A 72089-nucleotide genomic window follows, 5' to 3' on the forward strand; every position below is an offset into this window, starting at 1 on the left:
GACTCGTCAGTGAGGAGCACTTTTTGCCAGTCCTGTCTGGCCCAGCGACAGTGGTTTTGTGCCCATAGGCGACGTTGTTGCCATTGATGTCTGGTGAGGACCTGCCTTACAACAGGCCTACAAGCCCTCAGTCCAGCCTCTCTCAGCCTATTGCGGACAGTCTGAGCACTGATTGAGGGATTGTGCATTTCTGGTGTAACTCGGGCAGTTGTTGTTGCCATCCTGTACCTGTCCCGCAGGTGTGATATTCAGATGTACAGATCCTGTGCAGATGCTGTTACACGTGGTCTGCCACTGCGAGGACGATCAGCTGTCTGTCCCGTCTCCCTGTAGCGCTTTCTTAGGCGTCTCATTATTGCCCTGGTCATATCTGCAGTCCTCATGCCTCCTTGCAGCATGCCTAAGGCACGTTCACACAGATGAGCAGGGACCCTGGGCATCTTTCTTTTGGTGTTTTTCAGAGTCAGTAGAAAGGCCTCTTCAGTGTTGTAAGTTTTCATAACTGTGACCTTAATTGCCTACTGTCTGTAAGCTGTTAGTGTCTTAACGACCCTTCCACAGGTGCATGTTCTTTGATTGTTTACGATTCATTGAACAAGCATGTGAAACAGTGTTTAAAGCCTTTACAATGAAGATCCGTGAAGTTACTTGAATTTTTACAAAGTGTCTTTGAAAGACAGGGTCCTTATAAAGGGACGTTTCTAATTTTGCTGAGTTTCCATTTAAAAGCACATTTTGAAAAAGTTGGTGTTTAATTTAAATTACACATGCCTTTTTTAAAAGATATGATAATCAATATTACTTTGAATTCACTGACTAAATGCATGGATTAATTAACTCTTCAAGCACATGGGTTGAATGCTATTGTTAAATTCACGTATAATAAATTATGTTTAGGGAAAATGTGGTAAAACTTAAGATATCACAGCACATGAGAAGAATGCCAAATGACTATGAAAATAAATAAAATAAATAATGTTCCTCTCTATTAATGATGACAGACCACCTGGTACTGACTACTTGGTTGGAACATGACTGAGGATGTTAGCGGACTACATTGGTTGAAAGAAATGTGTAATCATTTGAAAAACGGATGAAACAATACCTGATGGCATAATGCGGACTGTGAAGAGACATACACACAGACACTCTAAAACATACACTCTCCACACACCCAATCATTATCCTCAGTAATGTAATGTCGTTTTGCAATAGTGTAATGTAATAATGGAGCAATGTAAATTTGTATAATGCACAATGTTTTTTTTTATTGAATGTTTTACCTCTGTTTGGACCTCAGGAAGAGTAGCTGCTGCCTTGGCAACAGATAATGGGGATGCTAATAAAATACAACATACAAATGATAGCACTATTCATTACTGATATTCTCTAAAGTTATAGAGACAGGGAGAGAGTGCTTTGTGGATGTTCCTGTGTGTGTGTGTGTGTGTGTGTGTGTGTGTGTGTGTGTGTGTGTGTGTGTGTGTGTGTGTGTGTGTGTGTGTGTGTGTGTGTGTGTGTGTGTGTGTGTGTGTGTGTGTGTGTGTGTGTGTGTGTGTGTGTGTGTGTGTGTGTGTGTGTGTAAGGATCACTCTAGAGAATTTACTCATGCCAAAACTTTCTCTAACCTTGCTCTCACCTCTCAGAGGGAGCCAGTGAAAACTGATCACCTATTTCATTTGAACAATTAACTCAATTGTGTAATTTTCCTTTGACTGTATTTGGATATAGTACACATGTACTGTATCAACATTCCAAGAGAAAATCAACAGCTAGAGCTTTCCTTCACAATGCCTCCTGCCTGCACACACAACCTTGGCCAGGCTTCTCAGAATGAACTTGAAGTAAAGTCCCAACCATTATTCAGGATTGTTCTTCATTTTGTAGGGATGCAGAAGAGCTACAAAGTCCATCTTTTAACCTGAAGCAATTTGAGCGACCCACTTGGGCTTATTCAATCTACTATCTCCAAGCTTGTAATTCTCATTATGCATATACTGTAGGTGACAGAACCATCACCTGAACATACATGTATGTATGTATCACAGGAGGCTGGTGAGAGGAGGATGGCTCATAATAATGGCTGGGATGGATTAAATGTAATGGTATAAAACTCAGGGAAACCACGTGTTTGATGTGTTTGGTACCATTCCATTAATTCCGTTCAAGCAATTACAATGAGCTTGTCCTCCCCAATTAAGGTACCACCACCCGCCTGTGTTATCGATGTATCCTGTTTGAGAGAGGGGTGCCATGTGGCCACAGAATGCCTGTTCGCTGGGAGGGCCCTTCCAATCCCCAGAGGATTCCCCCTGTCTTCCCAGCAGTCACTCCACATTAGATTCCCCACAACAGGCACATCCAGCATGCGGAAATGACACTCTAAAGATGATTATCCACACATTTATGCCACTCTATGTGCCAGGAAGGCTGACAAAACTGTCAGTGTGATTATGTGTTGATGGAAACACAGCTGTAAGTTCTGCCTTCTTGTTCCTGGTGAACAGTCTCTCAGCCACCCGTCTCTCATTACCACGACTCAAACCAAGCACATCCGACAAGCATGAAGAGATTACTTCTGATAGTTGGGGGAACATCTTTCATCACAGTTATTTTTCTTCTTTTTCACTGTTTTACCTACCCTGGAATAACAAACCAAAGCCTGTACAAGCTTGTTTCCCATTCTACAGTAATGACTACCTAACTGCTCTGGAAGATGTTCATGTTTAACAAAGGTTTGTACGTGGCCTTTTACTCAAATCACTGGCAAGAATCAAATATCCTTTATTTATTTATTTATTTAGGTGAAACAACCTGTCTATCTCTATTTCAGGGTTCCACGGTGTTGTTCTCAAAGTTTCCGTTTAATACAGAAACAAAAAAGGCAAACAGGAAACAACAGAGCAGAGCCTTCAGGTGACAGCATAGAGCAGAGCCTTCAGGTGACAGCATAGAGCAGAGCCTTCAGGTGACACCATGGAGCAGAGCCTTCAGGTGACACCATAGAGCAGAGCCTTCAGGTGACACCATGGAGCAGAGCCTTCAGGTGACACCATAGAGCAGAGCCTTCAGGTGACAGCATAGAGCAGAGCCTTCAGGTGACACCATAGAGCAGAGCCTTCAGGTGACAACTTTCAGGTGACAGCATAGAGCAGGTGACACTTTCAGGTGACAGCATAGAGCAGGGCCTTCAGGTGACAACATAGAGCAGAGCCTTCAGGTGACAACATAGAGCAGAGGTGACAACATAGAGCCTTCAGGTGACAACATAGAGGTGACAGAGCAGGGCCTTCAGGTGACACCATGGAGCAGGGCCTTCAGGTGACAACATAGAGCAGAGCCTTCAGGTGACAGCATAGAGCAGGGCCTTCAGGTGACAACAGGTTACAACATAGAGCAGAGACTTCAGGTGACAACATAGAGCAGGGCCTTCAGGTGACAGCATAGAGCAGGGCCTTCAGGTGACAGCATAGAGCAGGGCCTTCAGGTGACATAGAGCATTCAGAGACAGGAGCCTTCAGGACAGCATGACAGGGCCTTCAGGTGAGAGCAGGGCCTTCAGGTGACAACATAGAGCAGGGCCTTCAGGTGACAACATAGAGTAGGGCTTCAAGTGACACAATAGAGGGCCTTCAGGTGACAACATAGAGCAGGGCAGGTGACAACATAGAGCAGGGCAGGGCCTTCAGGTGACAGCATAGAGCAGGGTCTTCAGGTGACAACATAGAACAGGAGCCTTCAGGTGACAGGGTCGTCAGGTGACATAGAGCAGGGCCTTCAGGTGACAACATAGAGCATTCAGGTGACAGAACAGGGCCATCAGGGCCTTCAGGTGACAGCATAGAGCAGGCCTTCAATGACAGCATAGAGCAGGGATTTCAGGTGACAACATATAGGGCTTCAACAGGGCCTTCAGGTGACAGCATAGAGCAGGGCCTTCAGGTGACAACATAGAGCAGGGACACTTCAGGTGACAGCATAGAGCAGGGTCTTCAGGTGACAACATAGAGCAGGCCTTCAGACAGGTGACAACAGGGCCTTCAGGTGACACATAGAACTGGGACTAGATACTGGGCCTCAGCAGTGCCTTCAGGTGACAACATAGAACAGGGCCTTCAGGTGACAACATGACAGGTGACATAGAGCAGGTGAGCCTTCAGGTGACAATAGAGCATAGAGCAGAGAGCAGGGTCCTGACAACATATAACAGGGCCTACAGGTGACACCATAGAGCAGAGCCTTCAGGTGACACCATAGAGCAGAGCCTTCAGGTGACAACATAGAGCTGGTCCTTCAGGTGACAACATAGAGCGAGACCTTCAGGTGACACCATAGAGCAGGGCCTTCAGGAGACACCATAGAGCAGAGACTTCAGGTGACAACATAGAGCAGAGCCTTCAGGTGACAACATAGAGCTGGTCCTTCAGGTGACAACATAGAGCGAGACCTTCAGGTGACACCATAGAGCAGGGCCTTCAGGAGACACCATAGAGCAGAACCTTCAGGTAACACCATAGAGCAGAGCCTTCAGAGCCTCAGAGCCTTCAGAGCCTCAGGTTAAAACATAGAGCTGGATTCAGGTGACAGAAAAGAGCAGGGCTTTCAGTGACAGCATAGAGCAGGGGATTCAGGTGACAACATAGAGTAGGGCTTCAAGTGACACAATAGAGAAGGGCCTTCATGTGACAACATAGAGCAGGGCCTTCAGATGACAACATAGATCTGGGCCTCAGGAGACACCATGGAGCAGGGCCTTCAGGTGACAGCATAGAGCCAGGCCTTCAGGTGACAACATAGAGTATGGCTTCAGGTTACAGCATAGAGCAGGGTCTTCAGGTGACAACATAGAGCAGGGCCATCAGATGACAACATAGAGCTGGGCCCTCAGGTTACAACATAGAGCATGGCTTCAGGTGACAGAAAAGAGCAGGGCCATCAGTGACAGCATAGTGCAAGGTCTTCAGCTGACAGCATAGAGCAGGGTTTTCAGGTGACAGCATAGAGCAGGCCTTCAAGTGACAGCATAGAGCAGGGATTTCAGGTGACAACATAGAGTAGGGCTTCAAGTGACACAATAGAGCAGGGCCTTCATGTGACAACATAGAGCAGGACTTTCAGGTGACAACATAGAGCTGGGCCTCAGGAGACACCACAGAGTAGGGCCTTCAGGTGACAGCATAGAGCCAGGCTTTCAGGTGACAACATAGAGCAGTGCCTTCAGGTGAAAACATAGAGTAGGGCTTCAGGTGACAGCATAGAGCAGGGTCTTCAGGTGACAACATATAACAGGGCCTTCAGGTGACAACATTGAACAGGGCCTTCAGGTGACAGCATAGAACTGGGCCTTCAGGTGACAGCATAGAACTGGGCCTTCAGGTGACAACATATAACAGGGCCTTCAGGTGACAACATTGAACAGGGCCTTCAGGTGACAGCATAGAACTGGGCCTTCAGGTGACAGCATAGAACTGGGCCTTCAGGTGATAGCATAGAGCAGGGCCTTCAGGTGACACCATAGAGCAGGGACTGCAGGTGACAGCATAGAGCAGGGACTGCAGGTGACAGCATAGAGCAGGGTCTTCAGCTGACAACATAGAGCAGAGCCTTCAGGTGACAGCATAGAGCAGAGCCTTCAGGTGACAACATATAGAGAACAGGGCAGGGCCTCAGGTGACAGGTGACCTGACACCATAGAGCAGGGACAACATAGAGTAGGGCTTCAGGTGACAACATAGAGCTGGGCCCTTCAGGTGACAACATAGAGCAGGGCTTCAGGTGACAGCATAGATCAGGGTCTTCAGGTGACAAAATAGAGCAGGTCCTTCAGGTGACAACATAGAGCTGGGCCTCAGGAGACACCACAGGCAGGGCCTTCAGGTGACAGCATAGAGCCAGGTGACTTTCAGGACAAAATGAGCTGGGCCCTCAGGTGACATAGAGCAGGGGTGACAGCATTCAGGTGACAACATGGAGCTGGGCCCTCAGGTGACAACATAGAGCAGGGCCTTCAGGTGACTACATAGAGCATGGCCTTCAGGTGACAACATAGAGCAGGATCTTCAAGTGACAGCATAGAGCAGGGCCTTCAGGTGACAACATAGAGCACGGCCTTCAGGTGACAACATTGAACAGGGCCTTCAGGTGACAGCATAGAACTGGGCCTTCAGGTGATAGCATAGAGCAGGGCCTTCAGGTGACACCATAGAGCAGGGACTGCAGGTGAAAGCATCGAGCAGGGTCTTCAGCTGACAACATAGAGCAGGGCCTTCAGGTAACAACATTGAACAGGGCCTTCAGGTGACAGCATGGAACTGGGCCTTCAGGTGACAGCATAGAACTGGGCCTTCAGGTGATAGCATAGGGAAGGGCCTTCAGGTGACAGCATAGAGCAGGGACTCTAGGTGACAGCATAGAGCAGGGTCTTCAGCTGACAACATAGAGCAGGACCTTTCAGGAGACAACATAGAGCATGGCCTTCAGGTGACAGTATAGAGCAGGGCCTCCGGATGACACCATAGAGCAGGGCCTTCAGGTGACAACATTGAGCTGGGCCCTCAGGTGACGACATAGAGCAGGGCTTCAGGTGACAGCATAGAGCATGGTCTTCAGTTGACAACATAGAGCAGGATATTCAGGTGACAGCATAGAGCAGAGACTGCAGGTGACAACATAGAGCAGGGTCTTCAGCCGACAACATAGAGCAGGACCTTCAGGAGACAACATAGAGCAGGGCCTTCAGGTGACAATATAGAGCAGGGCCTCCGGATGACATCATAGAGCAGGGCCTTCAGGTGATAGAATAGAACAGGCCATTCAGTAGACAAAATAGAGCAGTGCCTTCAGGTGACAACAAAGAGCAGGGCCCTCAGGTGAAGCCATAGAGCAGGGCATCAGGTGATAGAATAAAGCAGGGCTTTAGGTGACATAATAGAGTAGGTCCTTCAGGTGACAACATAGAGCAGGGCCTTCAGGTGACAACATAGAGCAGGGCCTTCAGGTGACAACATAAAGCAGGGCCTTCAGGTGACAACAAATTGTTGGGCTTCAGGTTACATAATAAAGTAGGGCCTTCAGGTGACAGAATAGAGCAGTGCTTCAGGTGACAGAATAGAGCAGTTCTTCAGGTGACAGAGTAGAGCAGGGCCTTCAGGTGACAGCATAGAGCATGGTCTTCAGGTGACAACATAGATCAGGGCTTCAGTGACAGCATAGAGCAGGGCCTTCATGGGACACCATAGAGCAGGGCCTTCAGGTGACACCATACAGCATGGCCTTCGGGTGACACCATAGAGCAGGATCTTCAGCAGACACCATAGAGAAGATCCTTCAGGTGACACCGTAGAGCAGTGCCTTCAGGTGACAACATAGAACAGGGCCTTCAGGTGACAGCATAGAGCAGGGCCTTCAGGTGACAACATAGAACAGGGCCTTCAAGTGACAGCATAGAGCAGGGTCTTCAGGTGACAACATATAACAGGGCCTTCAGGTGACAACATGGAGTAGGGCCTTCAGGTGACAACATCGAGCTGGGCCCTCAGGCGACAACATAGAGAAGGGCCTTCAGGTGACAGCATAGAGCATGGCCTTCAGGTGACAACATAGAGCAGGATCTTCAGGTGACAGCATAGAGCAGGGCCTTCAGGTGACAACATAGAGCACGGCCTTCAGGTGACAACATTGAACAGGGCTTCAGGTGACAGCATAGAACTGGGCATTCAGGTGACAGCATAGAACTGGGCCTTCAGGTGATAGCATAGAGCAGGGCCTTTAGGTGACACCATAGAGCAGGGACTGCAGGTGACAGCATAGAGCAGGGTCTTCAGCTGACAACATAGAGCAGGACCTTCAGGAGACAACATAGAGCAGGGCCTTCAGGTGACAGTATAGAGCAGGTTCTCCGGATGACACCATATAGCAGGGCCTTCAGGTGACAACATAGAGCAGGGCTTCAGTGACAGCATAGGGCAGGGCCTTCATGGGACACCATAGAGCAGGGCCTTCAGGTGACACCATATAACAGGGCCTTCAGGTGACAGCATAAACCAGGGCCTTCAGGTAACAGCATATAACAGGGCCTTCAGGTGACAAAATGGAGTAGGGCCTTCAGGTGACACCATATAGCAGGGCCTTCGGGTGACACCATAGAGCAGGGTCTTCAGGAGACACCATAGTGCAGATCCTTCAGGTGACACCGTAGAGCAGGGCCTTCCGGTGACAACATAGAACAGGGCCTTCAGGTGACAGCATAGAGCAGGGCCTTCAGGTGACAACATAGAGCACGGCCTTCAGGTGACAACATAGAAGAGGGCCTTCAGGTGACAACATAGAGAAGGGCCTTCTGTTGACAACATAGAACTGGGCCTTCAGGTGACAACATAGAGAAGGGCCTTCAGGTGACAGCATAGAGCAGGATCTTCAGGTGACAGCATAGAGCAGGGCCTTCAGGTGACAACATAGAGCAGGATCTTCAGGTGACAGCATAGAGCCGGGCCTTCAGGTGACAACATAGAGCACGGCCTTCAGGTGACAACATTGAACAGGACCTTCAGGTGACAGCATAGAACTGGGCCTTCAGGTGACAGCATAGAACTGGGCCTTCAGGTGATAGCATAGAGCAGGGCCTTTAGGTGACAGCATAGAGCAGGGACTGCAGGTGACAGCATAGAGCCGGGTCTTCAGCTGACAACATAGAGCAGGGCCTTCAGTTGACAACATTGAACAGGGCCTTCAGGTGACAGGATGGAACTGCGCCTCCAGGTGACAGCATAGAACTGAGCCTTCAGGTGACAACATAGAGCAGGGTCTTCAGCTAACAACATAGAGTAGGACCTTCAGGAGACAACATAGAGCAGGGCCTTCAGGTGACAGTATAGAGCAGGTTCTCCGGATGACACCATAGAGCAGGGCCTTCAGGTGACAACATCAAGCTGGGCCCTCAGGTGACGACATAGAACAGGGCTTCAGGTGACAGCTTAGAGCATGGTCTTCAGGTGACAACATAGAGCAGGATCTTCAGGTGACAACATAGAGTAGCGCCTTCAGGTGACACAATAGAGCAGTGCCTTCAGGTGACATCATAGAGCAGGGCTTTCAGTTGATAGAATAGAGCAGGGCATTCAGTAGACAACATAGAGCAGGGCCTTCAGGTGACAACAAAGAGCAGGGCCCTCAGGTGAAGCCATAGAGCAGGGTCTTCAGCTGACAACATAGAGCAGGGCTTCAGTGACAGCATAGAGCAGGGCATTCATGGGACACCATTGAGCAGGGCCTTCAGGTGACACCATATAACAGGGCCTTCAGGTGACAGCATAAAGCAGGGCCTTCAGGTAACAGCATATAACAGGGCATTCAGGTGACAAAATGGAGTATGGCCTTCAGGTGACAACATAGAGCAGGGTCATCAGGTGACACCATTGATCAGGGTCTTCAGGTTATGTCCTACCACATTACTCCCTACTGGAATCTTTCCTCTATCAACAAACCTGCCATAACAGGCTGCCACAAACAACCACTGTCTCTCTGCTAGGTTTGTGTACAGGCCACTGGGCATCACCCAATGTGCTTGAGAATAAGGTAAAGCTTGGAACTTTAGGAATCCTCCCCTCCTCGAAGTTGTTAGGCCTGCATGGTTCTCTGTAGGTCACGTTGGGCCGTTCTTCTGCAGGGCAGGACAGTGACCCACTACAATCACACGCACTACTTTTACAAACAGACATTGGCGATGTCAGAGAGCTCTAGTCTTCGCTGTTTTGTTTTATCCATAGACCTCCGACTTGACAAAGGCCCGACCAAGTGACTGCCTTTGATGTGAAATGCACGATTCAAATAGCGAGTTCAGTCTATTAATAGCTCCCAAATGGAAATAGAAGCTCTGCTTATGATGTACCAAGAGGATATCCTAAATTTACATTACAGTTGTCTGGGTTTTTGACACTGTTCAGTCTCTTCATTTGGACTAAGATCAAGGGGTGAATAATATTTTAGGATGCCAGTGTTCACCACACAGAGGGTGGGTGATGGCAGACAGATTGTTGATATAAGTATGCCTATGTTAGAACCATGCTTCAGCGCTGACATTGCCACAAATTTTGGGATGTTCTGTTCCACCAATGTTCAAATTGTCTTCAGGTTCACGTTTAATTAGAACCTAACAAGTTATGCTTGAGTGGATGTTTACTTTTAGAAAGTGCCCACAGACTACTAGAAGCCTCACGCTAACTGAATCAAGCAAAAGTTGAAAAAGCACAGCAAATGTGTTCTGACATTTTCCTGTATTCCAGGATTTCCTGGAGTAAGAAGGAATGTCACAGTCTGAACTTAAGGCAGAGTGAGGTGTTTCCTCACAGGCAAATGGTTTTATATGACAGTCTTGTATGTACCATTTAAACTGTTTATTGTAGATTGTATGTGCATGACTTAGGGTTGTAGGCCAAATGTTTAGGTTTGTCTTAGCATCTCAAAGTCATCCAATTCCAACCCTATTTTGGGAGTACACTGGTCCTTATCTAGTCAGTCTTTTTGACTTTTCAGTTTCATACCCTGTACAAAAACTCTATTAGAATGCTAACCATAACCAATACCTCTGCATTGCTAACTCTAAATATGAATTCTAAACTCAACCTGCGCCTTCAAGCTGTGTTGACTTATTCATATTGCTTCAGGACATAATGACGTGTACACTTGAGGAAGAGGAGGGAATGCATGCTCCAAATTCATGAAATTGGCTGCGCTCATTCCATGTTCTGATAAGATTATGAAAGATGTGGAAATGAGTTTCAAAATCCCTGCTGTTTGAATATTCACAACACATCAGATGATTTATGTAATTGATTAAGGACCTGCAAAATGGAATTCAGTGTTGGGATTAAAAACAGTCTACAGTATACATGAGCTAGAGGCTTTGTATGAATGAACATGATTTTACTTAACTTCAATATACTAATAACTTAGTTTTGGAAGATAGTCTCATTCCCCTCATGTACTTGTTGCTGTGGAAGCTCATTGGATCCCCCTCCAATTGGCTTGCTGCTGAGTATAATCACAGAAAATACCATTTAGAGAGCTTAACATTCATCATCGCCCCTACTGCAATCAGCCCAACATGGACAAATGGACAATACAGCATTTACCATGAATACAATCTGGAAAACTGCCTTTAAATTCAATTGTAGCATGCTTGTAAACAATGTGCCTTTGATTGAATCCCGGCCTTAGAGACAGTACAAACACAGTCCAGTATGCTGACCAAAAGTGCAAACCAAAGCTTTTTGTCACTTTTCAACTTTCAAACTATCTCTATCTCTAGCACCAAGATGGCAGCAGTACCCTGATGAGACCACGTTGATTCTCTATAATTACTTTGTAAATACAAGGCAGATTCTAATCATTAGCCCTGCATCTGTCTAGCTCTGTGTGTGTATGGGAATGTTTTTTGTGTATGTGTGTGCATGTGCGTATGTATGTGTATTGCATTTTTTATATCTTTAAAAAAAAGTAAGCTTATTTATGTGTGTGTGTGTGTGTGTGTGTGTGGTGGGACTGTGAAGCTGTAGTAAAACACAGCCAGCACCAACCATGATGAGCAGATGTCAGCACCTCTAGTCACTCTACACTCAAACACATGCACAGAAGTATTTAATTTGACCTTTATTTAACTAGGCAAGTAAGTTATTAAGAACAAATTCTTATTTACAATCACGGCCTATCCCCGCCAAATTGTGCTCCGCCCTATGGGACTCCCAATCACGGCCAGATGTGATCCAACCTGGATTCAAACCAGGGACTGCTGTGACACCTCTTGCACTGAGATGCAGTGCCTTAGACCACTGCGCCACTTGGGAGTTAGACCAAAGGGTACAGTGTAGAATGCACACACACACACACACACAGCAGATGTCAGGACCCCTCACCACTACACACACTCCTTCTCTCTCTCACACACATACATCTCTTGTCCTTGTCGCTTCCTGTGTTAGGTTTTGTAATACCCAGTCTGGATGTGTGCACCACCTAATTAGCCTAGGCCTGAAAGGCAATAATACTGAATGAATCAGTCATGACTTGGCACTTCCTGAATGGAACATAGACACTTGCCCTGTCCAGCCCCCACTTGGCATATTTTAGTGTTGTTGGTGTAATCTCTAGTCCCTAGTCAGGGAGGGACTAGAGATTACACTTTCAGAGTGGTTTGGGTGGTAAGAGCGTGGCGCAAGCAATGCCACAGTTGTGGGCTCAATTCCCACATGGACCTCACACACAACACACACACTCAACACACACACACAGATACTAAACATGTATGATCTCACTCATCAAGTTTTTCAGGATAAAATCATTAGCTACCTTGTGTTTACTTGTAATGACATAATATATGGTAATAAGATAATAATGTGATTCATTAAAACAAGCACCACACATATAAAGTATAATCATTCTTCATTAAAAGGCATACCATGCAGCAGAAACTCCACTGCAAGATAGTGTTAGCCACCAGTCATTGTGGAAGGGAGATTTAGGACGCTCTATAGGGTGACTGTTCCTACCACTAGGCCTAATTAGCAACACTAAAGATCAGATTGGGAATTTGTAATCACAGGTGATGCCTGTGTTACATCAGGCAAATGAGAGTGTTAGGTTCTAATTCTCAGAGTAAAAAACTCTACAGACACTATGAAAGCTCAACCAAGTTTAATTCTTCCCAGAGGATCAATACAGCTGCATTTCACAAAAGATGTTTCCACCAACACCAGTATATATTCTCCAATTAAGATGCACTCCTCCTTCTCTCCAACCCTGACATCTGTTATGGTTCGACAGGAAGACAAAGTAATGAGGTAATGAACCGTTCCTCCTCCCTTAAGGTGATTTGACCTGACCTCAACCCCCTTGATGCCTTATCCAAAGCTCTCCACCAGTATCACCTATAGCAATCATGTGACCCAGCAACCTAGCACATTCCAAAGCCATCTGGCTCCTACAGATAACCATTACCTTCTGATGTAAAAACCAGTCTCTATCACTCCTCAGATACTATAGTATTACAGCTGATATATAATGTATCTAGTATAATAATGTTCCAAGTGTAACCCAGAATCTAACAAGAGTTAACAGCTGTTATTGCCAAATATAACATCCACATGGTTAGTGTTGACACTACTATTATACCAAAAGGTACACTGTAGAAATGGCGCAGCCCATGTTTAGTGTTCTACACTACTGTTAGACCAAAGGGTACACTGTAGAAATGGTGCAGCCCATGTTTAGTGTTCTACACTACTATTATACCAAAGGGTACACTGTTGAAATGGTACAGCCCATGTTTAGTGTTCTACACTGCTGTTAGACCAAAGGGTACACTGTAGAAATGGTGCAGCCCATGTTTAGTGTTCTACACTACTCTTATACCAAAGGGTACACTGTAGAAATGGTACAGCCCATGTTTAGTGTTCTACACTACTGTTAGACCAAAGGGTTCACTGTAGAAATGGTGCAGCCCATGTTTAGAGATGTTTCACTGATATACACATTCAAGATTCCGTAATACACAATGCAGTATCTTGGACGATAATGATTTCTTAATGTTAATATTAATTAAATTAACCACATTCAAGGTTCAGAGCGTTGTATGTATTGTAAACTTGACAATCTGGGGCACAAATTCTGAAAGCAAAGACACCACTGGGTTTGATCTTACAGCTCTCGACAGCCCTCACAGCACTCACAGTCCTTCACAGCCCTCACAGCCCTCGACAACCCTCTCAGCCCCTGACAGCCCTCACAGCCCTCGAAAGCCCTCACAGCTCTCGACAGCCCTCACAGCACACGACAGCCCTCACAGCCTTCACAGCCCAAAAAGCATAAAGCCGGAAGCTTTTACTGAATCTGACCGTCTCAGTAGGGTTGCCAAGCCTCAACAAAGTTATGTTTCCTGGTGCATTTCTCTAAACGGAGGCACTCTCAATCAGTCCACAAGGGATTTGAAGAACACATCAACACACCTCCATCTGCTCTCTACCACATAGTACAACTGTTACTAAGCAACTGCCAGGGTTGTCTGTCTCTGTTAGCTAATTCTCTGTCATTGTGATAGTAAGTGTATCTACAGATATAGGATCTTAACTTGCTCAAATGAAGATCCTACTCCTCTATTTCAATGTATATCATCTCCCTGTAGTGGAGGGACCAAGGGACAGTTTTTAATAGCTGTCATAGAACTGACAATCATACTGTATCTTGCATTACCTTTTCAACTTTGGTTGAGAAGGAGAAAACAAATCCATGTGTGCCTTCAATCCCATCCCAATAACATTTTAAAGTTCAAGCATGCACATATGTCATTAAGGAGAGGAGTAGTGAGGTGAGCATAGAGGTTTTAGAATGCACAGAGAGAGAGCATTGTAGGTCACAGTGTTGATGTTCATTATGATCAGTCATGCAGCAGCAGGGCTTGCCTTGGGAGCTGAACGCTGACATCACAGACACTGCACATTGCTCAGTCCTGGACAGAGGCCAGAGAGCTGTTCAGAAAGCACTCACTGTCCTGCCCAGTAAATGTTCTGGGGTCTAGCACTGCATAAACTCCCAACATTATCTTATTGGTTTTGAATGTTGTGAAACACTACGATTTTAAAAGGCTTTATTCTGCATTCGTGGCATGGCATTAATGAAGGAAGTCACTGTTTCTCAGAGCTCATGCTCACCATCAAAAGGTAAACAGACCCCCAGCCTTGTGGGACGGTTATAGCATGGTGCATTAATTGAAGATGTTTCGGCTAAACTAATAGTGTTAGGTTTCTTTGACGTATCTATACTATATACACTGTGTACAAAACATTAGGAACATCTTCCTAATATTGCACCCATCTTTTGCCCTAAGAACAGCATCAATTCATTGGGACATGGACTCTGCAATCTAAAAAGGGATCCAAAAGAGTTTTGGCTGTCCCCATAGGAGACCCCTTTTTGTTTACAGTTGGAACCCTATTTTATTCCAGAACTAACCCTTTCAGGTTCCATGTAGAACCCTCTGTAGAAAGGGTTCTACATGGAACTCAAAAGGGTTCTACCTGCAACAGAAAGGGTTCTCCTATGGGGACAGCCAAAGAACACCCTTAGGTTCTAGATAGCATTTTTTTCTTTCTAAAACTGTACAAGGTGTCAAAAGATTTCCACAGGGATGCTGGCCCATGTTGACTCCAATGCTTCCAACGGTTGTGTCAAGTTGGCAGGATATCCTTTGGTTAGTGGACCATTCTTGATACACATTGGAAACTTTTGAGCTTGAAAAGCCAGCAGCGTTGCAGTTTTTGACACACACAAACCGGTGCGCCTGGCACCTACTACCCCAGCCAAAGACATTTAAATATTGTGTCTTGCCCATTCACTCTCTGAATGGCACACAAACAATCCATGTTTCAGTTGTCTCAAGGCTTAAAAATCATTCTTTAGCCTATCTCCTCCCCTTCAGCTACAATGACTGAAGTGGGGTAGCGGTCCAAGGCACTGCATCTCAGGGCTAGAGACATCACTACAGGCTGTATCACAACCGGCCGTGGTTGGTTATCCCATAGGGCGGCACACAATTGGCCCAGCGTCGTCCGGGTTTGGCCGGTGTAGACAGTCATTGTAAATAAGAATTTGATGTTAACTGACTTGCCTAGTTAAATAAATGTACAACATGTTTTCTAATAAGTGTTTATTAAGTGTTTATTAAGTGTTTATTTTTCTAATGTTTATTACGCCTTCGCAGAAGTCAGGAATCATGGTCTCAGGCAGGCAATGGTCAAACACAGGTAGGCAGTCAAAAAACAAACAATACCTCACAACCACACAAACAGAAAGAACTGGACTAAGTAGGGAGCTGATGAGACCAGGTGAGAAACCAAAACAGGTGAAATTAATAAAAAAATGAAAGACAGGGCTACGTTCCAGAACACACAGAAAAAGAGCACAAGGTCGACTAAGAAAAGAAAATAAGAACCTTACAATCATAACTTTCACCTGGATTCATCTGGTCAGTCTGTCATGGAAAGAGGTATTTCCAATGCACACTCATTGTATACTGTGCCTAATTTAGATACTAATTGAGTTGTGACAGAACAATTCCTTTTTAAGTTTGAATGTTCTCATGAAAAGCACAGGATGCACAGCTTTTTTAAGACAAACAGCACAAAAACAGGATCAAAGCTGCACAGTAGGTCTATAGTATAATGAGTAGATCGTCTGGGTGGGAGTCACACTGTACAGTAGGATTATAGTATGTGATCTAATACCTGAGCCATAGAGAAGCACACACAGCCACATGCTCCGCTAAGTGAGCCATATAGAACCATGCACAGCCCCATGCACTACCAACTGAGAAATACACAGACCCATACTCTACTAACTTAGCCATATAGAACCATACACAGCCCCATGCACTACTAACTGAGAAATACACAGACCCATACTCTACTAACTTAGCCATATAGAACCATACACAGCCCCATGCGCTACTAACTGAGCCACAGAACTATACACAGCCCCATGCTTGACTAACTGAGACATACACAGCCATAACTCTACTAACTGAGACATACACAGACCCATACTCTACTAACAGGGACATACACAGACCCATACTCTACTAACTTAGCCATATAGAACCATACACAGCCCCATGCGCTACTAACAGGGACATACACAGACCCATACTCTACTAACTTAGCCATATAGAACCATACACAGCCCCATGCACTACTAACTGAGCCACAGAACTATACACAGCCCCATGCTTGACTAACTGAGACATACACAGCCATAACTCTACTAACTGAGACATACACAGACCCATACTCTACTAACTTAGCCATATAGAACCATACACAGCCCCATGCACTACTAACTGAGCCACAGAACTATACACAGCCCCATGCTTGACTAACTGAGACGTACACAGCCATAACTCTACTAACTGAGACATACACAGACCCATACTCTACTAACTGAGCCATATAGAACCATACACAGCCCCATGCGCTACTAACAGGGACATACAAAGACCCATACTACGTAATTACACACAGATCCATGCTCTACTAACGGAGCCATATCAAACCATACACAGCCCCATACTCTATGAACTGAGCCATATACAACCATACACAGCCCTATGCTCCACTAACTGAGCCATATAGAACCGTACACAACCCAATACTCTACTAACTGAGCCATATAGTACCTTACACAGCCCCATGCTCTACTAACTGAGCCTTGTAGAACCTGAGCCATACACAGCCACATACTTTGCTAACTGAGCCAAACAGAGCCACATGCTCTACTAACTGAGCCATACACAGCCACATACTCTACTAACTGAGCCAAACAGAGCCACATGCTCTACTAACTGAGCCATACACAGCCACATACTCTGCTAACTGAGCCATACACAGCCACATGCTCTACTAACTGAGCCAAACAGAGCCACATGCTCTACTAACTGAGCCATACACAGCCACATACTCTACTAACTGAGCCAAACAGAGCCACATGCTCTACAAACTGAGCCATACACAGCCACATACTCTGCTAACTGAGCCAAACACAGCACCATGCTCTACTAACTGAGCCAAACACAGCCACATGCTCTTCTAACTGAGCCATACACAGCCACATACTCTGCTAACTGAGCCATACACAGCCACATACTCTGCTGACTGAGCCAAACACAGCACCATGCTCTACTAACTGAGCCAAACACAGCCACATGCTCTACTAACTGAGCCATACACAGCCCCATGCTCTACTAACTGAGCCAAACACAGCACCATGCTCTACTAACTGAGCCAAACACAGCCACATGCTCTACTAACTGAGCCATACACAGCCCCATGCTCTACTAACTGAGCCAAACACAGCACCATGCTGTACTAACTGAGCCATACACAGCCCCATGCTCTACTAACTGAGCCATACACAGCCACATGCTCTACTAACTGAGCCATACACAGCCCCATGCTCTACTAACTGAGCCAAACACAGCACCATGCTGTACTAACTGAGCAAAACACAGCCACATGCTCTACTAACTGAGCCATACACAGCCACATACTCTACTATCTGAGCCAAACACAGCCCCATGCTCTACTAACTGAGCCAAACACAGCCACATACTCTACTAACTGAGCCAAACACAGCCCCATGCTCTACTAACTGAGCCAAACACAGCACCATGCTCTACTAACTGAGCCATACACAGCCACATACTCTGCTAACTGAGCCATATACAACATAATAATGGAGCAGACTAAAGTCTTAATATAGGTACACAACAGAAGAAGCATCTTGTCATATGTAGATTGGTAATCCCCCATGTGCAGGGTATCCATGTTTGTCCCATTAGCCTGCCATCGTATGGTTAACTTACAGAGGCCTAGGAATGAGCAGCTCATTTGTCCTCACAGCAGCACACCTCCAGTCATCGTTAATCTTAGAAATCATTCTCACAACTTCATTGTGTTATTCTCATTCCCCTTTCTCGAAGGAAACCTGGTTATCACCAGACCCTGACCCCTGCAGAGAACAATTTATTTCAGGCAACAGATACTGTCTAATTGTGTTTGTCAAGGGAGGAGAGCAAGGCAGATATCTGACAATACTATGACTATATTTCAATTATTTTTAGGAGGACTGGAGAGATACATTTCTCAGCAGTGAATTTATGGTTATGATATGTTTTGACCAAGTTTTTAATCAGTATTTAATGTATTTTGTAATTGAATGGGTACTTGATATAGTAGTAAAGACAGTCATTAATTACTATAACTTTTTACCAGCTAGCTATTTTCAAAAGGTTATACAAAAATACCACAAAATGATTAACTGAGTCTTATCCCTCAGGCACATCTTGATTTTCCACCTTTTTGTACACCTGCTCATTGGACAATTCAACAGTTTAATGTAAGTCCACTGCCCCCTCTTGGCTGTCAGCCAATTCCTGAAAGAGATGTTGTTCCCTGACGCATGTAGCTGACATACCCAGCCAATCAAGGGATCAGGCTATCAGGCATTAGCTCCACGTTTGTATTGTCAACTACCCTCTCCAGATGACAGATACTATCACGTTTTAGGGAAGACCCAGATGCAGACAGTGTGGAAGTAACACAAGTTTATTACTAGAACAGGGGGCAGGTCAAGGGCAGGCAGAGGTCAGTAATCCGGTTCAGAGTCCAAAAGGTACAGAACGGCAGGCAGTCTCAGGGTCAGGGCAGGCAGAGGTCAATAATCCAGTGTGGTGGAACAAGGTACAGGATGACAAGCAGGCTCAAATTCAGGGCAGGCAGAATGGTCAAAACTGGGAAAACTAGAAAACAGAAACTTTAGAAAAGACAGAAGCAAGGGGGAAAACGCTGGTAGGCTTGACAAACAAAATGAACTGGCAACAGACAAACAGAGAACACAGGTATAAATACACAGGGGATAATGAGGGAAATGGGAGACGTCTGGTGGGGGGTGGAGACAAGCACAAAGACAGGTGAAACATATCAGGGTGTGACAGATACAGTATGTTCATAAAAAATAAACAATTCCTTTTCTCTTTTCCTCCTTTCTATTCGAATAGCTGTTCTATTCTAATAGGTGTTCTATTCTATTAGCTGTTCTGTGCTAATAGCTGTTCTATTCTTATAGCTGTTCTATTTTAATAGCTGTTATGTTCTAAAAGCTGTTATATTATAACAGCTGTTCTGTTCTAATAGCTGTTCTATTCCAATAGCTTTTCTAATCGTATAGCTGTTCTATTCCATTAGCTGTTTTATTCTAACAGTTTTTGTATTATAATAGCTGTTCTATTCTAATAGCTGTTCTGTTCTCATAGCTCTTCTATTCTTATAGCTGTTCTATTCTAATAGCTATTCTATTCTAATAGGTGTTCTATTCTGATTGATGTTCTATTCTAATAGCTATTCTGTTTGTATAGCTATTCTATTCCATTAGCTGTGTTATTATAACAGCTGTTCTATTCTAAAAGCTGTTCTATTCTAATAGCTGTTCTATTCTAATAGCTGCTCTATTTTAATAGCTGTTCTGTTCTAAAAGCTGTTCTATTCTAATAGCTGTTCTATTCTAATAGCTTTTCTATTTGTGTAGCTGTTCTATTCCATTAGCTGTTCTATTCTAATAGTTACTATATTACTATAGCTGTTCTATTCTAATAGCTGTTCTATTGTAACAGCTGTTCTATTCTCTTAGCTGTTTTATTCTCATAGCTGTTCTATTCCTATAGCTGTTCTATTCAATAGCAGTTCTATTCTAATTGATGTTCTATTCTAATAGCTGTTCTTTTCTTAAAGCTGTTCTATTATAATAGCTGTTCTATTATAATAGCTGTTCTATTCTAATAGCTGTTCTATTATAACAGCTGTTCTATTCTAATAGCGGTTCTATTATAATAGCTGTTCTATTATAACATCTGTTCTATTCTAATGGCTGTTCTATTCGTATAGATTTTCTATTCATATAGCTGTTCTATTCCATTAGCTGTTCTATTCTAATAGTTGTTATATTATTATAGCTGTTCTATTCCATTAACTGTTCTATTCTAATAGTTATTATATTATTATAGCTGTTCTTTTCTCATCACTGTTCTATTCTAATCACAAAAAAACAATGTGCTATTAGAGCACACTCTTCCAATCAGAGTTTGGATACACAGTGCTGATTCATCCCAGGATTAGCGTACAATACAATTCCCATAAGAATATGTTGTTGTTCTTTTTGTTGTGGTGCCAGGCAGGTACCAGGTTTGTTCTGTGCAGTGGCAGTTGAAATCCTTGTATAACACTGCTATGAGCCAGGAGATAGTTAGCCCACAGTGTCAGGGGACAAAGGTGGTAGACTCTGGTTGCCAGACACACAGTTGTGTTGAACTCTGACATCCTCTTAATGAAAAGTGACATTGAGTAGTCACAGATAGTGGCTAGGACTAAAATAGGTTTTTGCAGGTGTTTCCTAGCTCTAAGGCAAATGGCTGAACCTCAGTTTCTGTTTGCATTATTTTTTCGCTTAACTCACTGGCTGGCAGATAATTGTATGGTTTGGCCTTATAAATAGCATAGTACAACAACTGATCATTTGGGGAAAATTTGACATTGTATTACACATAAAAACTGGCTACATATTGTGTTCTACTGTAGCGAGTTTTGTAGAAATGTCCATTCCTGGACTGCATTGCTTTGAACTACTTATTGTCAATGTATGGTTGTGTATGGCTATGTATGGCTATGTATGGCTATGCTACTGCTGCAATATTGTACTATGCAAATTCATTTCAATCGCACTTTGTTATTCCGTCAGTAGTGAATCTCTCTAGCTGTATATGAGACGTTTATTCCACTATAGTTCATTACGAGGACTCTCATTGATGTATAAGTGACAGCAGTGGTCTCAATATTTTACCCCTTGCAGAGAAAGCGTACATTTTCAATATATTAGGATGTAGAATTTAAGGAAGGATAAAGGACCACAATGAGCGCTGTGAAAGTGAGGAGTTGTCTGTGCAGGTAATTAAGCACAGATGAGATGTTCATCTCACTTTCAAAGTCAAGAGTTCATCAGACTCAGCTGAGGCTTTTCAACTAATATTGATAAGCTGTCCTGAAGGTGTTACTGACTTCACATGCAAAGGCCATAGCGAGACACAACATACAGCAATACCTCATTTACGACCATAGACCATATATGTTGAATGTTCCTGACCATGAAATGAACCCTCAAAAAGACCATTTATTGTTAGTAGTTACATGTTAAAGAAGATTACAGTTGATCTTTCATGTCTTTACAAGTGCATGCAATACAATAGGACCTTGTAATCATAGCCCATGCAGCATCCTTGAATGCACTTTCTTGCTCTTAGAAGTCGAATGCGGCAGATTATAGATTTTAGATTGGCTTGCATTAGGAAGCTGGCTATAAGTACCATAATCGGATCAATGTTGCACTGAACCTGATCCTCACAAGATCTTTTCTTCTCTACTGTGCTCCGCTGTAACCAAAGGACTAAATTATCATTGAAGGCATCTAATTTTTCAGTCACTGTGTGTGTGTGTGTGTGTGCTCTCCTATCAAGTGAACCCAGCACAGTGTGGCCATGCTGACCTCTCTGATACAACCCATGTTGTTATCCTTGAAGGCATCTAATTTTTCAGTCACTGTGTGTGTTTGTGTGTGTGTGTGTGTGTGTGTGTGTGTGTGTGTGTGTGTGTGTGTGTGTGTGTGTGTGTGTGTGTGTGTGTGTGTGTGTGTGTGTGTGTGTGTGTGTAAAAGGTTTGGCTCTATGTGGCTTGTACTGCTTCAACAAGCCACAGTATTTATACTGTTGTAGGATGGAGGAGAGGCAGTGATAACTAACTACTGTGTGGACAGACACACTGGACACTGTCTACAGGAGAGAGGAGAGGCAGTGATAACTAACTAATGTGTGGACAGACACACTTGAGGCTGTCTACAGGAGAGAGGAGAGGCAGTGATAACTAACTAATGTGAGGCCTGACACACTGGACGCTGTCTACAGCCTAGAGGAGAGGGAGAGAGAACTAACACATTTTTCCGGATGACTGTGTGATCTCACTGTTCGTGGCTGATGTGAGCAAAACGTTTAAACAGGTTCACAATCACAAGGCCGCCGGGCGGCGGAATACCAGGGTGCGTTCTTCACAGACATTTTCAATCTCTCCTTGTCCCAGGCTATAATCCCAACCTATTTCAAGCTGACCACCATTGTCCTTGTTCCCACGAGCTCCAAGGTAACCTGCCTAAACGACTATCGTACTGTAGCACTCGGATCTGTAATTATGAAATGGTCATGACACACATCAACACCATCATCCCAGACACCCTAGACCCAATCCAATTTGCATACCTCCCCAACAGATCCACAGATGACACAATCTTAATTGCCCTCTCCCACCAGGACAAGAGGGGAAATAACTATGTAAGAATGCTGTTCATAGACCACAGCTCAGCGTTCAACACCAGAGTCCCCTCTAAGGTCATCACCAAGCAAGTGACACTGGAACTGAACACCTCCATCTGCAACTGGATGCTGGATTCCTGAAGGGCCGACGCCAGGTGGTAAGTGTAGACAACATCTCCTCCCCCACGCTGACACTCAAAATGGGGGCCCCTCAGGGGTGTTTGCTTAGTCCCCTCCTGTGCTCCCTGTTCACCCTTGACTGCATAGCCACCCACAACTCCAACACCATCAGTTTGCTGACGATACGACAGTGGTAGGCCTGATCACCGATGTCGATGAGTCAGCCTACAGGGAGGAGGTCAGAGAATTAGCAGTGTTGTGCCAAGAAAAACTACCTTTCCCTCAATGTCAGTAAGATCAAGGAGCTGATTGTGGAATACAGAAGAAAGAGGGGAGAGCACGCCCCCATCCACATTGACGGGGCTGTTGTAGAGCGGGTCGAGAGCTTCAAGTTCCTTGGTGTCCACATCACTAAGGACTTAACATGGTCCACAGATACCAGCACAGTCGTGAATAGGGCACGGCAGAGCCTTTTTCCCGGCAGGAGGCTGAAAAGATTTGGCATGGGCTCTGCTACCCTCAAAAACCTCTACAGTTGCCACATCGAGAGCATGTTGACTGACTGCATCACCGCTTGGTATGACAAATGCACTGCCCTTGACTGCAAAGCGCTACAGAGGGTGGTGCAGACAGTCCAGTACATCACTGGGACTAAGCTCCCTGCCAATCAGGATCTCTATGTCAGGCAGTGTCAGAGGAAGGCCGAGAATTTGCCAAGTTTTTAGCCACCCAAGCCATAGAATGTTCTCTCTGCTACCATCCATCAAATGGTACCGGAGCATCAGCTCTCAGACCAACAGGCTCCGAAACCGTTCTACCCCCAAGCCATAAGACTGCTAAAGAGAAAAAAGAGAAATGTCGTCTAACGGTCAACTGCATTTATTTTCAGCAAACTTAACATGTGTAAATATTTGTATGAACATAACAAGATTCAACAACTGAGACATAAGCTGAACAAGTTCCACAGAAATGTGACTAACAGAAACGGAAAATTGTGTCCCTGAACAAAGGGGGCGGGGGGGTCAAAATCAAAAGTAACAGTCAGCATCTGATGTGGCCCACAGCTGTATTAAGTACTGCAGTGCATCTCCTCTTCATGGACTGGACCAGATCTACCAGTTCTTACTGTGAGATGTTACCCCACTCTACCACCAACGTACCTGCAATTTCCCGGACATTTCTGAGGGAAATGGCACTAGCCCTCACCCTCCAATCGAACAGATCCCAGACGTGCTAAATGGGATTGAGATCCAGCCTCTTCGCTGGTCATGCCAGAACACTGAAATTCCTGTCTTGCAGGAAATCACGTACAGAATGAGCAGTATGGCTGGTGGCATTGTCATGCTGGAGGGTCACGTCAGGATGTCAGGAGCCTGCAGGAAGGGTACCACATGAGGGAGGAGGATGTCTTCCCTGTAACGCACAGCACTGAGATTGCCTGCAATGACAATAAGCTCAGTCTGATGATGCTGTAACACACTGCCCAAGACCATGACGGACCCTCCACCTTCAAATCGATCCCGCTCCAGAGGACAGGCCTTGGTGTAACGGTCATTCCTTCGACGATAAACGCAAATCCGACCATCACCCCTGGTGAGACTGTGACTCGTCAGTGAAGAGCACTTTTTGCCAATCCGGTCTGGTCCAGCGACAGTGGGTTTGTGCCCATAAGCAACATTGTTTCCGGTGATGGCTGGTGTGGACCTGCCTTACAACAGGCCTACAAGCCCTCAGTTTATGGTTCATTGAACAAGCACGGGAAACAGTGTTTAAACCCTTTACAATGAAGATCTGTGACATTTAATCCAAGTGAAACTTCCCTGTCTTAGGTCAGTTAGGATCACCACTTTATTTTAAGAATGTGAAATGTCAGAATAATAGTAGAGAGAATAATTTTTTATAGCATTTCTTTCTTTCATCACATTCCCAGTGGGTCAGAAGTTCACATACACTCAATTAGTATTTGGTAGCATTGCCTTAAAATTGTTTAACTTGGGTCAAACGTTTCGGGTAGCCTTCCACAAGCTTCCCACAATAAGTTGGGTGAATTTTGGCCCATTCCTCCTGACAGAGCTGGTGTAACTGAGTCAGGTTTGTAGGCCTCCTTGCTCGCATAAACTTTTTCAGTTCTGCCCACAAATGTTCAGTAGGAATGAGGTCAGGGCTTTGTGATGGCCACTCCAATACCTTGACGTTGTTGTCCTTAAGCCATTTTGCCACAACTTTGGAAGCATGCTTGGGGTCATTGTCCATTTGGAAGATTCATTTGCGACCAAGTTTTAACTTCCTTTCTGATGTCTTGAGATGTTGCTTCAGTACATCCACATAATTTTCCAATCCTCATGATGTCATCTATTTTGTGAAGTGCACTGGTCCCTCCTGCGGCAAAGCACCGCCACAACATGATGCTGTCACCCCTGTTCTTAACAGTTGGGATGGTGTTCTTCGGCTTGCAAGCCACCCCTTTTTCCTCCAAACATAACGATGGTCATTATTGCCAAACAGTTCCTGAAATTCCCCCAAGCAGCTGATTGGTCGTCCCCCATTGCTAATTGGAGAGCTAACCACGCCCCCTTGTCAGGATACAGCTGTATCCCATTACAGACTCCTTCTCCAGCTATACAAGGCATTTTTCTGTTGCTCAGAGGAGAGCTGATGATTGATATGTCCTGTGTTGGTTTTTGCTAAGAGAGAGCTGATGAGTGATATGTCCTGTGTTGGTAATTGCTGAGAGAGAGCTGATGGTTAGGTCCTGTATTTTGGGTAGTGTTGCTTAAAGAGAGCTGAGGGTTATATCATGTGTTAGTTGATTCCCAGAGTTCTTTGTGAAGTATTTTGTAGCGGTCCTGAGGAGATATGTTTATGTCCAAAGGACTGTTTTGATTATTGAACTTGTTTGTCCCTATCTGTTTTTGTTCCCAAGGGGAAGGGGAAGGCACCCAGGGAGTGGTTAGGCAAGAGGCCTGCAGGCATGCAGTACATAACCCATAGTATTCACTGTCTATGCACACTAGGTAAGACCTGGGCTGACCACCCCCTGTATTTTGTTTAGCACACCAGGTGGTGCTAAGTTAGGTAAGTAGTGGGTAGGCAGGGAAGTTAGAGGGGCTTTGACATTTACTTGCTTTGGATCCGTTCAGCCCCTTTTCCCCAAATTTACCATGTGAAGGAATAAATTCCCAGTAAACGGTAAATTCTCTGCATTTGTCAGCCTTACTCACACCTACAGTCCCATACCTCTTTCACTCCACAGGGAGTTGAGTTGTAGCAGGGTGTTGTGTTCCCTCTTCCTACAGGCGAACATAATGGGGGCTCATCCGGGATTCCATTAAACCGACCGGACCCTGCTGCTCTGAGCTCTCTGTGGTTGGTGATTGAGGTTTGATGGTAGGTTGTGAGTTTGGATGACTTGTTTAGATTGTGTGTTCAATAGACTGCTGTGTACAAGATGGCTGCCTCAGCCCTCTGTTGATCGTTTTTATGTGGTTGTGGAAAGTAGACCTTTTTGCTATAGCTGACCATTATGGACTCTTCGGCCTTGAGAAAGCCCTAAAAGCTGAATTTTGGTGCTAGTCAGGGAGGGTTTAGTGAGAACTAACTTTCTTGTTGAAAGATGAGAGGGAGGCTTCAGGAGAGGAGACGGGTAGATCTTCCGATGTCAAGTCGGAGGACAGGGCGGAGGAAGGGGTTGCTCGTACCCCCTTTATATTGGCTCGAATCGACACTATCTTCTGCTTCGGGTCGTTCAGACGGGACCACTAAGCAAAAGGTGAGACTGGCCCATTTAAAAATGGGGCAAAAAGATAAAGAGATGAAGTTTACTGTAGAAATTGGGAAAATGGAAATTGACAAGGAGGTGAGAATCCGAGAACTGGAGCTAGACACTGGCTCCAGTGCGACTCCACAACCTGCGCACCATCATGCCCACTTCGATGTGAGTAAAAATATAGCTTTAGTCCCTCCTTTCCGGGAGTAGGAAGTTGATTCCTATTTCTCTGCGTTTGAGCGTGTGGCCGCTCCTGTTGCAATGTAAATAGTCTGGGAAAGCCCAGGAAGTAGTAGTTGCTCTCTCCCTGGAAGACAGTTTGCACTATGATACAGTTAAAACTACCGTGTTGCGGGCTTATGAGTTGGTGCCTGAAGCTTATAGACAGCGATTCAGGAAACAAAAAAAAAGCCTTTCACCGTACGTTTCTTGAGTTTGCCAATGACAAAGAGTCTCTGTGAAATCGCTGGTGTTCAGCCAGCAAAGCTAACACCTTTGCTGATATTCGGGAGTTAATGCTGTTGGAGGACTTTAAAAGCAACCTCCCTGATAGAATTGTAGTTCATTTAAATGAACAAAGTGTCAACATTGGCCCAGGCAGCAGTGTTGGCAGATCTCGCTTTGACACACAAGACTGTCTTTGGTGCACCTCATTTTGAAAGCCGGAAGATTACATCATCAGTGCCTCGTTCAGGTCGCTTTTCATCTGACAACCCTAAGCCTCTTCATGAAATCAGTGAATGTTTTTACTGTCATCAAAATGGTCACGTGATTGCGAACTGCCCGCTTTTGAAAAATAAACCGAAACAGTCCCTGTGACCGTCCCTTAAAATGAAAAGTTTGGGTTTAGTCAAGTCTTTGGCTCGTCCGTTGGACTGAGTTATTGATTCAGCATTTTGGAAACCGGCTCCTGTCTATGCCCTGTTTATCTCTGCCCGTTGTGTTTCCTTAACTGGAGAACAAGTTGATCAAAAGCCCACACAAATCTTACGAGACACCGGGGCGGCATAGTCAGTAATCGTTACGGATGCTTTACCTTGGTCTCGGGTATAGAGACAAACAGTACTTGTACCATTACACTGGGTCCACTTGGCGTCAGACTTGGTTTCAGGATGTTTCCGTGTTGTAGTGTTTACACTGCCAATAAAGGTTCCCTCTTGTGTTCCCTCTTCATAGAGGCGTAACCTGTAGACTGGCTTCTTTATTGTGGTTTTGGCACAGTGGCTTCTTCCTTGTTGAGCGGCCTTTCGGGTTATGTCGATATAGGAGTAATTTACTGTGGATATACTGGAGATACTTTGTACTGGTTTCATCCAGCATCTTCACAAGGTCCTTCGCTGTTATTCTGAGACTGATTTGCACTTTTCGGACCAATGTACTTTCATCTCTAGGAGACAGAACGTGTCTCCTTACTGAGCGGTATGAGGGCTGTGTGATCCATTGGTGTTTATACTTGCTTTCTATTGTTTGTACAGATGAACGTGGTACCTTCAGATGTTTGGAAATTACTCCCAAGGACGAAACAGACTTGTGGCCGTCTACACATTTTTTTCTGAGGTCTTGGCTGATTTCTTTTGATTTTCCCATGATGTCAAGCAAAGAGGCACAAAGTTTCACGGTTGGCCTTGAAATGCATCCACAGGTACACCTCCAATTGACTCAAATGATATCAGATGTTTCTAAAGCCATGACATCATTTTCTGGAATTTTCCAACCTATTAAAGGCAGTCAATTTAGTGTATATGAACTTCTGACCCACTGGAATAGTGATAGTCAATTATAAGTGAAATAATCTGTAAACAATTGTTGGAAACAATACTTGTGTCATGCACAAAGTAGATGTCCTATCCAACTTGCCAAAACTATAGTTTATTAACAAGAAATTTGTGGAGTGGTTGAAAAACGCGTTTTAATAACTCCAACATAAGTGTATGTAAACTTCCGACTTCAACTGTATATAACTGAAAAAGTGTGTTCGTGCAAGGAGGCCTACAAACCTGACTCAGTTACACCAGCTGTCAGGAGGAATGGCCCAAAATCCACCCAACTTATTGTGGGAAGCTTGTGGAAAGCTCCCCGAAAAGTTTGACCCAAGTTAAACAATTTAAAGGCAATGCTACACTCAATTAATATTTGGTATGTAAACTTCTGACTGACACAACACAAACACACATGCATACTTACATACTTTTACAAGTAATTTGCTTCTGCTACTCTGTTCTTTATTTTACTCTTATCTATCCTGTTGCCTAGTCACTTTACCCTGCCTTCATGTACATATCTACCTCAATTACCTTGCTCATTGATCTGGTAGTGAGAGTCCCTGTCTATAGCTCCATTCATGTGTACTTATTTTATTCCTCATGCGTTACTATTGTATTTTCATTTTTAAACTCTGCATTGTTGGGAAGGGGTCATAAGAAAGCATTTCACGGTGAAGTCTACACCAGTTGTATTCACGCATGTGACATAAAATATAAAATCTGATATTATTTTAGATTAGACAACATGTGAGTCGCACAGTATGCTGAAGATAAAGAAGTGCTGCTAAGATACCCAATAGTAGATTTTGTAAGACAGAAGGAGCTCTTTGGTAAAATGGATGAATTGATCATGAACAAGTTAGGAGGACCAAGAAACTGTTCATATATAATTAATTAAAATGACTTTATTTGTATGGCATGTTTAATGGAAACTAATTTTAAAAACTACGACACGTTTCGGCTGCATGGCCTTCGTCAGGGAGTGCAATGCTGTCGACAGGAGAGAGATGATGCAGTGATAACTAACTAACGCGAAGCCAGACAGACTGGATGCTGTCTACAAGAGAGAGGTGAGGCAGTGATAACTAACTAACACGAAGCCAGACAGACTGGATGCTTTCTACAAGAGAGAGGTGAGGCAGTGATAACTAACTAACACGAAGCCAGACAGACTGGATGCTGTCTACATGAGAGAGGTGAGGCAGTGATAACTAACGCAAAGCCAGACAGACTGGAAGCTGTCTACAGCAGATTCAGTGATAACTAATGCGGAGCCAGACAGACTGGTTGTTGTCTACAGGAGAGAGGTGAGGCAGTGATAACTAACTACCACGAAGCCAGACAGACTGGATGCTTTCTACAAGAGAGAGGTGAGGCAGTGATAACTAACTAACACGAAGCCAGACATACTGGATGCTGTCTACAAGAGAGAGGTGAGGCAGTGATAACTAACTAACGCGAAGCCAGACAGACTGGATGCTGTCTACAAGAGAGAGGTTAGGCAGTGATTACTAACTAACGCGAAGCCATACAGACTGGATGCTGTATACAAGAGAGAGGTGAGGCAGTGATAACAAACTAACACGAGGCCAGACAGACTGGATGCTGTCTACATGAGAGAGGTGAGGCAGTGATAACTAACGCAAAGCCAGACAGACTGGAAGCTGTCTACAGCAGATTCAGTGATAACTAATGCGGAGCCAGACAGACTGGTTGTTGTCTACAGGAGAGAGGTGAGGCAGTGATAACTAACTACCACGAAGCCAGACAGACTGGATGCTTTCTACAAGAGAGAGGTGAGGCAGTGATAACTAACTAACACGAAGCCAGACATACTGGATGCTGTCTACAAGAGAGAGGTGAGGCAGTGATAACTAACTAACGCGAAGCCATACAGACTGGATGCTGTATACAAGAGAGAGGTGAGGCAGTGATAACTAACTAACGCGAAGCCATACAGACTGGATGCTGTATACAAGAGAGAGGTGAGGCAGTGATAACTAACTAACACGAGGCCAGACAGACTGGATGCTGTCTACATGAGAGAGGTGAGGCAGTGATAACTAACGCAAAGCCAGACAGACTGGAAGCTGTCTACAGCAGATTCAGTGATAACTAATGCGGAGCCAGACAGACTGGTTGTTGTCTACAGGAGAGAGGTGAGGCAGTGATAACTAACTAACACGAGGCCAGACAGACTGGATGCTGTCTACAAGAGAGACATGAGGCAGTGATAACTAACTAAGACGAGGCCAGACAGACTGGATGCTGTCTACAAGAGAGAGGTGAGGCAGTGATAACTACCTAACACGAGGCCAGACAGACTGGATGCTGTCTACAAGAGAGACATGAGGCAGTGATAACTAACTAAGACGAGGCCAGACATACTGGATGCTGTCTACAAGAGAGAGGTGAGGCAGTGATAACTAACTAAGACGAGGCCAGACAGACTGGATGCTGTCTACAAGAGAGACATGAGGCAGTGATAACTAACTAAGACGAGGCCAGACAGACTGGATGCTGTCTACAAGAGAGAGGTGAGGCAGTGATAACTACCTAACACGAGGCCAGACAGACTGGATGCTGTCGACAAGAGAGAGGTGAGGAAGTGATAACCAACTAACACGAAGCCAGACAGACTGGATGCTGTCTACATGAGAGAGGTGAGGCAGTGATAACTAACGCAAAGCCAGACAGACTGGAAGCTGTCTACAGCAGATTCAGTGATAACTAATGCGGAGCCAGACAGACTGGTTGTTGTCTACAGGAGAGAGGTGAGGCAGTGATAACTAACTAACACGAGGCCAGACAGACTGGATGCTGTCTACAAGAGAGACATGAGGCAGTGATAACTAACTAAGACGAGGCCAGACAGACTGGATGCTGTCTACAAGAGAGAGGTGAGGCAGTGATAACTACCTAACACGAGGCCAGACAGACTGGATGCAGTCTACAAGAGAGAGATGAGGCAGTGATAACTAACTAACACGAGGCCAGACAGACTGGATGCTGTCGACAAGAGAGAGGTGAGGAAGTGATAACCAACTAACACGAAGCCAGACAGACTGGATGCTGTCTACATGAGAGAGGTGAGGCAGTGATAACTAACGCAAAGCCAGACAGACTGGAAGCTGTCTAAAGCAGATTCAGTGATAACTAATGCGGAGCCAGACAGACTGGTTGTTGTCTACAGGAGAGAGGTGAGGCAGTGATAACTAACTAACACGAGGCCAGACAGACTGGATGCTGTCTACAAGAGAGACATGAGGCAGTGATAACTAACTAAGACGAGGCCAGACAGACTGGATGCTGTCTACAAGAGAGAGGTGAGGCAGTGATAACTACCTAACACGAGGCCAGACAGACTGGATGCAGTCTACAAGAGAGAGATGAGGCAGTGATAACTAACTAACACGAGGCCAGACAGACTGGATGCTGTCGACAAGAGAGAGGTGAGGAAGTGATAACCAACTAACACGAAGCCAGACAGACTGGATGCTGTCTACAAGAGAGAGGTGAGGCAGTGCTAACTAACTAACGCCAAGCCAGACAGACTGGATGCTTTCTACAAGAGAGAGGTGAGGCAGTGATTACTAACTAACGTGAAGCCACACAGACTGGATGCTGTCAACAAGAGAGAGGTGAGGAAGTGATAACTAACTAACACGAGGCCAGACAAACTGGATGCTGTCTACAAGAGAGAGGTGAGGCAGTGATAACTAACGCAAAGCCAGACAGACTGGAAGCTGTCTACAGCAGATTCAGTGATAACTAACGCGGATCCAGACAGACTGGTTGTTGTCTACAAGAGAGAGGTGAGGCAGTGATAACTAAAGCGAAGCCAGACAGACTGGAAGCTGTCTACAGGAGAGTCTGTGTTAACTGGATGCTGTCTACAAGAGAGAGGTGAGGAAGTGATAACTAACGCAAAGCCAGACAGACTGGAAGCTGTCTACAGGAGATTCAGTGAAAACGAATGCGAAGCCAGACAGACTGGATGCTGTCTACAAGAGAGAGGTGAGGCAGTGATAACTAACTAACACGAGGCCAGACAGACTGGATGCTGTCTACAAGAGAGAGATGAGGCAGTGATAACTACCTAACATGAGGCCAGACAGACTGGATGCTGTCTACAAGAGAGAGATGACGCAGTGATAACTAACTAACACGAGGCCAGACAGACTGGATGCTGTCTACAAGAGAGAGATGAGGCAGTGATAACTAACTAACACGAGGCCAGACAGACTGGATGCTGTCTACAAGAGAGAGATGAGGCAGTGATAACTAACTAACACGAGGCCAGACAGACTGGATGCTGTCTACAAGAGAGAGGTGAGGCAGTGATAACTAACGCGAAGCCAGACAGACTCGAATCTGTCTACAGCAGTTACAGTGATAACTAATGCGAAGCCAGACAGACTGGATGTGTTCTAAAGTAGAGAGGTGAGGCAGTGATAACTAACGCGAAGCCAGACAGACTGGATGCTGTCTACAGGAGATTCAGTGATAACGAATGCGAAGCCAGACAGACTGGATGCTGTCGACAAGAGAGAGGTGAGGCAGTGATAACTAACTAACACGAGGCCAGACAGACTGGATGCTGTCTACAAGAGAGAGATGAGGCAGTGATAACTAACTAAGACGAGGCCAGACATACTGGATGCTGTCTACAAGAGAGAGGTGAGGCAGTGATAACTAACTAAGACGAGGCCAGACATACTGGATGCTGTCTACAAGAGAGAGATGAGGCAGTGATAACTAACTAAGACGAGGCCAGACATACTGGATGCTGTCTACAAGAGAGAGGTGAGGCAGTGATAACTAACGCGAAGCCAGACAGACTCGAAGCTGTCTACAGGAGATTCAGAGATAACTAACGCGAAGCCAGACAGACTGGATGTTGTCTACAGGAGAGAGGTGAGGCAGTGATAACTAACGCAAAGCCAGACAGCCTGGAAGCTGTCTACAGGAGATTCAGTGATAACTAATGTGAAGCCAGACAGACTGGAAGCTGTCTACAAGAGAGAGGTGAGGCAGTGATAACTAACTAACACGAGGCCAGACAGACTGGATGCTGTCTACTGGAGATTCAGTGATAACTCACCCAAAGCCAGACAGACTGGATGCTGTCTACAAGAGAGAGGTGAAGCAGTGATAACTAACTAACGCGAAGCCAGACAGACTGGATGCTGTCTACAAGAGAGATGTGAAGCAGTGATAACTAACTAACGCGAAGCCAGACAGACTGGATGCTGTCTACAAGAGAGACATGAGGCAGTGATAACTAACTAAGACGAGGCCAGACAGACTGGATGCTGTCTACAAGAGAGAGGTGAGGCAGTGATAACTACCTAACACGAGGCCAGACAGACTGGATGCAGTCTACAAGAGAGAGATGAGGCAGTGATAACTAACTAACACGAGGCCAGACAGACTGGATGCTGTCGACAAGAGAGAGGTGAGGAAGTGATAACCAACTAACACGAAGCCAGACAGACTGGATGCTGTCTACAAGAGAGAGGTGAGGCAGTGCTAACTAACTAACACGAAGCCAGACAGACTGGATGCTTTCTACAAGAGAGAGGTGAGGCAGTGATAACTAACTAACACGAAGCCAGACAGACTGGATGCTGTCAACAAGAGAGAGGTGAGGAAGTGATAACTAACTAACACGAGGCCAGACAAACTGGATGCTGTCTACAAGAGAGAGGTGAGGCAGTGATAACTAACGCAAAGCCAGACAGACTGGAAGCTGTCTACAGCAGATTCAGTGATAACTAACGCGGATCCAGACAGACTGGTTGTTGTCTACAAGAGAGAGGTGAGGCAGTGATAACTAACGCGAAGCCAGACAGACTGGAAGCTGTCTACAGGAGAGTCTGTGTTAACTGGATGCTGTCTACAAGAGAGAGGTGAGGCAGTGATAACTAACTAACGCGAAGCCAGACAGACTGGATGCTGTCTACAAGAGAGAGGTGAGGCAGTGATAACTAACTAACGCTAAGCCAAACAGACTGGATGCTGTCTACAAGAGAGAGGTGAGGCAGTGATAACTAACTAACACGAGGCCAGACAGACTGGATGCTGTCTACAAGGGAGAGGTGAGGCAGTGATAACTACCTAACACGAGGCCAGACAGACTGGATGCAGTCTACAAGAGAGAGATGAGGCAGTGATAACTAACTAACACGAGGCCAGACAGACTGGATGCTGTCGACAAGAGAGAGGTGAGGCAGTGATTACTAACTAACGTGAAGCCAGACAGACTGGATGCTGTCTACAAGAGAGAGGTGAGGCAGTGATAACTAACTAACACGAGGCCAGACAGACTGGATGCTGTCTACAAGAGAGAGATGAGGAAGTGATAACTAACGCAAAGCCAGACAGACTGGAAGCTGTCTACAGGAGATTCAGTGAAAACGAATGCGAAGCCAGACAGACTGGATGCTGTCTACAAGAGAGAGGTGAGGCAGTGATAACTAACTAACACGAGGCCAGACAGACTGGATGCTGTCTACAAGTGAGAGATGAGGCAGTGATAAATAACTAACACGAGGCCAGACAGACTGGATGCTGTCTACAAGAGAGAGGTGAGGCAGTGATAACTAACGCGAAGCCAGACAGACTCGAATCTGTCTACAGCAGTTACAGTGATAACTAATGCGAAGCCAGACAGACTGGATGTGTTCTACAGGAGAGAGGTGAGGCAGTGATAACTAACTAACACGAAGCCAGACAGACTGGAAGCTGTCTACAGGAGATTCAGTGAAAACGAACGAGGCCAGACAGACTGGATGCTGTCTACAAGAGAGAGATGACGCAGTGATAACTAACTAACACGAGGCCAGACAGACTGGATGCTGTCTACAAGAGAGAGATGAGGCAGTGATAACTAACTAACACGAGGCCAGACAGACTGGATGCTGTCTACAAGTGAGAGATGAGGCAGTGATAAATAACTAACACGAGGCCAGACAGACTGGATGCTGTCTACAAGAGAGAGGTGAGGCAGTGATAACTAACGCGAAGCCAGACAGACTCGAATCTGTCTACAGCAGTTACAGTGATAACTAATGCGAAGCCAGACAGACTGGATGTGTTCTACAGGAGAGAGGTGAGGCAGTGATAACTAACGCGAAGCCAGACAGACTGGAAGCTGTCTACAGGAGATTCAGTGAAAACGAATGCGAAGCCAGACAGACTGGATGCTGTCTACAAGAGAGAGGTGAGGCAGTGATAACTAACTAACACGAGGCCAGACAGACTGGATGCTGTCTACAAGAGAGAGATGAGGCAGTGATAACTAACTAAGACAAGGCCAGACATACTGGATGCTGTCTACAAGAGAGAGGTGAGGCAGTGATAACTAACTAAGACGAGGCCAGACATACTGGATGCTGTCTACAAGAGAGAGATGAGGCAGTGATAACTAACTAAGACGAGGCCAGACATACTGGATGCTGTCTACAAGAGAGAGGTGAGGCAGTGATAACTAACGCGAATCCAGACAGACTCGAAGCTGTCTACAGGAGATTCAGAGATAACTAACGCGAAGCCAGACAGACTGGATGTTGTCTACAGGAGAGAGGTGAGGCAGTGATAACTAACTAACACGAGGCCAGACAGACTGGATGCTGTCTACAAGAGAGAGATGAGGCAGTGATAACTAACTAACACGAGGCCAGACAGACTGGATGCTGTCTACAAGAGAGAGATGAGGCAGTGATAACTAACTAACACGAGGCCAGACAGACTGGATGCTGTCTACAAGAGAGAGGTGAGGCAGTGATAACTAACGCGAAGCCAGACAGACTCGAATCTGTCTACAGCAGTTACAGTGATAACTAATGCGAAGCCAGACAGACTGGATGTGTTCTACAGGAGAGAGGTGAGGCAGTGATAACTAACGTGAAGCCAGACAGACTGGAAGCTGTCTACAGGAGATTCAGTGAAAACGAATGCGAAGCCAGACAGACTGGATGCTGTCTACAAGAGAGAGGTGAGGCAGTGATAACTAACTAACACGAGGCCAGACAGACTGGATGCTGTCTACAAGAGAGAGATGAGGCAGTGATAACTAACTAAGACAAGGCCAGACATACTGGATGCTGTCTACAAGAGAGAGGTGAGGCAGTGATAACTAACTAAGACGAGGCCAGACATACTGGATGCTGTCTACAAGAGAGAGATGAGGCAGTGATAACTAACTAAGACGAGGCCAGACATACTGGATGCTGTCTACAAGAGAGAGGTGAGGCAGTGATAACTAACGCGAATCCAGACAGACTCGAAGCTGTCTACAGGAGATTCAGAGATAACTAACGCGAAGCCAGACAGACTGGATGTTGTCTACAGGAGAGAGGTGAGGCAGTGATAACTAACGCAAAGCCAGACAGCCTGGAAGCTGTCTACAGGAGATTCAGTGATAACTAATGTGAAGCCAGACAGACTGGAAGCTGTCTACAAGAGAGAGGTGAGGCAGTGATAACTAACTAACACGAGGCCAGACAGACTGGATGCTGTCTACTGGAGATTCAGTGATAACTCACCCAAAGCCAGACAGACTGGATGCTGTCTACAAGAGAGAGGTGAAGCAGTGATAACTAACTAACGCGAAGCCAGACAGACTGGATGCTGTCTACAAGAGAGATGTGAAGCAGTGATAACTAACTAACGCGAAGCCAGACAGACTGGATGCTTTCTACAAGAGAGAGATGAGGCAGTGATAACTAACGCAAAGCAAGACAGACTGGATGCTGTCTACAAGAGAGAGCTGAGGCAGTGATAACTAACTAACACGAAGCCAGACAGACTGGATGCTGTCTACAAGAGAGAGATGAGGCAGTGATAACTAACTAACTAACACGAGGCCAGACAGACTTGATGCTGTCTACAAGAGAGTCCGTGTTAACTAACTAAGACGAGGCCAGACAGACTGGATGCTGTCTACAAGAGAGAGGTGAAGCAGTGATAACTAACTAAGAGCGTGATAGCCAGACAGACTGGATGCTGTCTACAAGAGAGATGTGAAGCAGTGATAACTAACTAACGCGAAGCCAGACAGACTGGATGCTTTCTACAAGAGAGAGATGAGGCAGTGATAACTAACGCAAAGCAAGACAGACTGGATGCTGTCTACAAGAGAGAGCTGAGGCAGTGATAACTAACTAACACGAAGCCAGACAGACTGGATGCTGCCTACAAGAGAGAGATGAGGCAGTGATAACTAACTAACTAACACGAGGCCAGACAGACTTGATGCTGTCTACAAGAGAGTCCGTGATAACTAACTAAGACGAGGCCAGACAGACTGGATGCTGTCTACAAGAGAGAGGTGAGGCAGTGATAACTAACTAACGCGAAGCCAGACAGACTGGATGCTTTTTTACAAGAGAGAGATGATGCAGTGATAACTAAGGTGAGGCCAGCCAGAATGGATGCTGTCTACAGGAGAGTCAGTGATAACTAACGCGAAGCCAGACAGACTGGAAGCTGTCTACAAGAGAGAGGTGAGGCAGTGATAACTAACTAACGCGAAGCCAGACAGACTGGATGCTGTCTACAAGAGAGAGATGATGCAGTGGTAACTAAGGTGAGGCCAGCCACAATGGATGCTGTCTACAGGAGAGTCAGTGATAACTAAGGCAAAGCCAGACAGACTGGAAGCTGTCTACTGGAGAGTCAGTGATAACTAACTTATGTCAGACAGACTGGATGCTGTACTCAGGAGAGAGGAGAGTCAGTGATAACTAAGGTGAGGCCAGAATCTAGGATGCTGTCCACAGGTGAGAGGAGAGGCATTGATAACTAACTAATGTGAAGCCAGACACACTGTCACAGCTGCACCATGGTTGAAAAACAGGCCATTCTGACTCACGTAGACTGTGAGGAAGTGAAACAGCTTCTGGACCAGTTTTTAGCCTCAGTGACATTATGTTAACTTATGATTTATCATGTCAAATCAGGTTATAGTTGAGTAGATTGTGCACACAATAGATAAGGATTACACTGTGTGTGTGTGTGTGTGTGTGTGTGTTGCTCTCCTATCAAGTGAACCCAGCACAGTGTGTGTGCCATGTGCTGACCTCTCTGATACGACCCATGTGCTGACCTCTCTGATACAACCCATGTGCTGACCTCTCTGGTACGACCCATGTGCTGACCTCTGGTATGACCCTATGTGCTGACCTCGATACGACCCATGTGAATGATGTCAGTTTTGTCGTCAAGTCAGCTGGATCTGATTATCCATGATTAAAGGTATTTAACGGCACATTACCATCAGGATGCGTCTCGCCCCTCTCTCCTCTATGTTCTCTAGTCCCTTCACACTTCATGCGTGGCCTGTCATATCACATCACCCCCCCTCTAATGTTAAATGTTATTAATAAACTACGTGATACTGCTCATCATTCGGGAATTATGCACCAGGAAGCAGAATAAGAAAGGGAAGCTGGAGAGCTTTCAAACATCTCATCCACAACTTTCTGACAACCTTCCTGCACTCTTGCGCTGCATTTGAAATGGCACCCTCTTCTGTATATGATGCACTACTTTAGCACAGGGCCCGCACAGGGCTCTGGTCACATGGAGTGCACTATATATTGAGTAAACCAAACATTTCTAATATTGACTTGCACCCCCCCCCCCCCCCTTGCCATCAGAACAGCCCCAATTCATCAGGGCATGGACTCTACAACGTGTCGGAAGCGTTCCACAGGGATGCTGGCCCATGTTGCTTCCCACATTTGTGTAAGGTTGGCTGGAAGTCCTTTGGGTGGTGGACTACTCTTGATACACACAGGAAGCTGTTGAGCGTGAAAAACCCAGCAGCATTGCAGTTCTTGAAACAAACTGGTGAGCCTGACACCTACTGCCATACCCCATTCAAAGGCACTTAAATCTTTTGTCTTGTCCATTCACCCTCTGAATGGCGTCACATACATAATCCACGTCTCAATTGTCTCAGGGCTTGAAAATCATTCTTTAACCTGTTTCCTGCCTTTCACCTACACTAATTGAAGTGGATTTAACAACTGACATCAATATGAGATCATAGATTTCACCTGGATTCACCTGGTAATTCTATTTCATGGAAAGAGCAGTTGTTCTTGATGTTTTATACACTGTTTTGTATTTGGAATAAGCTGCTATTTCAGACTCAATCTACGTAGTCTATGACCGAGTCCTGTCCAACTACCCAGTCACGTCTGACCACCCAGTCACATCTAACTCCCCATACTAGTGTTCTTAACAGTAGGCATTTTGAGTATGGGAAAAGATAATTTTTTATAGTAAATTACATTTTGGAAATGTAGTATGCTTTAAATGCTAGGATGTCCTGCTTATTTCTGCTTTCCATCTAGTAGAATTTGCTGCAGGAAGAGAATCGCCTTTCCAAATCAATATGTGTTTGATCATTAGATAATGCTTTCTCAGTATGGATGAGTCTAGAATGTTGATATTTGTAGCTTACTGCATTCATTTTGACTAAACAGTGCGATCTAAATCAAGAACACCCTACTGGAGGCAGCAGGCCAGATTTGGCTCGTGGGTGCTTTTCTTTCGCGCCCAAGGTTTCTGAGCAAAAAAAAATACGTGTTTTATTTTCTTAAATTATTTTGGGCAAAAAACTGTAAAAACACCAGCAAGTCAGCTCCATGTGATTTTTGGTAATCTGATCCAAACTATTCCAACGCATAATAGATAGAGATACGTGACCGTATACAAATGTAAGCAAAACAATCGGCCTGCAGCTGAATCTGTTTGATGATCCCTGTTCTAAACAGTATGTAGTACAATTATTACACAGTATGTCGTTTTAGTAAGTAGTAGGCAAAACAGATTACGGACACGAAAACAAGGAGGGCATTTTTGTTGTGCAATATGTGTCAGGAAAGATTAGATTAGACAGAGTTTCTAAAAGAGAAAAGAGACATCTTTGGCACAGTTGGGGGTTAGACAAGGTTCAGCGGCTGGACAGCTGGCCTGATTATTCCACCTGGGCTGTGGGTAACATACTAAATAAATAGGCCAATATCTCATTCTTTAAATCTCTCAGCTTATCTGTCACCTGGTGACATCTCTCAAGCTCGCTTCTTCATATAGACTTTTTGTTTTCTTTTGTTCTACTGTATTATTGACTGTATGTTTTGTTTATTCCATGTGTAACTCTGTGTTGTTGTATGTGTCGAATTGCTATGCATTATCTTGGCCAGGTCGCAGTTGCAAATGAGAACTTGTTCTCAACTAGCCTACCTGGTGAAATAAAGGAAATATCTACCCTAAGTACATACATGTTACATTGTTTTCATTTATCTCTTTTTCCGAGACCCACTGTTGTACCAGAGTGGACTATTCAACTTCGCCTGTCTACATATGGGCTCCCTGAGTGTGGTTTTAGAAATCTTGGGACAATATTGTGTTTTTGCAATTAGCACGGTTGGTATCCTAATCTGCAGGAGAAAGAACGTTTGAAGGATTTGTCTCCGATCCTGACGCATTGGCCCTGAGACATCACGATGGGAAATCTAGAACAATATATGTACTCAGGAAATTTTATATGCAAGTCTGTTTTGTCTTAGTGATCTTGAATTAGGAAAAAATATTCATACAATTAAAACTAAAATTGTGTAATATCTAAAGTAATGATGATGTAAAGAGTTTGCCTGATCAGTAAATGTGGCAAAAATGTATTCTATTGAAATAGAGACCCCACACTCATTATTCACTAACATAAGCTCCACCTCGTACCTTTATTCACTAACACAAGCTCCACCTCGTACCTTTATTCACTAACACAAGCTCCACCTCGTACCTTTATTCACTAACACAAGCTCCACCGCGTACCTTTATTCACTAACATAAGCTCCACCTCGTACCTTTATTCACTAACACAAGCTCCACCTCGTACCTTTATTCACTAACACAAGCTCCACCGCGTACCTTTATTCACTAACACAAGCTCCACCTCGTACCTTTATTCACTAACATAAGCTCCACCTCGTACCTTTATTCACTAACACAAGCTCCACCTCGTACCTTTATTCACTAACATAAGCTCCACCTCGTACCTTTATTCACTAACACAAGCTCCACCTCGTACCTTTATTCACTAACATAAGCTCCACCTCGTATCTTTATTCACTAACACAAGCTCCACCTCGTACCTTTATTCACTAACACAAGCTCCACCTCGTACCTTTATTCACTAACACAAGCTCCAACTCGTACCTTTATTCACTAACACAAGCTCCACCTCGTACCTTTATTCACTAACACAAGCTCCACCTCGTACCTTTATTCACTAACACAAGCTCCACCTCGTACCTTTATTCACTAACACAAGCTCCACCTCGTACCTTTATTCACTAACACAAGCTCCACCTCGTACCTTTATTCACTAACACAAGCTCCACCTCGTACCTTTATTCACTAGCACAAGCTCCACCTCGTACCTTTATTCACTAACACAAGCTCCACCTCGTACCTTTATTCACTAACACAAGCTCCGCCTCGTACCTTTATTCACTAACACAAGCTCCACCTCGTACCTTTATTCACTAACATAAGCTCCACCTCGTACCTTTATTCACTAACACAAGCTCCACCACGTACCTTTATTCACTAACACAAGCTCCACCTCGTACCTTTATTCACTAACACAAGCTCCACCTCATACCTTTATTCACTAACACAAGCTCCACCTCGTACCTTTATTCACTAACATAAGCTCCACCTCGTACCCTTATTCACTAACATAAGCTCCACCTCGTACCTTTATTCACTAACAAACAATGTTTAGAAGGATCTTCGAAGAAACTTCGACAAGTCATTAAAAATGTATTATGTCTATTCATCATGATTGGCGAGGCCCTCTAGTCCCAAACCTCGTCCTCAGGCCCTGGCCTATACTTTATCGATGCTCTTTCCTTTCTCTGTCAGACATTTGTCATATGAAACTCCCTTAGCAGGCTCCCCCAGATACCTGGTGTCAATCGATCATGTCACTGCATAGCTGTGCGTTGTTGACACCCGATTTATGGAAAACAGCTTCGGTGTTTGGTGCATCCAATGCCAAACACTACAGAACTAGAAGCATCGCCAGGTGAGGACAGTGCATCCGTCAGAGTCGAGTCATCGCTAATTACCATATGGCACTCCGAAATTAGGTTTTAATTCAAAGAAAAATTGGGGAACCCAGCATCCCCAGCAACAACTCATTTGGAGGAGCAGGGCTTCCTATTGCTCAGCCATGATCAAGCTAATGCCTTTGGCGTCAGTTATCATTAATCAGATTCTTGGGAAATGAATGAACCATCAGCTGCTGGAAGCCATTCAAACCTCTGGGTGGGTGTTGTGTTGAGAGGGCTGAATATGGAGATTGAGGACCTCTGCAGTCTGCGATGAACACACCACCGTTGTAAACACAGGCACAGTGGCTATGAGCTCAATGTCAAAGACCTCATTCCTCCACAGCTTAATGACACTTGGAAAATGATTATGATGATGTTGCAAGCAGCCTTAGTCACAGCAGTGCAGAGATTGCTACAATTTGAGTAGAACTAAAACAGATTTCAATTTTCTCCGTGAACTTTGGGCACAAACTTGACTAAATTCACAAAATTGTGTCCTTCACTAAGTGGAATATACAGTACACCTCATTTAGAATCTGTGAAGATGAAGCTTTGTTACTTTAGAGTTATACTGACAAATTGTGAGTTATTTAGTTGTGACACAACATGTCTTTGATTTTCTGAATGAGATGGTTTTGGCACAATCTCATTTGAGAGGTATTCAGTAGTGTCATTTCACTTATGTCAACCATTAGATGCAGCTCCATATCTAATCAGAGCAGAAACCATCAGATGCAGCTCCATATCTAATCAGAGAAGAAACCATCAGATGCAGCTCCATATCTAATCAGAGAAGAAACCATCAGATGCAGCTCCATATCTAATCAGAGAAGAAACCATAAGATGCAGCTCCATATCTAATCAGAGCAGAAACCATCAGATGCAGCTCCATATCTAATCAGAGCAGAAACCATCAGATGCAGCTCCATATCTAATCAGAGCAGAAACCATCAGATGCAGCTTCATATCTAATCAGAGCAGAAACCATCAGATGCAGCTCCATATCTAATCAGAGCAGAAACCATCAGATGCAGCTCCATATCTAATCAGAGCAGAAACCATCAGATGCAGCTCCATATCTAATCAGAGCAGAAACCATCAGATGCAGCTCCATATCTAATCAGAGCAGAAACCATCAGATGCAGCTCCATATGTAATCACAGCAGAAAAAGACACCTATGAGAATGACGGGACCGAAGGTTGTCTGAGGTTCCGGGATGGGTGGAAGTACTTACTCCAGGATCCTTCCATGCTGCTTTTGATGAAGCTGGTTAGCCATGACGTTGATTCATACCTGAAGTCTTTAGCCTAAGGTCAGGGTGTCATAGCACATGATATCTTGAATGTAAAACTGGTGGTTTTATAGAACTGTGGCTTTCTGTCTAGGGCACTCTGCTTGGGTCTAGGGCACACTGCCTGGGGCCAATGACCTTGCTGACTGTTGCATTATCCACTGCAGCTGAGGCAGCAGAGGCTAGGTCACAACAAACATGATCTAGTCTGGCAGTGGGGGAAAAATAAGAAATAACTGGTTCTTTCAACCCCAGAAAAACAGCACCAGGGTCAGAAAAGAGGAGTCAAAGCTCCCCTTGTGGCAGGCTAGAGCAGTGCCAATATGGCATCAAGGATCGGATCCTGTATTCCCTGGCCCTTTGAAAATAGCTGGAGATGAAAGGGACCTTGAAAAGCACATGAAATCTCTCCCACTCTCTCGTGTTGAGCCAGCTGTACTGTCAAAGTTACAGCATGTCAAGTGAATGTCTTAGCCTAGTCGTGAGAGCGACTTTGATCTTAAAAGGCTATGAAAGGATTTTTGCTCCACATGCTTTTTTCATGTGTACCTTGTTGATACAGTGCTCTCATTTGAAATGCACCACAGCACGTGTGACAACACAGTCAGATAGCCCAGAGATAACAGCACTGAGAATTCTGACGTTGGCTCAGGACTTGACAAGGACATAACATGGAGTGGTGAAAACACATGTATTTTGCACATCCATTAAATATTAATATTAGCACAGTTGATCATAGTGGTACATGTAGAGGAACTTGTCCCCAGAATAGAGTCATGGAGAGCAGAGTATGGAGCAGTCATTCTGGGGGACATCCATCACTGTGACTCCTCTGTTACTCTGCTATGGTGTTGAAGGAGGTAGAGCAAAAATTACTCATTCTGTGCATGTTGAAATAATGTACTCTGTCTTACCTCTATGTCTAGTCACTGTTTTCCTACTAGTCATGTTTGGGTTAGAATTCAGAAACTGAAAGAAACAGAAGGCCAAAGACTAGCAGTGGATCTTTATGTTGGTGCATAGGGCAGAGATCAGATTTCAGTTGATACGTAGGGCAGATATCAGATATCTGTTGATGCATAGGGCAGAGCAGAATGTGAATCGAAGCACTAACCTCTAAGATAAATTCTATTTTGTTGCTGTTTCTTTTTTACGCTGGTTGAATCATCATATTTCAGCTTCTGTATACTGTACCATACAATGCCTATGGAACGGAGAATAAAGCATCTCACAACGCCATTGCATTATAGTATAAACACCACTGTGCTGTGATTATGTAGATCCAAACAGTTAAACAATTGATAGTGTAAAAGTGGCTTATCTGCTTTGCATTGTGTGGCTGGCTCACACAGTGGAAGAGGAAGAAGATCGAGAAGAAGTGAGAGAGGAAGAGGACTTGTATGACCTAGATAGGAAAGGCTGCATTTGGAAGGAGAAGTGAGGAGGAGCAGTGATTAAACAGGCAGCTGGAAGGCATTGCTATGCCGAGATTAGTCAAGTCAGTCAGCAGCAGCAGAGCTTCTCTTCACGTCGTTTCTGAAGTGTCTCTCAGACCTCCATGTCACCCCCAGCGCTAATGTGACCTTGTGCGCATCAACAGTGATGTGCATCCTACGTTAGGAACAGGAATAATAGCGGCAGGCTCGTTAATGGACTGAAAAAATCTCACCAGGAAACATGGGGTCAGTGACTATGTCACAATAGTCACTCTGAAGGGATTATCTGTGAAGAACTTCACAAGGTTTTTGACAAAACCATTTCTTCATGCTTTTATAATCCCAAATTCTACAACATGGCATTTCCAGGAGTTTTCCTTCCCCCTATTGAAGAAACATGTCTTCTCCAGGGAAAGGATGCAGCTGGTTATTAAATTCAAGTTGGTGACCTTATTTAAAATCGTGTGCTTTGCCACCAATGTGCATATTTAAAGATAGGCACTGTTTCAGTCTTAAATGTCAAAATGCATCACCATCATACATTCCCACTAGGGGTGTGGCTGTCTGTTGGTTGAGAGCCTAATAAAACCTTCATATCTTCAATGTTTTTCTATCTCCCTTGGTTGGAAGTTAGGGAATGGAGTTCTTGTCCAGTCATACCAACTTGGGAGGGGAGGAGTTTTCTGGCCTTTCCCGAAAGTAACTAAATAAATGTCTTACCACTGATTAAATTGTATTTAAGTATATGAAAAGGACAAGCACATAAGAGCTAGTTAAGTTATTAAATCCAGGGTGTCCCCCCTGGATGTCCCCCCTGGAGGACTGTTGAGCTAACGTAGGCTAATGCGATTAGCATGAGGTTGTAAGTAACAAGAACATTTCCCAGGACATAGACATATCTGATATTGGCAGAAAGCTTAACTTCTTGTTAATGTAACTGCACTGTCCAAATTACAGTAGCTATTACAGTGAAATAATACCATGCTATTGTTTGAGGAGAGTGCACAGTTATGAACTTGAAAAGTTATTAATAAACCAATCAGGCACATTTGAGCAGTCTTGATAAAACATTTTGAACAGAAATACAATGATTCATTGGATCAGTCTGAAACGTTGCGCATACACTGCTGCCATCTAGTGGCCAAAATCGAAATTGCGCCTGGGCTGGAATAATACATTATGGCCTTTCTCTTGCATTTCAAGGATATGATACAAAAAAATACAAAAATATCAAGGTTTTTTCTTTGTATTATCTTTTACCAGATCGAATGTGTTATATTCTCCTACATTCAATTCACATTTCCTCAAACTTCAAAGTGTTTCCTTTCAAATGGTATCAAGAACATGCATTTCCTTGCTTCAGGTTCTGAGCTACAGGCAGTTAGATTTGGGTATGTCATTTTAGGCGAAAATTGAAAAAAGTGTTCAACCCTTAAGAGGTACTTAGTGTCAAGTGAAGCATTATTCTGTTGGAAGTGTTCTTTTATTGTTATGTTAAAAGTGGCTTGCATTATTCTGTTGACAGTGGGCTAGCGCTATTATGTTGACAGTGAGCTAGCATTATTATGTTGGCAGTGGGCCATCATTATTCTCTTGGCAGTGTGCCATCATTATACTCTTGACAGTAGCTAGCACTATTCGGTTGACAGTAGATAAGCATTAATCTGTTTACAGTAGCAAAGCATTATTATCTTGATAGTGGGTTAACAATATTCTGTTGACAGTGGACTAGCATTATTCTGTTGACAATGGGCCAGTATTATTCTGTTGACTGTGGACTAGCATTATTCTGTTGACAGTGGGCTAGCATTATTCTGTTGACAGTGGCCTAACATAATTCTGTTAACAGTGGGCTGGCATTAATCTGTTGACAGTGGGCTAGCACTATTCAGGTGACAGTGGGCTAGCATTATTCTGTTGACATTTGGCTAGCATTATTCTGTTGACAGTTGTCCAGCATTATTCTGTTGACAGTGGGCTAGCATTAATGTGTTGACAGTAGGTTAGCACTATTACGTTGACAGAGGGCCAGGATTAGTATGTTGACAGTGGGCCAGCATTATTATGTTGACAGAGGGTTAGCGAAATGTTGTGCACTCACACACATTCTCAGAGCAAGCATGATTAATATTTTCAGCAGTTCAAATTGTTTATCTTATTGAATGACTAACCAGGTTGGTAATGTGGGGTGACAAAATGAATTACAGTCAATTAGATAACGAGATGGTTGTTTCTGTGGAGAGGAAATTAGGGAGTTAATCATTAAGTCATTTGGAGTTGGTTTGGATTTCACCATAGGGGACCAGGGTCCATGATGTGGCCTAATAACAACATCCACACCAGGGAAAGCTTGTATGGAAGGTAAGTTCAATAATGAAAATATATGACATTGATAGGTTTTAGAACATATATGACCACGTCATCAAATACAGGATATTATTTCCTTGAAGCAAGACATACAGTAACTGTGGCCCCTAACATGGAGAGCCATGTTATTCTTTAGATGAATAATCAATAAGACAGCACTTTCAAAATATGATGAAATGTTTCATTATTTCAAGATGTGTACTAAGGTATTCTTTGAAACATTAACAAATCTTTCTGTTGATGCATTATGTCAAGTGACCAGTAGGGATCATCAGTAATAATAACCACCACTCCAGTGGGCTTCATGTTCTGAATAGGCTCCACACAAAAACAAGGCAATTAGTCTGGCAGTGCGAATAGGATGCTCACACTACTATCTACTCTCCCCGGGAAAGATTCTAATTACTGTAAGATTCTTATCCAAGACCTGCTGGTATGGTATAGACTTATTGTTAAAGTAGCTGTACAGATGTAGGATATTAACTTGAATCAGTTTGCTACAGCAGGAAAATATTCCTGCAGCAGCATTAAATGGGAATTATTATGTGGATTATAAATAACATACATTTTTGTAGAGGTTGATACATTTTTTGTAAGGAAAAATCAAGTCTGACATTTCAGAAGTCTTTATAAACCTCAAATAAACAAGTTTTTAATTTCTTGCATTGCAAGACAGTTCTCCTGTAACAGGGCTATCAAATGAAGATCCCACATTGTGCAATGTATATGATCTTATGTCAGGTATGGGTATGTGCATTGTATATGATCTTATGTCAGGTATGGGTATGTAACCAACACTAGTAACCTAGCTTTTGCTATCCAGAGAGTAGGTTTGGCACATAATGATCAGAGGTTGTTCAGCTCAACACACAGATTCATAGTGATCTGCTTTCAACCAGACAGCGTTGATGAGATGGCTGATGAAATGATATGAGACGAGCTACTGATTGAGATCTGTCTGGCAGCATGACGCCTACCGGTTAGAGAGACGAGCCAGCAAATGGAGGGTTGCCGGGTTTGAATCCCAGGTCTGACGGGAAAAAATCTGGCAAGGAGTGAGCTGGCAACCGCAAGATTGATGGTATCAAATTCTAGATGCCATTGCCTGCCGTGTCTTTCAGAGCGGGTGGGATAAAGCAGAAGTCAAATTTTGTTTGGACCTTTGACAAATAAAGTCATGTTTCTGAGGAGGAGTGAAAGAACATTTTCAAAATGGGCCTCTATCAAATAGCTTAATTTGGCTCAAATGCGATGTTGGGTTTTTAGATAAAATGTGAAGGGCAGGAATTTCGATATTCAGCAGATATTGAGTCCCATGATATTATGGACTACTTACAATACTGCAACCTTCACTTTGATCAAAAGCTCCAATTTAAGTCTATGTATTTTGTCTCTATGAAAGGATTTTTTATGTTACATAAAATTGGAGATACTGGATGTTCTTTGCCTTGGACAAGGGCAGCAGCAGAAAGGGCATGGACCTGTCACTCACGCACCATCAAATCAACATCACGAAGACAGCATGACTTTCTAAGTAATCCTTTCTCCAAGCCAATCTCCCCAGTAATGTGTCTGCAGCAGTGCATCAGATTTGAGTAGGGTCTACGTCGAGGGTACAGGGTCAAACTGTCAACCAATTGGTCTAGGAAAATGACAAGGAAACAATGATAAGGAAAAGGAAGCAGAACAGAAGATAATGTAAAGAAACGATCAAAAAAAAGGAACCGGAGAGAAAAGCAAAGAATAATATCCAATTGAAGATATAGTGAGTCTACAAGTAGTTTGAGCAATTCCATAATAATGTGACCTGCAGGATTCCTTTTTCAGCACAGTCATATTAGGGAGGATTCTTTTCAGACCTGCTCAAACTGGGTCAAAAGGAGCCTGGAGTTACACAGTTGCAGGTTTTTTAGGAAAAAAGCTTAATGTGAAATGGATTTTGACAAAGGAAGAATAGAGCGAGCAGATTTTTGATGAATGGAGAGTACAGTACGTAAAATATGCGACTCAGTTTTGCATGTCTGTCCCAAGGCTGTCTCATTTCCATAATATTCTAGACATATTTATTATGTTTACATAGAACGCCCTCTTAAGCAAGTGCAGGCTAAGATTTACTTGAAACTATTTGAAATTCAATTTAAGGCACATGCAGTAAAAGTGCCTCAAGTTAAGGCCCTTTGAATTAATGGTACATTTTCTGTAAGCAACACATTACCTGTGTTAAATGAAAAGTTTAATATTGCCTCAGAAATGCAGTGCATGCAAATACACATCATAGTGTTGATAACCATGCAAATACACATCATTGTGTTGATAACCATGCAAATACACATTATTGTGTTGATAACGATGCAAATACACATTATTGTGTTGATAACAATGCAAATACACATGATAGTGTTGATAACCATGCAAATACACATCATTGTGTTGATAACCATGCAAATACACACCATTGTGTTGATAACCATGCAAATACACATCATAGTGTTGATAACCATGCAAATACACATCATTGTGTTGATAACCATGCAAATACACATCATTGTGTTGATAACCATGCAAATACACATCATTGTGTTGATAACCATGCAAATAGACAATATTGTGTTGATAACCATGCAAATACACATCATTGTGTTGATAACCATGCAAATACACATGATAGTGTTGATAACCATGCAAATACACGTCATTGTGTTGATAACCATGCAAATACACATCATTGTGTTGATAAGCCATGCAAATACACGTCATTGTGTTGATAACCATGCAAATGCACATCATTGTGTTGATAACCATGCAAATAGACATCATTGTGATGATAACAATGCAAATACACATAAATGTGTTGATAACCATGCAAATACACATCATTGTGATGATAACCATGCAAATACACATCATTTTGTTGATAACCATGCAAATACAAACCATTGTGTTGATAACCATGCAAATACACATCATTGTGTTGATAGCTATGCAAATACACATCATTGTGTAGATAACCATGCAAATACACATGATAGTGTTGATAACCATGCAAATACACATCATTGTGTTGATAACCATGCAAATACACATCATTGTGTTGATAACCATGCAAATACACATCATTGTGTTGATAACCAATTCAAATCATTCTGTTTTACTATCAAGCTCCCTCAAAGTAGTTAGCCTTTGACAAATGCTCAGAGGTAAATGGCTGAGAATCAATGTCTGTACCTAAATTAGCATTGAAATTGGAGGGACTGACTATTTTGAATGAAGTGCATGGAATAATTTTAATTATAAGAAAGTGTAATCATTCTGTGTGGCTCAGGCAACGTGTCATCAATTAATTCAACATTTTTAATTAACGTGATATACATTTAAATTGGTTCTGGGAGATTCATATTGTTTTTCCAGATCTCCTGGCACTAAGGATTACTTCTCCTGTAAATAGCTTGCATTGGCCCTGCCGTAAGTGGCACATTTAGCATTTCAATGTTTCCTTGCTCCTGATTCTATTTAGGTCCCCTTACTCAGATAGGCTTTTGGGCTCAAAACCAAAAAGCTTGTTGTTCTGAGTAAATGGTATCCCTCGTGCATATCCATTAGACCTGAAATTGCATTTGTGTGCCGCCGATGATCTGGCCAAGTCAGTATTGTCCCATTCATGAAATATCTTCATTGATTGTCATTTGCTTACTGTAAAGCCAATTGTGCTCTTGCTCCATTGCTTCCAGTAATACTTGAAGGGCCATTAAGGGTCTGGTTAAACAGAATACAGAGAGACCTGTTGCTCTGGATAGTCTATGAGAAGATGAATGAGACAGTCTTTATTTTCCATGTTTAACTAGGAATATAGGAATAGTCTGTAAAAGGATAATATAAACTTAAATGTATTTACAGTGCATATCACTAGTTTATGTATACAATATTTGATCTATTCTACAGTAAAGGGAAAAGGGCCTATCTAACAGATTTGTGCTTTATAAAAGGAAGGACATCATATCAGCAGTGTGTCAACTACAATTTATCCTGTCTGGTTAGATTTGAAATACCTGTTGCTTGGTTAGAAGGATAACTGTATTATGTTAATCATAACATCAAAAGAACAATGCAGAATATGGGGGAGGGGACATGTTTTGGGTATGGGGGTGGGGTGGGGTGGGGTGGAGATGGGGGTGCTGAGGATTATTTTTCTAATACAGGAGTAATAAAGGCCTAGTTCACAAATAATTATTAATAATATATTATTTATTCATTTATCAGGGGGAGTTGTGGCACCCTCAGCACCCTACTTCCCACAGCTATGGGCGTAACATAACCCCAGGGTCAACCACTAACAATAACATTTCACGTGACCATCCTACTGTATGTGATGCACATACATAACACCCACTAAAGTGTCAAGAAAAGGCTCTATTTTTTTTACTAATACTTTAAATCTAGTTAGCAGTGGTAGAGAAATGTTGAAAAAAATCCAGTTTTCCAGGATTACCACAAAGAAATCCACACACCATGTCATACGTCTTGAGAAAAACTGCTCTAAATAGGTAGACATTTGGCATGGTGTTGCACAGGGACGTGTCCAAAATAACAGTATGTACGTTAACTGCATGTACAGTCAAACAACTACTGGCAATCAAACACCTACTGCTCTGTATGCTGTGGGATAAACCCACAGTTAGGTTGTGTTGGAGGTTACGTTGTAATTTACAGTCATAGCTACTGGTGTTTGAGAAGTTTTTGGAATACATTTGGCAAGGGAGAGATTCAGAACTCGCCTCTCTACACTCTGCTTGGAACTAACTGCCTAATATTCTCTGACTTCACCACCAAATAGTTCTACACACCTGTTTTACCATCAAAGGGCTTCATAAGTGATTGCTCCTTTTGAAAGGAAAGTCCAATATCAACCTGGTGTCATGTAAATATTCTGCACTGTAAAATAAAATGCTACTTATACTTCAAATTGGGAAATTGCTAAGCTGACATTTAGTACTTCATTAACCAAATTATTTCTGTTCAACGTGAATTGAATTTGAAAAACAATGCTGACTGGAAAAAAATATTGAAGTTTGCATTTGCAACACAAATAGCTCCCTTGATCATACAAGATAGTTTAGTTTGCTGAGAACAACAACTTAAAAATATTAAATTGATTTTAAATGAAATGTTTCTCACTAATTTATTTCCCAGTAATTTGTTGTATCTTACTTTATTTTAGGGGACCAGTATACCATTAATACATGTATTTCAGAGGATGAAATATGATGTATTAAACCAGATATAACAAAAAAGTAAGTGGGTTTGTTCTACCCATTAGTGAGATTGTTATCCTTGTGAATCTGGTCTATGGTAACTCAGGATAGATTTGATAGAACTCATTGTCTTGTCCATTAAAACTGGACATGAGTCAAAAGGGATTCTAAGTACAACATTTAAGTGTCTTGGATATGAGAAATGCACTTTACAAATTAATTGAATTAGTAGTAGGTGCCTTAGTTGGCGCCAGAAAAGCAGGCTGAGGATTTACGTATTCCTATCCAATAGTTTTCTTTTCATTTCTTTGCATTGTTTGTAACTTATTTTGTAACTTATTTTGTACATAATGTTACTGCTACCGTCTCTTATGACCGAAAATAACTTCTGGACATCAGAACTCCAATTACTCACCACAAACTGGCAGAATCGAGTCTAACAAGCCTGATGTGAATGACATACCGCTTTCTGGGAACAGGCCCAGATCCCCATCATTTGTGTGAAGAGAAGGCGGAGAAAATTGGGCTGGAGGGCATGCTGCCTTCTGAGAATTTGTAGGCGATAGAATAAATCAACACTGAGTTCAGATCTGCTAGCAAACGTGCAGTCTTTGGAAAATACAATTGATGACCTAAGAGGAAGATTAAACTACAAATGGGACATAAAAAACAGTAGTATCTTATGCTTCACGGAGTTGTGGATGAATGACAACATTTTAACATACAGCTGGCTGGTTGTACGCTGTATCGGCAGGAGAGAACAGTGGCGTCGGGTAAGACAAGAGGTGGGGGACAATGTATTTTTGTAAATAACAGCTGGTGCACGATATCTAAGGAAGTCTTAAGGTTTTGCACGCCTGAGGTAGAGCATCTCATGATAAGCTGTTGACCACACTATCTACCAAGAGAGTTTTCATCTGTATTTTTCGCAGCTGTCTACATACCACCACAGACTGATGCTGGCACAAAAGACCACACTAAATGAGCTGTATTTCGCCATAAGCAAACAGGAAAATGCTCACCCAGAGGCGGCGCTCCTAGTGTCTGGGGACTGTAATGCATGGAAACTTAAATCGGTCTTTCTATTAGCATGTCAAATGTGCAACCAGAGGGAAAAAAACTTTAGACACCTTTACTCCACACACAGTGACGCATACAAAGCTCTCCCTCGCCCTCCATTTGGCAAATCTGACCATAATTCTGTCCTCCTGATTTCTGCATACAAGCAAAAGTTAAAGCAGGGAGCATCAGTGACTCGATCAATAAAAAGTGCTCAGATGAAGCAGATGCTAAGCTACAGGACTGTTTTGCTAGCAAAGACTGGAATGTGTTCCGGGATTCCTCCAATGGCATTGAGGAGTACAACACATCATTCATTGGCTACATCAATAAGTGCATCGATGACATCGATGACATCCTCCCCACAGTGACTGTACGTACATACCCCAACCAGAAGCCATGGATTACAGGCAAAATCCGCACTGAGCTAAAGGCTAGAGCTGCCGCATTCAACGAAATCCCGTTATGCCCTCCGACGAACCATCAAACAGGCAAAACAGGCAAAACGTCAATACAGGACGAAGATCGAATCGTATTACACTGGATCTGATGCTCGTCGGAAGTGGCAGGGTTTGCAAACCATTACAGACTACAACGGGAAGCACAGCCGAGAGCTGCCCAATGACACAAGCTTACCAGATGAGACAAACTACTTCTATGCTCACTTCGAGGCAACTAACACTGAAACATTCATGAGAGCACCTGCTGTTCCGGAAGACTGTTTGATCACTCTCTCCACAGCAGATGTGAGTAAGGTCGACATTCACAAGCCCGCAGGGCCGACGGATTACCAGGACGTGTGCTGCGAGCATGTGCTGACCAACTGGCAAGTGTCTTCACTGACATTTTCAAACTTTCCCTGTCTAAGTCTGTAATGCCAACATATTTTAAGCAGAACACCATAGTCCCTGTGCCCAAGAACATGAAGGTAACCTGCCTAAATGACTACCGACCCGTAGCACTCACGTCTGTAGCCATGATGTCCTTTGAAAGGCTGGTCATGGCTCACATCAACACCGTTATCCCAGAAACCCTACACCCACTCCGATTTGTATACCGCCCAACAGTTCCACAGATGATGCAATCTCAATTGCACTCCACACTGCCCTTTCCCACCTGGAGAAAATGTACACCTATGTGAGAATGCTATTCATTGACTAAAGCTCAGCGTTCAACACCATAGTGCCCTCAAAGCCAATCAATAAGCTAACAAAACTGGGAATAAACACCTCCCTCTGCAACTGGATCCTGTACTTCCTGATGGGCCGCCCCCAGGTATTTACATTTGTTATGGATCCCCAGGTGGTAATGGTAGGTAACAACACATCTGCCACGCTGATCCTCAACACAGGGACCCCTCAAGGGGCATGGTCAGTCCCCTCCTGTACTCCTTGTTCACTCATGACTGCACAGCCAGGCACGATTCCAACACCATCATTAAGTTTGCCAATGACACAACAGTGGTAGGCCTGATCACCAACCACAACGAGACAGCCTATAGAGAGGAGGTCAGAGACCTGGCCATGTGGTGCCAGTGTAGCCGATGTGAAATGGCTAGCTAGTTAGCGGTGGTGCGCGCTAGTGGCGTTTCAATCGGTGACGTCACTTGCTCTGAGACCTTGAAGTAATGGTTCCCCTTGCTCCGCAAGGGCCGTGGCTTTTGTGGAGCGATGGGTAACGATGCTTCGAGGGTGACTGTTGTCTGTGTGCAGAGCGTCCCTGGTTCGTGCCCAGGTCGGGACAAGGGGACGGACGTAAAGTCTATACTGTTACATTGATGCTGTTTACCCGGATCACTGGTTGCTGCGGAAAGAGGAGGAGGTCAAAAGGGGGGTGAGAGTAGCCAATGTGAAATGGCTAGCTTGTTAGAGGTGGTGCGCACTAGTGGCGTTTCAATCGGTGACGTCACTTGCTCTGAGACCATGAAGTAGTGGTTCCCTTTGCTCTGCAAAGGCCGTGGCTTTTGTGAAGTGATGGGTAACAATGCTTCGAGGGTGACTGTTGTCTGTGTGCAGAGCGTCCCTGGTTCGCGCCCAGGTCGGGGCGAGGGGACGGATGTAAAGTCTATACTGTTACACCAGGACAACAACCTCTCCATCAACGTGATCAAGACAAAGGAGATGATTCTGGACTGTAGGAAAAAGAGGACCAAGCACGCCCCCATTCTCATCAACTGGACTGTAGTGGAGCAGGTTGAGAGCTTCAAGATCCTTTGTGTCCACATCACCAACAAACTAACATGGTCCAAGCACACCAAGACAGTCATGAAGAGGGCATGACAAAAGCTATTCCCCCTCAGGCGACTGAAAAGATTGGCATGCGTCCTCAGATCCTCAAAGATTCTACAGCCGCACCATCGAGAGCATCCTGACTGATTGCATCACTGCCTGGTATGGCAACTGCTCGGCCTCTGACCGCAAAGCACAACAGAGGGTGGTGCGTACAGCCATTGGGGCCAAGCTTCCTGCCATCCATATCAGGCGATGTCAAAGTAAGGCCCTAAAAATTGTCAAAGACTACAGCCACCCTAGTTATAGACTGTTCTCTCTGCTACCGCATGGCAAGAGGTACCGGAGCGCCAAGTCTAAGTCGAAGAGGCTTCTAAACAGCTTCTATCCCCAAGCCATAAGACTCCTGAACATCCAATCAAATGGCTACCCAGACTATTTGCATTGCACCAAACCCCCTCTTTTACACCACTGCTACTCTCTGTTAAGACTGTTGAACAATTAATAAAATTGGCACTGGACTAATTACATTAACCCCCTCCTCCATTCTGTACACTGCTGCTACTGGTTGTTTATTATCTACGCATCGTCACTTCACCCCTACCTACATGTACAAATGACCTCAACTAACCTGTAGCCCCGCTCACTGACTAGGTATCGGTACCCCCTGTATATAGCCTCGTTATTATTATTATTAATATGTGACTTTTTTTTCCTTCTTAATTCTTCTTGAACTGCACTATTGGTTAAGGACTTGTAAGTAAGCATTTCATGGTAAAGGCTACACTTGCTGTATTGGGCACATGTGACAAATAAAGTTTGATATTATTTTATTATTTTATTTTATTTTTTGTTGTCATCTATGCATAGTCACTTTAATGACTCTAACAACATGTACACATACGAATACTCCTACCCCGGTCAACAGCACTGCACCCCCCACAGCAACTCGCCCAAGCCTTCCCCATTTCTCCTTCTCCCAAATCCGTTCAGCTGATGTTCTGAAAGAGCTGCAAAATCTGGACCCCTACAAATCAGCCGGGCTAGACAATCTGGACCCTTTCTTTCTAAAATTATCTGCCGAAATTGTTGCCACCCCTATTACTAGCCTGTTCAACCTCTCTTTCGTGTCGTCTGAGATTCCCAAAGATTGGAAAGCAGCTGCGGTCATCCCCCTCTTCAAAGGGGGGGACACTCTTGACCCAAACTGCTACAGACCTATATCTATCCTACCATGCCTTTCTAAGGTCTTCAAAAGCCAAGTCAGCAAACAGATTACCGACCATTTCGAATCTCACCATACCTTCTCTGCTATGAAATCTGGTTTCAGAGCTGGTCATGGGTGCACCTCAGCCACGCTCAAGGTCCTAAACGATATCTTAACCGCCATCGATAAGAAACATTACTCTGCAGCCGTATTCATTAATCTGGCCAAGGCTTTCGACTCTGTCAATCACCACATCCTCATCGGCAGACTCGACAGCCTTGGTTTCTCAAATGATTGCCTCGCCTGGTTCACCAACTACTTCTCTGATAGAGTTCAGTGTGTCAAATCGGAAGGTCTGCTGTCCGGACCTCTGGCAGTCTCTATGGGGGTGCCACAAGGTTCAATTCTTGGACCGACTCTCTTCTCTGTATACATCAATGAGGTCGCTCTTGCTGCTGGTGAGTCTCTGATCCACCTCTACGCAGACGACACCATTCTGTATACTTCTGGCCCTTCTTTGGACACTGTGTTAACAACCCTCCAGGCAAGCTTCAATGCCATACAACTCTCCTTCCGTGGCCTCCAATTGCTCTTAAATACAAGTAAAACTAAATGCATGCTCTTCAACCGATCGCTACCTGCACCTACCCGCCTGTCCAACATCACTACTCTGGACGGCTCTGACTTAGAATACGTGGACAACTACAAATACTTAGGTGTCTGGTTAGACTGTAAACTCTCCTTCCAGACCCACATCAAACATCTCCAATCCAAAGTTAAATCTAGAATTGGCTTCCTATTTTGCAACAAAGCATCCTTCACTCATGCTGCCAAACATATCCTTGTAAAAGTGACCATCCTACGAATCCTCGACTTTGGCGATGTCATTTACAAAATAGCCTCCAATACCCTACTAAACAAATTGGATGCAGTCTATCACAGTGCAATCCGTTTTGTCACCAAAGCCCCATATACTACCCACCATTGCGACCTGTACGCTCTCGTTGGCTGGCCGTCGCTTCATACTCGTTGCCAAACCCACTGGCTCCATGTCATCTAAGACCTTGCTAGGTAAAGTCCCCCCTTATCTCAGCTCGCTGGTCACCATAGTATCTCCCACATGTAGCACACGCTCCAGCAGGTATATCTCTCTAGTCACCCCCAAAACCAATTCTTTCTTTGGCCACCTCTCCTTCCAGTTCTCTGCTGCCAATGACTGGAACGAACTACAAAAATCTCTGAAACTGGAAACACTTATCTCCCTCACTAGCTTTAAGCACCAACTGTCAGAGCAGCTCACAGATTACTGCACCTGTACATAGCCCACATATAATTTAGCCCAAACAACTACCTTTTTCCCTACTGTATTTAATTAATTTATTTATTTTGCTCCTTTGCACCCCATTATTTTTATTTCTACTTTGCACATTCTTCCATTGCAAATCTACCATTCCAGTGTTTTACTTGCTATATTGTATTTACTTTGCCACCATGGCCTTTTTTGCCTTTACCTCCCTTATCTCACCTCATTTGCTCACATCGTATATAGACTTGTTTATACTGTATTATTGACTGTATGTTTGTTTTACTCCATGTGTAACTCTGTGTTGTTGTATGTGTCGAACTGCTTTGCTTTATCTTGGCCAGGTCGCAATTGTAAATGAGAACTTGTTCTCAACTTGCCTACCTGGTTAAATAAAGGTGAAATAAATAAAATTAAAATAAATTTACATATTACCTTATTACCAATTACCTCGACTAACCCGTGCCACCGCACATTGACTCTGTACCAGAACCCCCTTGTATACAGTCTCGCTATTGTTATTTTACTGCTGCTCTTTAATTACTTGTTACTTTTATTTCTTATTCTTGTTCATATTTTTTTACGGGCTCGTAAGTAAGCATTTCACTGTACACCTGTTGTATTCGGCACATGTGACTAACACAATTTGATTTGATTTCGATTTGATTTGAGAATTAACATACTTGTCTCAACCATAATAAAAATATAACAGCAATCTTTCAAAAACTAAATAATTTCCATTCTTGAGCAAACATATTAGAGGACATGAAATCAAAAGTTTAGACAACTTAGGAATATATGTTAGTGGAAATTCCCTGCCCTGAAGTTGAATAAACAAGAAATCATATTGCAGCTAGTTGCCTTGATTTGTTAAGTTGACAAAATGTTTTATTTCAGGTCCCCTCAGCTAAAGTATATGAAGATGTTTGCTCATTTTGGTTGAGACAAGTATGTTAGTACTACTACTACGACTACTGCTGCTGCAACTACTACTACTGCTACGACGACTGCTACTACTACTACTGCTACGAGGACTGCTACTACAACTACTAATTATAGAAATAATAATAATACATTTTACAGTGTGGGAACTGAGCAATGACATTTATGTTAGGAGCTATCTTCTCTCAGCTATCATAGTTTCTGTGAATCTGTGCTGGTTGCTGTATGCTTCGCCAAGGACGGGGAGGCCTGTTCATGAGTTTCTTCTCAGAATTGTTAAAAAAGAAATCAGCGTCTCACTAACAGAGCTATGGCCTGTGTGTTTGACAGCGTGTGCAGCTTCATCACATTGTTTATTGCCAAGTCAAACTCCAGAGGAAAGGTATACCGGTCCCTCTCACTTTTCAACAGATGATGTCGCTTCTTGTTTTTTTCATGTGCATGTTCTAACATGGTTCAAGGTGTTTTCAGAAAAGCCATTTGTGCATAGTAAGAATATCGCTGGAGATAAAGCCCGGCATAAAAATGTACAGCCGTTTGGCAGGGCAATGTTCTCCAGCTTACACCCCATCACATTAAAATGTGTTGCCTGAAGCTCAGTCACACTAGCTGACTCAGCTTGTCTTCACAATGCATTCATGAAGAGAGACAAATATACTCATCATTTATCATGTTGACAATGCCCTCCTGTGTTCGTATCCAGACTTTTTTCTGTCTGGTCACATTTCCACTAAAATAAGTTGACCTTCCTTTGATATCTCACTTTGAAGCCTTTTTGGGTTATCCCTGTAGCAGAACGTACAGGGGACTTCAATTGTGACTGCAATCATGGATTTTGTATGTGTCTGAACGGATTCAGCACCATGTACAGCTACTTGAGGAATATGGAATAGGGTAAGTGTAGTGAAGGAATTGTCCTACACACGGCTTTCGGAGACTAAGACAGATGCATTAATATGGATTCCACCCTTGCACTTCAATATTTACAGTATGTTAAATCTTTCCATGGTTATTCTAATGATGACATAGCAGAAGCATAACAGATCATCCATTAAGTCTTTAGTGCAGTGGGCTATGTCAGGGTCACACAGAATGTTTCTTGGTAGTCTTAAACAAATCTACTTTGAAACAAAAGTATATAAAATAAAATCAAATGTATTTATAAAGCCCTTTTTACATCAGCCAATCTCATAAAGTACTATACAGAAACCCAGCCTAAAACCCCAAACAGCAAGCAATGCAGATGTAGAAGCACAGTGGCCAGGAAAAACTCCCTAGAAAGGCAGGAACCTAGGAAGAAACCTCGAGAGGAACCAGGCTCTGAAGGGTGGCCAGTCCTCTTCTGGCTGTGCCTGGTGGAAATTATAAGAGTACATGGCCAACATGTTCAAACATTCATAGATGACCAGCAGGGTCAAATAATAATAATCAGAGTGGTTGTAGATTGTGCTACGGGTCAGCACCTCAGGAGTAAATGTCAGTTGGCTTTTCATAGCCGATCATTCAGAGTTAGAGACAGCAGGTGCGGTAGAGAGAGAGTCAAAAACAGCAGGTCAGGGACAAAGTAGCACGTCCGGTGAACAGGTCAGGGTTCCATAGCCGTAAGGCAGAACAGTTGAAACTGGAGCAGCAGCATGACCAGGTGTACTGGGGACAGCAAGACGTCATCAGGCCAGGTAGTCCTGGGGGAGGGGCATGGTCCTAGGGCTCATGTCCTCTGATAGAAGAGGGAAAGCGAGAGAAAGAGAGATAGAGAAGAGAGAATTAGCGGGAACTTAAATTCACACAGGACTCTGGATAAGACAGGAGAAATCCTCCAGATATAACAGACTGACGCTAGCTCCCCGACACAAACTATTGGAGAAATAATACTGGAGGCTATACACCTCACACACATGGTTATGGGCTTCAAAAAATAAGACACCTTTACCATGTCAGATGTAAAGTTAAAATGTATTAAAATATGAGTTTGCATTCCAATATTTCACTTTATATACATCACAGAAGACTGAAATATAACAAAACTGGATTTTAAGGGTTTCACCCATGAGGCTACTAAATGGAAGTTTGGTTATTTGACTCAGGCAAACTACCAAATTCTTGTCAGGAATTCCGTATGAATGTGAATCGGAATCATAGCTATTCTCCAGGAGGATGTCACATTATTCATGACAGAACAAATATTCTATGAATCTATGTGCATAATGCTGTTGTCAGCAAGTGTGCTGTGTACTGCAGTGCTGCTCATTTGACTGGTTAAGATGAAGAGTTCAGAGATGCATGAACACAGACACAGCCCCTCCAACTTGGTATGCAGTGTATATCACCTTTACTAATGCAGATCCCTAATGGGCAATTATTCAAAGACTGTGTTGCAGGCCACCCACATTGTGATGCTCAGAACTTTAATTAATAATTGCAAGTGTGTTGACTTTACAAATGATCTCCAGAATAGAGTGTGGATATGAACCATGTTCAGGTAACTAATAGTCAGTGTGACTACTAGACAGCATCAATATGCCCCTGGATGGATGGCTGCTGCTGTACAATGTGTTTCTCCCCCCCACACACACTTGATTAATTCATCCACTCTCCTCTGGTCTAAAGCGATACACAATTGAAATAAAACACTGCACAATCAGCGAATTGAATAATAATGCCTGACCATCCATAATCCCCCTGCCTGCTGTTGTGTATGGAGGCTCTAGTTTATGTTTCTGTTGAAATGTCTCATTAATTAGACTTTAGTCTCTGCACTCATTGGCTAGATCCTTTTTCAGCCTGATCCCCATTGGTGGTTTGAATAATATTGTCCAACAAATGTACTGAGAGGGATCCCAGATACATTTATTTAACATGGAACATTAATGAATATGGCCAGTTAGGTTTCTGCCCACTGCACTTACTGCAGAGCTGACATATTATGCAAAATTCATGGCCAGAAGTAAATCTCACACCACTAGGCAGGGAGTAAATCTGACACCACTGGGCAAGGAGTAAATCTGACACTACTGAGCCAGGAGTAAATCTGACACCACTGGCCAGAAGTAAATCTGACACCGCTGGACCAGGAGTAAATCTGACAACACTTGGCCAGGAGTAAATCTGACAACACTGGCCAGAGGTAAATCTGACACCACTTGGCCAGGAGTAAATCTGACAACACTGGCCAGAGGTAAATCTGACACCACTGGACCAGGAGTAAATCTGACACCATTTGGCCAGGAGTAAATATGACACCATTGGGCTAGGAGTAAATCTAACACCACTTGGCCAGGAGTAAATATGACAACACTGGCCAGTAGTAAATCTGACACCACTGGGCCAGGAATAAATCTGGGCTAGGAGTAAATCTGACACCACTGGGCAAGGAGTAAATCTGATACCACTGGGCCAGGAGTAAGTCTGACAACACTGACCAGGTAAATCTGACATCACTGGGCCAGGAATAAATCTGACACCACTGGGCAAAGAGTAAACCTGACACCACTGCTAGCTGAGCTGAGGGGATGAAAAAGTCCTGTGGCACACACACACACACACATGCACGCACACACACAGAGTTTAGTGGTTTAACATCAAGGACTTCTTTCCACTCTCTACAGGAATAGAAGGTGATGAAATGTATGCAAACTGTGGTTATGCCAAGTTAAATATCCATTGTTCCAGAATGTCTCACCAGCTCTTAATTCTACACTCTCTAAAGTTGCTTCATTCAAACCTAATTTCATATGCATCCTAGCAGACTGCTTCACTCAAGCAGAATGCAAGACATGCTTTTGAGGGAAGACAGCATCTTTGAGAATAAGACTATGAAAATACATAGAATCCAAGATTGGTTTTACAGCCCTCTTATTCAACCTAAAGGAATTCATTTTAAAACAAACTTTAGCTCAATTGACGTTGAATAGAGGGAGAGGGAACCAAGAGAGCTGACCTACCATCAGAGCCAAGAGGTCACTGCAGGAATATGTTCCTAATACATTCAGACTGATCTCTATGTGACCCTCTAATAAACCACAGACTTGACCAGTTGGAGGTCAGGATCAGTCTTTCTGTTCCTGTTTTTCCAATGATGAAGTGTTGGCTTCCTAATGGTAACATTCAAACATGATATTGATCATTATTCATAATTTATCAATTCATTACACAACAATTCTACTTTGATAAGTAATGAACCATAATTCCTTTATACAACTTCTCAAGATCAATTCATGTCAACCCAGTAGTTTAGCATTCACAGTAACAGAGCTAGGTGGAGGATGTATACTTATAATGAACTCAACACAAAATCGATTAGTCTTATTTTGGCACACTAGATGCATGAATTCCCTCATGTGAGTCTTCAGTCTACTCTCTGCTGGAGGAAGCAGTACTAAAATAGAACAACACACAAAAACAGGGCTGCTGTCTGTGTGTAAATATAGTGGTACAGATGTAGGATCTTAATTTGATCACCATGTTGCAGGGGAACTTTCCTGCAATGCAGGACATTTAAAACTTGTAGTGTATTTGAGGTTTAAAAAGGCTTCTGAAGTTTGTAATTTACACTTTGAAATTTCAGACATGATTTTCCCGTATGAGAAATGTTTTAGCCCCTAAAAAAATGTCCATTAATTATAATCCACATAATAATTCACATTTCCTGTTGCTGTAGGACTATTTTCCTGCTGTAGCAAACTGGCTCAAATGAAGATGCTACATCTGTAGAGTAATGTTACGTTTGCAGATGGGTTGAATGTGGCAATACTGATTAGATGTCAGGGTAATGAAGCGTAAAGGCTAGCTCTAACAGACTGTGTTCTATGAGGAGTAGGAAGAGTGCAGTGCTGCAGTGACCCGTGTAATGACGTAGTCTGCGATGTGTTTGGGTGAGTAGGCGGGTGGGTGACAAAGACGGGAGGGCCAGGAACGCCTCAATCCCACACGGTACTTATGTGGTGTCACCAAAGGCTAGGCAATCTTTAATCAAATCTTCAGGGTTAACAAGTACTGCACTGTAACTGCGTCCATACTAAAAACCTTCAGGATTAACAAGTACTGTAACTATGTTGATACTGAAACCTTCAGGGTTAACAAGTACTGTACTGTAACTGTGTCCATACTGAAACCTTCAGGGTTAACAGGTACTGTAACTATGTTGATACTGAAAACTTCAGGGTTAACAAGTACTGTACTGTAACTGTGTCCATACTGAAACCTTCAGGGTTAACAGGTACTGTAACTATGTTGATACTGAAACCTTCAGGGTTAACAGGTACTGTAACTGTGTCCATACTGAAACCTTCAGGGTTAACAAGTACTGTACTGTAACTGTGTCCATACTGAAACCTTCAGGGTTAACAAGTAATGTACTGTAACTGTGTCCATACTGAAACCTTCAGGGTTAACAGGTACTGTAACTATGTTGATACTGAAACCTTCAGGGTTAACAGGTACTGTAACTGTGTCCATACTGAAACCTTCAGGGTCAACAAGTACTGTAACTGTGTCCATACTGAAACCTTCAGGGTTAACAGGTACTGTAACTGTGTCCATACTGAAACCTTCAGGGTTAACAAGTACTGTACTGTAACTGTGTCCATACTGAAACCTTCAGGGTTAACAGGTACTGTAACTGTGTCCATACTGAAACCTTCAGGGTTAACAGGTACTGTAACTGTGTCCATACTGAAACCTTCAGGGTTAACAGGTACTGTAACTATGTTGATACTGAAACCTTCAGGGTTAACAGGTACTGTAACTGTGTCCATACTGAAACCTTCAGGGTTAACAGGTACTGTAACTGTGTCCATACTGAAACCTTCAGGGTTAACAAGTACTGTACTGTAACTGTGTCCATATTGACACCTTCAGGGTTAACAGGTACTGTAACTGTGTCCATACTGAAACCTTCAGGGTTAACAGGTACTGTAACTGTGTCCATACTGAAACCTTCAGGGTTAACAAGAACTGTACTGTAGCTGTGTCCATACTGAAACCTTCAGGGTTAACAGGTACTGTAACTGTGTCCATACTGAAACCTTCAGGGTTAACAGGTACTGTAACTGTGTCCATACTGCAACCTTCAGGGTTAACAAGTACTGTACTGTAGCTGTGTCCATACTGAAACCTTCAGGGTTAACAGGTACTGTAACTGTGTCCATACTGAAACCTTCAGGGTTAACAGGTACTGTAACTGTGTCCATACTGAAACCTTCAGGGTTAACAGGTACTGTAACTGTGTCCATACTGAAACCTTCAGGGTCAACAAGTACTGTACTGTAACTGTGTCCATACTGAAACCTTCAGGGTTAACAGGTACTGTAACTGTGTCCATACTGAAACCTTCAGGGTTAACAGGTACTGTAACTGTGTCCATACTGAAACCTTCAGGGTTAACAGGTACTGTAACTGTGTCCATACTGAAACCTTCAGGGTTAACAGGTACTGTAACTGTTAACAAGTACTGTACTGTAGCTGTGTCCATACTGAAACCTTCAGGGTTAACAGGTACTGTATCTGTGTCCATACTGAAACCTTCAGGGTTAACAGGTACTGTAACTGTGTCCATACTGAAACCTTCAGGGTTACAGGTACTGTACTGTAACTGTGTCCATACTGAAACCTTCAGGGTTAACAGGTCCTGTAGCTGTGTCCATACTGAAACCTTCAGGGTTAACAGGTACTGTAGCTGTGTCCATACTGAAACGTTCAGGGTTAACAGGTACTGTAACTGTGTCCATACTGAAACCTTCAGGGTTAACAGGTACTGTATCTGTGTCCATACTGAAACCTTCAGGGTTAACAGGTACTGTAACTGTGTCCATACTGAAACCTTCAGGGTTACAGGTACTGTACTGTAACTGTGTCCATATTGAAACCTTCAGGGTTAACAGGTACTGTAGCTGTGTCCATACTGAAACCTTCAGGGTTAACAGGTACTGTAGCTGCGTCCATACTGAAACGTTCAGGGTTAACAGGTACTGTAACTGTGTCCATACCGAAACCTTCAGGGTTAACAGGTACTGTAACTGTGTCCATACTGAAACGTTCAGGGTTAACAGGTACTGTAACTGTGTCCATACTGAAACCTTCAGGGTTAACAGGTACTGTAACTGTGTCCATACTGAAACCTTCAGGGTTACAGGTACTGTTCTGTAACTGTGTCCATACTGAAACCTTCAGGGTTAACAGGTACTGTAGCTGTGTCCATACTGAAACGTTCAGGGTTAACAGGTACTGTAACTGTGTCCATACTGAAACCTTCAGGGTTAACAGGTACTGTACCTGTGTCCATACTGAAACCTTCAGGGTTAACAGGTACTGTAACTGTGTCCATACTGAAACCTTCAGGGTTAACAGGTACTGTAACTGTGTCCATACTGAAACCTTCAGGGTTAACATGTATTGTAACTGTGTCCATACTGAAACCTTCAGGGTTAACAGGTACTGTAACTGTGTCCATACTGAAACCTTCAGGGTTAACAAGTACTGTACTGTAGCTGTGTCCATACTGAAACCTTCAGGGTTAACAGGTGCTGTAACTGTGTCCATACTGAAACCTTCAGGGTTAACAGGTACTGTAACTGTGTCCATACTGAAACCTTCAGGGTTAACAGGTACTGTAACTATGTTGATACTGAAACCTTCAGGGTTAACAGGTACTGTAACTGTGTCCATACTGAAACCTTCAGGGTTAACAGGTACTGTAGCTGTGTCCATACTGAAACGTTCAGGGTTAACAGGTACTGTAACTGTGTCCATACTGAAACCTTCAGGGTTAACAGGTACTGTAACTGTGTCCATACTGAAACCTTCAGGGTTAACAGGTACTGTAACTATGTCCATACTGAAACCTTCAGGGTTAACAGGTACTGTAACTGTGTCCATACTGAAACCTTCAGGGTTAACAGGTACTGTAACTGTGTCCATACTGAAACCTTCAGGGTTAACAGGTACTGTAACTGTGTCCATACTGAAACCTTCAGGGTTAACAGGTACTGTAACTGTGTCCATACTGAAACCTTCAGGGTTAACAGGTACTGTAACTGTGTCCATACTGAAACCTTCAGGGTTAACAGGTACTGTAGCTGTGTCCATACTGAAACCTTCAGGGTTAACAGGTACTGTAACTGTGTCCATACTGAAACGTTCAGGGTTAACAGGTACTGTAACTGTGTCCATACTGAAACCTTCAGGGTTAACAAGTACTGTACTGTAGCTGTGTCCATACTGAAACCTTCAGGGTTAACAGGTACTGTAACTGTGTCCATACTGAAACCTTCAGGGTTAACAGGTACTGTAACTGTGTCCATACTGAAACCTTCAGGTTTAACAGGTACTGTAACCATGTTGATACTGAAACCTTCAGGGTTAACAGGTACTGTAACTGTGTCCATACTGAAACCTTCAGGGTTAACAGGTACTGTAACTGTGTCCATACTGAAACCTTCAGGGTTATCAGGTACTGTAACTGTGTCCATACTGAAACCTTCAGGGTTAACAAGTACTGTAACTGTGTCCATACTGAAACCTTCAGGGTTAACAGGTACTGTAACTGTGTCCATACTGAAACCTTCAGGGTTAACAGGTACTGTAACTGTGTCCATACTGAAACCTTCAGGGTTAACAGGTACTGTAACTGTGTCCATACTGAAACCTTCAGGGTTAACAGGTACTGTAACTGTGTCCATACTGAAACCTTCAGGGTTAACAGGTACTGTAACTGTGTCCATACTGAAACCTTCAGGGTTAACAGGTACTGTAACTGTGTCCATACTGAAAACTTCAGAGTTAACAGGTACTGTAACTGTGTCTGTGGTACAGCTGTAAATAGTTTAGGAGTAAGAAGAAGCACAGTGCAGTGACCCCTCCCCATTTAGCCACCCCTCCATTCATCCTCTCCTGATTAGAAGGGGTAGTAGTGGTAATGAATCACTGGCTCTGTTTTCCCTTTTTGTTGTTTTTTACATGTTTTTTCCATCCATTTTCTTTGTTATGATAAATGGGGTGTGGAGATTTCTTATTTCCAATTGTTTCCAGGATGAATGATCTCTGATTAGATTTGAGTGATATTCAGCTGCTCTGTCAGACATGCTGACACCAAGAGTCTCTTCACTCACTGGCATTCTCTGATATGCATTCTATCCTCTACACACAAGATATCCTTCACTTGAGCATGAATAGAAATTCTTTATTTAAGATTATACCCCAAATCAAGCATTTTGTACGCTTCCGAGAACTGTATACAGATTCAAGGCCTCCCTCTCCACGCTCCCATAATAAATCATTATTCATAATGTGTCTCCCAGGAAATGGCTGCTGAGAGGAGGCAGTGACTTGTGTGCCTCCAGCACCGTCCCAGTCTCCATGGCTGGCCCCGATCCAGAGCCCAGTGGAAAGCACCTATTGATGCCTGAAAAACTCCCACAGTTCACCGCTTCCTGTGTGCACAATGCCCACAGAGACTCCAACTCACCACTCATGCAGGCTTCAAAGAGCCCCAACAGAACTCTCACGCACCCTCTACATCTGTATCTGATTCAAAAGAGAATATAGAACCACTCACAATGTGAGATTTCAACCAGAAGTGTACTGATGCTAGGTCAGATGTTTGAGGGCTGTTTGGTGTTTGGGATGGCTGATTGCTGAGTTGGGATTGATTCCAGTTAGACAGGAGATAATAAAAAGGAATAGCTTGCCCAACGCATATGAAGGCTTTGTAAATGGTATCATCTGTCCAAGCACACTGTGGCTAGTTAGGGAAGGTGTCTCTTTAGTCTGTCTATGTAGCTCCAGATATACAGTATGGAAACTACTGTCAGAGAATGCAGCTATAGTAACACTGTGACTGTCAATACTCCTAGTACCACGATCCTTCTAGTGAAATATGACACCTTTAACATACTTACATACATAAAACTGTTATTATCCTAAAGTATAACTTTAACAGTGCGCACTGTCAATATATGTAACCTTCTGCACTCTGAATGGTGCATACAGAGAGGAACGAGCAGAGAGAAAGTCATGCAGATCTCCATGGCAACCAGAGGGAGCCTCACTCCGAGTCCCATGCCCCCTGTGGCGAAGGCAGAGGGCCACCAACAGCACCAATCAACATGGGTCTGGTGATAAGAGGGGGAGGGGGGCAGCTGGGCCGTGGTATTCTGCAGCAGATTGGAGTACTGTGGGGCCATTGCACTCCATAGAACTCACTCTGCTTCCCCCCACTCCGCATCACTCCGCTCCCTCTTCTTCCTCCTCTGCCACTCTATATTTCTCCCTCCTCCGTCAGCGCAGAGGAGGGAAAGATCTTTTTTTTTTTCCTTTCATTCCGCATCCCTCCTCTCCCTCTCTCCCTCCTTTGCCAGCACCAGGCTGCCTCCCCTCTCTGACTGCATTACCACCTCTAAGGCAGGTTCCCTCCTCTGCCAAACCCCTGGGTATTTATAGAGCTCCTCCAGTCTAATACTAAGGCAGGTTCCCTCCATTGCCAAACCCCTGGGTATGTATAGAGCTCCTCCAGTCTAATACTAAGGCAGGTTCCCTCCATTGCCAAACCCCTGGGTATGTATAGAGCTCCTCCAGTCTAATAGTAAGGCAGGTCCCTCCACTGCCAAACCCCTGGGTATGTATAGAGCTCCTCCAGTCTAATACTAAGGCAGGTTCCCTCCATTGCCAAACCCCTGGGTATTTATAGAGCTCCTCCACTCTAATACTAAGGCAGGTCCCTCCATTGCCAAACCCCTGGGTATTTATAGAGCTCCTCCAGTCTAATACTAAGGCAGGTTCCCTCCACTGCCAAACCCCTGGTTATTTATAGAGCTCCTCCAGTCTAATAGTAAGGCAGGTTCCCTCCATTGCTAAACCCCTGGGTATTTATAGAGCTCCTCCAGTCTAATACTAAGGCAGGTTCCCTCCATTGCCAAACCCCTGGGTATTTATAGAGCTCCACCAGTCTAATAGTAAGGCAGGTCCCTCCATTGCCAAACCCCTGGGTATTTATAGAGCTCCTCCAGTCTAACACTAAGGCAGGTTCCCTCCATTGCCAAACCCCTGGGTATTTATAGAGCTCCTCCAGTCTAATACTAAGGCAGGTTCCCTCCATTGCCAAACCCCTGGGTATGTATAGAGCTCCTCCAGTCTAATACTAAGGCAGGTTCCCTCCATTGCCAAACCCCTGGGTATGTATAGAGCTCCTCCAGTCTAATAGTAAGGCAGGTCCCTCCACTGCCAAACCCCTGGGTATGTATAGAGCTCCTCCAGTCTAATACTAAGGCAGGTTCCCTTCATTGCCAAACCCCTGGGTATTTATAGAGCTCCTTCAGTCTAATACTAAGGCAGATTCCCTCCATTGCCAAACCCTTGGGTATGTATAGAGCTCCTTCAGTCTAATACTAAGGCAGATTCCCTCCATTGCCAAACCCCTGGGTATGTATAGAGCTCCTTCAGTCTAATACTAAGGCAGATTCCCTCCATTGCCAAACCACTGGGTATGTATAGAGCTCCTTCAGTCTAATACTAAAGCAGATTCCCTCCATTGCCAAACCCCTGGGTATGTATAGAGCTCCTTCAGTCTAATACTAAGTCAGATTCCCTCCATTGCCAAACCCCTGGGTATGTATAGAGCTCTTTCAGTCTAATACTAAGGTAGGTTTCCTCCATTGCCAAACCCCTTGGTATGTATAGAGCTCCTTCAGTCTAATACTAAGGCAGATTCCCTCCATTGCCAAACCCCTGGGTATGTATAGAGCTCCTTCAGTCTAATACTAAGGTAGGTTCCCTCCATTGCCAAACCCCTGGGTATGTATAGAGCTCCTTCAGTCTAATACTAACGTAGGTTCCCTCCACTGCCAAACCCCTGGGTATGTATAGAACTCCTTCAGTCTAATACTAAGGTAGGTTCCCTCCACTGCCAAACCCCTGGGTATGTATAGAGCTCCTTCAGTCTAATACTAAGGCAGATTCCCTCCATTGCCAAACCCCTGGGCATGTATAGAGCTCCTTCAGTCTAATACTAAGGTAGGTTCCCTCCATTGCCAAAACCCTGGGTATGTATAGAGCTCCTTCAGTCTAATACTAAGGCAGATTCCCTCCATTGCCAAACCCCTGGGTATGTATAGAGCTCCTTCAGTCTAATACTAAGGCAGGTTCCCTCCATTGCCAAACCCATGGGTATGTATATAGCTCCTTCAGTCTAATACTAAGGCAGATTCCCTCCATTGCCAAACCCCTGGGTATGTATAGAGCTCCTTCAGTCTAATACTAAGGCAGGTTCCCTCCATTGCCAAAC

The sequence above is a fragment of the Oncorhynchus masou genome, chromosome 9, assembly GCF_036934945.1.
Source record: "Oncorhynchus masou masou isolate Uvic2021 chromosome 9, UVic_Omas_1.1, whole genome shotgun sequence".
Lineage (NCBI taxonomy): Eukaryota > Metazoa > Chordata > Actinopteri > Salmoniformes > Salmonidae > Oncorhynchus > Oncorhynchus masou.